Source organism: Dioscorea cayenensis, chromosome 2 (assembly GCF_009730915.1).
Source record: "Dioscorea cayenensis subsp. rotundata cultivar TDr96_F1 chromosome 2, TDr96_F1_v2_PseudoChromosome.rev07_lg8_w22 25.fasta, whole genome shotgun sequence".
Lineage (NCBI taxonomy): Eukaryota > Viridiplantae > Streptophyta > Magnoliopsida > Dioscoreales > Dioscoreaceae > Dioscorea > Dioscorea cayenensis.
The window spans coordinates 21,071,681-21,135,784 of NC_052472.1; the positions used below are offsets into that span (position 1 = coordinate 21,071,681).

At 35.5% G+C, this 64,104-nt stretch overlaps 5 protein-coding genes, 1 long non-coding RNA gene and 1 pseudogene across 11 annotated transcripts; 2 read left to right on the forward strand and 5 right to left on the reverse strand.

The window, feature by feature from the left end:
• The first annotated feature begins 15,286 nt into the window (after positions 1-15,286).
• LOC120274676 lies at positions 15,287-23,020 on the forward strand (annotated as a pseudogene).
• A 7,858-nt stretch (positions 23,021-30,878) lies between these two features.
• Positions 30,879-36,102, forward strand: LOC120278412. 3 transcript variants are annotated; one of them, XM_039285198.1, is made up of 9 exons: positions 30,881-31,131; positions 31,802-33,109; positions 33,270-33,388; positions 33,483-33,607; positions 34,115-34,214; positions 34,347-34,424; positions 34,777-34,860; positions 35,085-35,170; positions 35,694-36,102. In XM_039285198.1, the coding sequence occupies exons 2-9, from the start codon at positions 31,855-31,857 to the stop codon at positions 35,872-35,874; spliced, it is 2,028 nt and encodes a 675-aa protein (XP_039141132.1). In that variant the 5' UTR covers positions 30,881-31,131; positions 31,802-31,854; the 3' UTR covers positions 35,875-36,102. The 3 variants fall into 3 exon arrangements, with proteins under 3 accessions (XP_039141140.1, XP_039141147.1, XP_039141132.1); XM_039285206.1 differs by lacking the exon at positions 35,694-36,102 and having other exon boundaries at positions 30,879-31,131; positions 34,781-34,860; XM_039285213.1 differs by lacking the exons at positions 34,777-34,860; positions 35,085-35,170; positions 35,694-36,102 and adding an exon at positions 34,693-34,768 and having other exon boundaries at positions 30,879-31,131.
• Positions 35,702-36,741, reverse strand: LOC120278429 (LYR motif-containing protein At3g19508-like). 3 transcript variants are annotated; one of them, XM_039285236.1, is made up of 3 exons: positions 36,546-36,741; positions 36,381-36,458; positions 35,702-35,803 (listed from the first exon to the last, which is right to left on the reverse strand). In XM_039285236.1, the coding sequence occupies exons 1-2, from the start codon at positions 36,732-36,734 to the stop codon at positions 36,405-36,407; spliced, it is 243 nt and encodes an 80-aa protein (XP_039141170.1). In that variant the 5' UTR covers positions 36,735-36,741; the 3' UTR covers positions 35,702-35,803; positions 36,381-36,404. The 3 variants fall into 3 exon arrangements, with proteins under 3 accessions (XP_039141170.1, XP_039141159.1, XP_039141165.1); XM_039285225.1 differs by lacking the exon at positions 35,702-35,803 and having other exon boundaries at positions 36,218-36,429; XM_039285231.1 differs by lacking the exon at positions 35,702-35,803 and having other exon boundaries at positions 36,235-36,458.
• Positions 36,742-37,726: 985 nt separating this feature from the next.
• On the reverse strand, positions 37,727-40,707 carry LOC120279251 (zinc finger MYM-type protein 1-like). The gene is made up of 3 exons (XM_039286131.1): positions 40,663-40,707; positions 38,499-40,025; positions 37,727-38,401 (listed from the first exon to the last, which is right to left on the reverse strand). Exon 2 carries the CDS (start codon positions 40,020-40,022, stop codon positions 38,652-38,654), a length of 1,371 nt encoding a protein of 456 aa, XP_039142065.1. The 5' UTR covers positions 40,023-40,025; positions 40,663-40,707; the 3' UTR covers positions 37,727-38,401; positions 38,499-38,651.
• On the reverse strand, positions 37,811-38,591 carry LOC120274685. The gene is made up of 2 exons (XM_039281215.1): positions 38,499-38,591; positions 37,811-38,401 (listed from the first exon to the last, which is right to left on the reverse strand). The coding sequence occupies exons 1-2, from the start codon at positions 38,589-38,591 to the stop codon at positions 37,811-37,813; spliced, it is 684 nt and encodes a 227-aa protein (XP_039137149.1).
• Positions 40,708-44,235: 3,528 nt separating the features above from the next.
• Positions 44,236-46,241, reverse strand: LOC120270883. The gene is made up of 2 exons (XR_005539706.1): positions 45,515-46,241; positions 44,236-44,540 (listed from the first exon to the last, which is right to left on the reverse strand). It is a non-coding gene; the product is annotated as an uncharacterized LOC120270883 (long non-coding RNA).
• Positions 46,242-52,532: 6,291 nt separating this feature from the next.
• LOC120280556 (NAC domain-containing protein 71-like) lies at positions 52,533-54,775 on the reverse strand. 2 transcript variants are annotated; one of them, XM_039287435.1, is made up of 3 exons: positions 54,423-54,775; positions 53,266-53,531; positions 52,533-53,192 (listed from the first exon to the last, which is right to left on the reverse strand). In XM_039287435.1, exons 1-3 carry the CDS (start codon positions 54,514-54,516, stop codon positions 52,713-52,715), a joined length of 840 nt encoding a protein of 279 aa, XP_039143369.1. In that variant the 5' UTR covers positions 54,517-54,775; the 3' UTR covers positions 52,533-52,712. The 2 variants fall into 2 exon arrangements, with proteins under 2 accessions (XP_039143369.1, XP_039143361.1); XM_039287427.1 differs by having other exon boundaries at positions 54,475-54,773.
• Between the last annotated feature and the right edge of the window lie 9,329 nt (positions 54,776-64,104).

The following is a 64,104-nucleotide window of genomic DNA, read 5'->3' on the forward strand; positions in this document are numbered from 1 at the left end:
CCACCGGGTGCAAGGCCTCGGCCTCGACCCGGTCGAAGTTACGTAGATACTCGATAACGCAGACAGCACGACTCCCCGACACCCCAAATCTAAACTGATCTTCATCATCGTAGAACAGACCATTAAAAGTGTCATGAGCCACAAAGGCCCGGTGAGGATCGCAGAATAATACGTGCATAATACAGCAGATAATAATTAATAATTCCCGCATGTAATACGTAAATAATCGATGCGTAAAAACACGCTAAAATGGATATGTACATCTCCCTCGATCGATATCAAAATCAACAAAGACGAGGTCAATCATCGATCGCGAAGTCGAATGTAATGTAATATCAATCACCGGAGCTGGATCTTCGAGCGCAGTCGGAACGGACACGCATGTCCGGTAGCGCTACTACATAAAAACATGTGCACATGGCTAGGACTTGCTCCTCCCTAGCCGGGTGAGCCGTGAATGGAGATGTACAAAAACCGCTAAAATACAGGGATACAAATAATGTAAATACCGAATAAATAATGCAATAATAAAATAAATAAATAAATGAAAATATTAAACAATGCAATAATTAAATAATGATTATTGCCAGAAATACGGAATTATACGAGGCGAGAGCCTACCTGGCTCCGAGCTACAAAGTTGGGTTCACCAAATCCCACGCACTAAGATTCTCTCACGAAATCTAACCCAACAAAATAAGTCGGCTTAGATTTACAAGACTAAGACTGGGTTTATACTTGCAAAATAACGAGGATAATTTCAAGAGGAAGAACAAGCATTAAAAAAATAATAATGATCATTTTAATTTCTAACTAACCACACACCTGCAGAACCCACTAACCCAACAAAAATCAAAACATGTTATCAAGTTACTATGCAAGCTATATAACATTCTCCATGAATGCTATCAAAATAACAACCATCACAAAACTTCCACTAACCCAAGATTTAAAATGAATAAATTTAAATCTATAAGCATACACACACATTAGCTAAATAAATCAATTCAGGAACATGCTTTGCAGGCTTATAATTCCAACACAACATGATTTAAAGAAATCAGAAATGCAAAATATATATATATATACACACACACACCTATATATATACACACACACACACCAAACCCTATATGATAGCAATTAAAAGAAAACCAACTAATCCTTGGCCTTAATATAAAGCCTGCAGTAAGGTTCACAAGAATTCAAGGTGAATTAAACTAGCAGAATCAAGGGAGATTAGTAAATTCCATGACAAGAATCGCCAGAAAGTAAAAAAAATCTGAAATGTATGCATGCTTTCATATATATATATGTATATACATATAACATCAACTAAAAACCCTATTAAAGCTTTAACCATCATAAGATTCAAGCAACCAAGATACTACATGCAGCACAATCACACATGCAAAAAAAATAAGATTCGATTACAAAGCTATAATATAACCAATAATGACCAAGCCAAAGAGAACCATAATAAGGATGAAAACCTTGAATCTTGGAGAAGAAATAAGTCCGGTAAAACTCCGATTCTCTAGCGAGCCCTAAGAGTTCAAGGTGATGCAACAAATCCCCTCTTCACAATAAACTCCTTAGCCAAGAAAACCAAGGTTTGGTTGATGCACAAGATGAAGAAGAAGGAGTTTATTGAAGAAGCCACACTCACTCTGCCGACTTAACAACTCAATGATTGAGCATACGAGTAACCCCGACCGGATCCAGCTAATCAAGGGATTAAGAAAAGTTGTGGGCTCCCAAACAAGCTCGACTCAAAAGTCAAGGTGGTCAACTTGGTCAGCGAGCTCCATTGTAAAAAGATATTACATGTATGTCTCAGGGAGAAGCAGGGCGGAGTTATCCACGGAAGAAAAGGAGACTTTCTACAAGTCCTTTATGCCCGAAGCAAGGCGCGATCACCGACGGTGAATCACCGATGATTTACATGTATGATAAAGTCATCGATGGCTTTCGCCGCAAGACTCACAAAGAATGAAGTTGATGAAATGTCCAAAAAAGAAGGCTTTGTAGGTGCATTCCCAAACCGGATTTACACTCCCCAAACAACACACACTCCTCAATTCTTGGGCTTGAACATCCAAAACGGATCTTGGAATAAGAGTAACTCCGGTGAAGGGCTGATCATCGGAGTTATCGATACCGGTGTCTATCCCAATCATCCTTCTTTCAGTGATGAAGGGATGTCAAAACCGCCGGCGAAATGGGCAGGAAGGTGTGACTTCAATACATCCTCATGCAACTGTGGGTGCATAATCCATGCGAGGTTCATTGAATGGAGGGGCAGATGTCGTTCAGTCTTATCATTCCTTAAGTTAATGCTAGCGGGACATATTCTCCAGCAAAGCACATGGTTTGCATTCCTTGTTGCATGGTTCCGAGAAGTGCGTATTTTGGGCGAGAGTTGGTCTTAATGCTTCAGATCTCAGAAGTGACGTTTCTTTATCTTTGTACTGTTCTTGTGTTTGTTTCTTGAGCTTTATCTTTGGGTTTTCTTTTGATGTATGAACTAAGAGAGAAGTGTGTGTGACTATTTTTGAGGGTGCTTGTTCTGTCTCTTCTCCTCCTTGCTGTGTTTCTTGTGTGTGTGACACTTGATCTTAACTACAGGTTCAGGTTGTTCCGGAGGACAGGTCAGTGATCGCTGCCGAGGAACGGAAGATCTGGAAGGTTCAAACCGGCATTTGGTATCAGAGCGAGGTCAGTTGCATGCCAAAGTACCTCCGATTTGAAGACATGGCGATCACCACGCAGCAAGGCGCAAAAGAAAGTGTTGTGCAGCTACACTATCCGATGCTCACTCCCACAAATTACTCTGCTTGGGCAATCAAAATGGAGGCTAACATGGATGCACAGGGAGTGTGGGAGGCGATAGAGCCCGTCGCCGGAGTGGCGGTGGATGTGAGAAAAGATAAGATGGCTCGAGCTTGCATTTTTCAAGCAGTGCCGGAGGATATCCTGCTGCAGATCGCCAAGAAGAAAACCGCGAAGAAGGCGTGGGATAGCATCAAAACCAGATTCCTTGGTGTAGACAGGGTGAAGAAGGCGAGGGTTCAAACACTCAAGAGTGAGTTTGAAGCACTTAAAATGAAGGAGAGTTACACCATTGACGAGTTTGCCGGGAAAATAAGTGGCCTGGCGAATAAGTTCTGCGAGCTTGGTGAGGCTATGGAAGATGCCACACTTGTGAAGAAGTTGTTTGGTTCAGTCCCGAATAGATTCCTGCAGGTTGTCGCCTCTCTCGAACAGCTCGTGGATGTCGACAACATGTTATTCGAAGAGGCTATAGGTCGATTGAAAGCGTATGAAGAGCGGATCCAGAAGGTTGATAGCCAAGGGGATCAACTGCTACTCACTCATGAGGAGTGGAGTGCGCGGGCGAAAAGAGATAGTAAAGAGACTTGGAAACAAAGTAAGGGAAGTCCAGAAGTGCGCAGCTTGGGAAGAGGACGCTGGAGAGGCCGTGGACGCGGCAGAAGAGGTCGTGGTTCTCTCGGCGCACCTCACCAAGAAGGAAGCAACAGTGGGAATAGAGACAAGGGTCATGTGAAGTGTTTCAACTGTGATAAAATGGGGCACTACACATCAGAATGCTGGAGTGAGAAACGAGAAGGGGAGGTTAACCTCATTCAAGACGAAGAACCTGCTCTCTTGTTGTCTATAGCACAAGGAGAAACATTGAAGGGGGAGAAGAAGCAAGACATTGTGATGTTAAACGAAGAAGAAGTGTTTCCTGAACTGCTAAATACTGAGAAAGAGCTCCTCTACACTGACGTATGGTATTTGGATAATGGTGCAAGCAACCACATGACCGATCATCGAGCGAAAGTTTCACTACTTGGACGAAAGCATCAAAGGAATGGTAAAATTTGGAGATGGCTCACCTGTGGAAATAGTTGGAAAGGGTTCAATTCTAATTCAGTGCAAGAACGGTGATCATCGGGTTCTTCCGAAAGTCTATTTTATACCAAAACTGCGTAGTAATATCATTAGTCTTGGTCAGATGACGGAGAACGGGAATGAAGTAGAAATGGTGGGTGAATATCTGAGAATTTATGATGGGAATGGTGTTTTGTTGATGGCTATAAGACGCTCACTGAACCGACTCTACAAGACCCAACTAGAAACTGGTAAACCCACATGTCTCATGGCGAGCATTGATGACCCTGCATGGCTCTGGCATGCAAGACTTGGTCACATAAATTTCCATGCTTTGAAGCTGATGGGGGAGAAACAAATGGCCTGCAGACTTCCTTTGATTTCTCATCCGAACAGAGTGTGCGAAGATTGTCTCGTCGCCAAACAAACGAGAAGTCCATTCCCTGCACAAGCAAGCTTTAGGGCAGAGGAACCATTGGAGTTGCTTCATTTGGATTTATGCGGACCCATAACACCATGCACCATGGCAGGTAACAAATATTTCTTTTTAATTGTAGATGATTGCACTCGTTGGATGTGGGTTTGTTGTGTTAAGACTAAAGACCAAGTGTTGTCTGAATTCAAAAAATTCAAAAACCTAGCGGAGAACATGACCGGGTGCCGGATAAAGACTGTGAGGTCGGATCGTGACGGGGAGTTCAAGTCATCTGAATTCATAGAGACGTGCAATGAATGAGGTATCAAGCGACATTTCTCAGCGCCGTACTCGCCTCAGCAAAACGGAATAGTAGAGAGGAGAAATTGCACCGTCATGGATACCGCGAGATCTCTCCTCAAGAGCATGCAAGTGCCAGGGAGCTTTTGGGGAGAACCAGTACACCATGCTGTTTACTTACTAAACCGTCTGCCGACGAAAGCATTGAAAGATTGCACACCATTTGAAGCTTTAAACAAGAAAAAACCAAAACTGGGTCACTTACGGGTATTTGATTGCATGGGATATGCCAAAGTAACGGAGCCGCACCCTAAGAAGCTTGATGATCGCAGCAGGACCATGGTGTACCTCGGCGTAGAAGAAGGAAGCAAGGCCCATCATCTATATGATCCGAATCACGGTAAATTCCATGTGAGTAGGGATGTGATATTTCAAGAAGACATGAAGTGGGAGTGGAGTAATAGCAACAAAGGAAATATCAGGGATGGTTCAGATTTCACAATAACGACAATGGCAAGGGAGACCGAGATACCCAGCTGCACTAGAACCACGGAGCCAGGAAACCGTGTTGAATCAGTGGAAACCGGGGTTGTTCCTACACGTAGTGCATCCTCAGTCGCGGGAGGCATTATGGGGAGTGGTCCTCTGCATGAAGGTGAAACATCTCACTCGTTGACTGCACCTATTGAGGAATAAACACTCCCTAGCAAGAGTCTAGAGTTCGGTACCCCATCAGATACAGAAGACACACTGCATAAATATCGAACACTTGAAGACATCTATGCTGAAACCGAATGTGATCAAGTGCTCGGTGATCTGCTATTTCTGGAGACTGAAGAGCCTTCGTCATATGGTGAAGCAGCATGCGAAAATGTATGGGAACAAGCTATGAAAAGTGAGATTGAAACAATTGAAGAAAATGGCACATGGACATTAACAGAACTACCTCCGGGAAAAAAACCCATCGGGTTGAAGTGGATCTACAAGGTCAAACGAAATTCTGAGGGCAAGATAGTCAAACACAAGGCGAGAGTCGTAGCTAAGGGGTATGTTCAACGGCATGGAGTAGACTTTGATGAAGTCTTTGCCCCGGTGGCTCGATTCGATACTATACGGGTGATACTTGCCATTGCTGCGAACCGAGGCTGGGAAGGAACATATGGTATACAAATTAATAAAGGCATTGTATGGTCTTCGTCAAGCTCCAAGAACTTGGAACTCACGGTTGGATAATTATCTGAAGAAACTCTGGTTCCAAAGATGCTCTCAGGAGCAGGCTTTATATACCAAAAGGGAAGACAGGATTGCTGTTGTAGTTGGAGTTTACGTAGATGATTTGATTATTACGGGGAGAAGTAAGGAGGAAATTAATCAGTTTAAAATGCAGATGATGACTGAGTTTAAGATGAGTGACTTGGGATTATTAACATACTACTTGGGTATAGAGGTGGAGCAGAAGGAGAAGAATACCACACTCAAACAGTCCAGCTACGCAAACAAAATCCTAAAACGATTCAGAATGAGTGATTGCAATGCTACAAAGCTTCCCCTGGAGCACAGAGCGAAGCTACATAAGGATGGTGAAGGTGAACCCGTTGAGGTCACAGAATATAGACGCATCATCGGGTGTCTCAGATATCTCCTGCACACTCGGTCGGATCTGTCGTTTGCCGTTGGATTGCTCAGTAGATACATGCAAAGACCCACCTCAATGCATCTTAAGGCTGTGGAGCAGATCCTGAGATATTTGAAGGGGACTGTGCACTTTGGGCTAATCTATACACGAGGTGGAGTTGATGAAGAGCTCATCGGTTACTCAGACAGTGATCTCGCCGGTGATCTGGATGACAGAAAGAGCACAGGAGGGATGGTGTTCTACATCAACAAGAATCTTGTGTCTTGGAGCTCATACAAGCAACGAACTGTTGCTTTGTCGTCGTGCGAAGCAGAGTACATGGCGGCAGCTTCAGCCGCTTGTCATGGGGTTTGGTTGGCAAGTGTGATAAATGAGATAACATGGAGAAAACCCAAACCGACGACACTGCTCGTAGATAACAACTCTGCTATTGCACTTATGAAGAATCCCGTGCACCACGGACGAAGCAAGCATATTGATACACGATTTCACTACATCAGAGAATGCATTGAGACAGGGGAGATCGTGGTCGAGGCTGTGAGTTCGGGAGAACAGAAAGATGATATACTAACTAAAGCGTTACCAAACATGAAGTTTGCAGCCCTGCATCAATCACTGGGAGTAAAGGAATTAGAACCTTGTAACATGGATTAAGGGGGAGTTTTTGGGTGCATAATCCATGCGAGGTTCATTGAATGGAGTGGCAGATGTCGTTCAGTCTTATCATTCCTTAAGTTAATGCCAGCATGACATATTCTCCAGCAAAGCACATGGTTTACATTCCTTGTTGCATGGTTCCGAGAAGTGCGTATTTTGGGCGAGAGTTGGTGTTAATGCTTCAGATCTCTGAAGTGACGTTTCTTTATCTTTGTACTGTTCTTCTGTTTGTTTCTTGAGCTTTATCTTTGGGTTTTCTTTTGATGTATGAACTAAGAGAGAAGTGTGTGTGACTATTTTTGAGGGTGCTTGTTCTGTCTCTTCTCCTCCTTGCTGTGTTTCTTGTGTGTGTGGTACTTGATCTTAACTACAGGTTCAGGCTGTTCCGGAGGACAGGTCAGTGATCGCTGCTGAGGAACGGAAGATCTGGAAGGTTCAAACTGGCAGCAACAACAAGCTCATAGGCGTGAGAACTTTCATCAATGGAGCAACCGGTGAGCCACCAATAGATGATGAAGGACATGGAACACACACCTCAAGCACCGCAGCCGGTGCAAGTGTTGCTAACGCTGATGTTTTGGGGAATGCGAAAGGCATTGCTTCCAGTGTCGCACCCAAAGCTCATCTTGCAGTGTATAAAGTTTGCCTTTCCGATCAATGTCAAGGCCACGATATCTTAGCGGCGATGGATGCTCGCCATCTCCGACGATGTCAATGTGTTGTCAATCTCTCTGGAGGAGCATCATGGTCATACGCTCATCGATCCGATCACCGTCGGAGCATTGAGTGCGCTCAAAAGGGTATTTTTGTGAGTTCGCACTGGAAATTCCGCCCCAATGCAGACCATACTTTCTAATGAAGCATCCACGGATTCTCACCGTCGCCGCCCAAGACAATGGACCACCGGATTCGGAGCATGGTGAAGCTCGGTGAATGGCTTGTCCTACAATGGTGAATCACTAAATCAAGATAAATCCTTCAAACCACACCTGTACCCTCTAGTGTATGCTCGGACGACGAAAGCAAAGCCCCCAAATGATGCTAAAGTATTGCCACCTCGGATCATTGGATGGATTTGATGTGAAGGGAAAAAAATAGTAGTCCGTGATCGAGGCGAAATGTGGTACGAATCGATAAAGGATCGTGTCGCTTAAAGCGGTGGTGTCGGAATGATACTTACAAATGATAATGTTAGTGGATACTCAACTCTAGTCGATCTCCATCTTCTTCTTGCATCGCATGTTAGTCGCGTGGATGGTGAAAAGATCAAAATTTACATCAACTCAACAAAGAATGCGACGGCGACGTTCGTGTTCAATGGAACAGTGTTAGGAACTTCTCGACTCCGACTATCGTTGATTTTTTTCTTCTCGTGGGCGGGTAAGGATGGTGAGGGGATATTGAGCCGGACATTCATCGGTCTGAGTCGGTGTGCTCGCCGCATGGCCTACCAATGCTGAATTCATCATCGTCCCGAGCAATACATCTTTAATGTGATCTCCGGGACATCGATGTCGACTCCGCATCTCAGTGGAGTTGCAACACTAATCATGGCTGCTCATCCGGATTGGTCGCCGCGGGCTATCAAGTCAGCAATGATGACAACTGCAGATATCATGGATAACAATGGTAGTCTTATCGTCGATGAAAGACTTCTCCCAGATGAATGTTTTTTTGCGACCGGTGCCGGTCATGTGAATCCGACCAAGGCACTTGATCCTAGTTTGGTGTATGATCTCAAGCCTGATGATTATGTAACATACCTTTGTGGTTTACATGGAAGTGGTCAGGTTGGAATTATTGCAGGGGTTTAATGTAGATTGCAGCTCGATGAATCGAAGAAAGGGACTTGAACTACCCATCTTTCATGGTCCCGAGTAGATGATAAGATTTCGGTGACTTTTTGTAAGGACTCGTGACAAATGTGGGTGAAAGTAACTCAACTTATACAGTAAAGATTGATGCACCACCAGGAGTTAATATGACTGTGCAGCTGAGTGTGCTTCAGTTCACCAAGTTTTGTGTGCAATATTTTGTCAGAAATCCTCACAGTAATAGGACTGTGCAGCCGACGTACACTCAAGGTTCTTTGAGTTGGATTTCTGATAAACATACTATGAGGAGTCCTATTGCTGTCACTTATTCAGTTCTTTGATCTTATGATTTATCTTTTGTTGTTTTTTGTTTGTGGAAAACTATGTTTATTGCTCTGTGAATAAGATTATGTTTTTTTTATTACATCTGCACATTAATAAAATAAAATGAATTGTTGTTTGTTTTTGTAAATTTGCTCTGTGAAAATAATCATATAAGTTATTTTCAATATATATATATATATATTATTATTAAAAATCGGAATAACTCTATACTGACTTTTGTAACAAATGTAGATTATATGTCACAATTGCCACAGTCGGTATACTTTGTTATGACAGAAACTTCGGTACCTATATATTCTATCATTTATTGTGATATTTTCCAAACATTTGTAAATAGTCTCAATATGGATTTTATTCTAACATTTGTATATGGCTTAAGCAAAACTTTTTTTATTTTTTTACAACATTTGTAGATGTTGCCACAAGTTTTTATCACATTAATTTTGAAATATTGTAATATTTATAATTGTTGTTATAGAGGTTATATAATAACATTTGTTAAAGGTCTCTTAAATTACTTATATCGATTTTTTTGTAAACATTGGTTTAATAAAATATCAATTATATATGAATGCCAATGTAAGTCGATATTTGTAAATGTTAGTAAAAGTTATTAATATTATATAATTTTAAAATTAAGTGTCATTTATAAATGTTGGTATAAGAATATTGTATAATTTTTCACAATATTAATTTAAACAATATTTATATATGACTTAATTAAATAAAATATGAGATATAATTTAGATTCTATAAAATTAATTTGCATAATTTAACAAAATATTAATAAAAACTATTCATCAAAAATTTAAAAATCAAACGTAGTATTAAAATACTAATTAAAATAATGTCAACATTTTCTACAAATATTTAAAAAATAACTTTCAAACATTATAATAAAGCTAAGGCTTCAATCCGTATAATTGCATGCCTTTAAATTTGTTATGATGATCTCTTATCTGCAAAATAAAATATATAAATAAGTTAGTATCTATCTAAATCAATTAATAAAGAAAAAAAGATAAATAAATAATATAATTTATAATTTTAAAAATTTAAAAATAATTAAAACCTATCTAAATCAATTAAAAAAGAAAAAAAAGAAAAAAAATAATACAATTTATAATTTTAATAATTTAAAAATATAATATGATGATATTATAAAAATTGTAGCAGATCATTTTACTAAAATGAAATTGAGTGGCTAATTGAGAACGAGGACTACTTGTAGCATCTTCCGCCTACAAAACTTTTTACATTTAATAAGATAAAGGTAATATAACAATAAAAGTTAAATTAAAAGTAAAAATATATGATATATTAGAATCAATTATACAAATTTGAAATACAAATAAAAAATAAAACTATGTGGAACATATATAATTTGCATAAAAAAGAAAACAAATAAGCTATTTTTATATTGAAGGAGAATATATAATTTATTTGTGTGTCATAACCATAATAAGAACCTTTAAATAATTTAACTTGGAATAAAAGGATGAAATATAAAACTTCAACAAAGCTATGTGTGAGCCATAATTGTAACAAGAACACTATAAGAAATAAAAATTATATAAGGGACAAATTGTAAAACGTCACCAAAACTATATGTGTGACATCGTAAATATAGTAAGAGCCCTATAAAAAAATAAAAAAAAGGGACAAATTGTAAAACTTCAACAAAATTAGGATTAAATAAAATAAACTAAATGGCAATTTCAAGGATTGAAGCCTCCTCGCATCCATGTCATGACCACCCCATCATCACTATCGGCAAGGAGAAAAACCAAAACATATTTTAATTTTCAACAAAAAAGGGATGTTTTGAAGATCTCATCCCAATTAAATTCAATCTTCTTCTTCCTTTTTTATTTTAAAAAATATTCTCAAACCCTAGAATTAGATTAATTAATTTATCATACTTGTTTTCATAACAAAAACTAATTAAAAACTTAATCATCTATCAATCATTTACCATAATGAATAACAAGTTAAATATTTAAATAATATTGCAAGAAAAAACAATGCTAAAAAATATTTTGAAATAAAGAAAAATTGAGATACTTACTTTATCTCCTAACAAAAACTTTATTTTGGCCTTTTGCACTATCAGGGGGCTTTTCTTATCTTATATAAAGATCATGAATCTATAAGCTGCGTAGGTTTTGGCGTTCATAACAAAAAACTGCTGCCTAATTTTTGGCACTCTTGAAAATTAAAATATTGATGCTTTTATTTTCCCTTAAATACCACTTTTTTCAATTTTAAATTATCGTTCATATTTTTTGAATATAGATAGATACATATCCTAACTTAAAATTGTGTTTTCAAATATATCATAATAAACTAATGCAATTAAAGTCATATTGGATTATGACATTTGTTACATAGGTCATAACAAGCGTCTTAACAAATAATATTGTACTGACATATCTTTCAATGTTGCTAAAATCTTCAAAAATATCGCAAAATAAAAACTTTTTGTGACTATAAGTACAAATGTCATTATAAATGTAGGAATAAATAAAAACATACCAACACTTATCACAATTATCGCTTAAAAGTCATTTTATTGGTTTGCCGTGGCATTTGCCAAAAATGTTGTTTTAAAAATGTCACAATAAGTGTTTTTTTGTTGTAGTGGCCCCGCCCCCGCCCCACCCCGCGAGGCGGGGAGGGATTTTCCCCTGTTTCCCGCCCCGCGCGGGGGGAGGGGGGTATTTCGGGGAATCCCCGCCCCGCCAGGACGGGTCCCCGCAGGGAACGAAGATTCCCCGCTCCATTTACATCCATAACCTGCCTTATTATTTCATATCTTTCATTAGTTATATTTGTTACCACGCCTATATCGCTCCTACACCATGAATCATGGGCTCACAGGTCTGTCTTATTATTTCAGTTATATTTGTTATATAATTTTATTTTCTTCTTTACTTTGGTCTTGTGTTCTTTAGTCTTTACTCTGAGTAGATTATTTTGAGCTTTTCTTTTTGTTGTAATTTTTTTTTAATTTTTAATGGATGTGATTTATCTTTTTTTATAAATAAATAAATAAATAAATATATTTAGAGAACATGATTAATATTATAAATTAATATTGTTGATTTTATCCGTATTTGAAGGACGTTCATCTATAAAGTTGTATGACTTCGTTAAAACTTGTCCACACTTAATTTTGATAAATATTTTAAAATTTGACAGTTAAAATTTAGATTTTATTTCTTTTACTTATTTTCTCACTTATCATTTAAATTTTTAGATTCTTCATATATATATATATATATATATATATACCTCTATAGAAGATGAAATTACAGCTTAATTTGAGTAAGCAACTAATACTTTGAGACAATTCTTTTTTAAGAACATGATAGTTGAAATTATAGTGACCTGAAATTACAGGTTAAAATAAGTAGTAACTCTTTTAAAGCTCTTATAACTACCAGTGCTTGGGCATTGTGGAAAGCTAGATGTGATACAATGTTTGGGAACAGAGCTGCAAATGTTCAACAAATTCTTCAGCAAACAGTGAAGTTAACCAAGGAGTATTCGTAGAGAAAGAAAATACCTTCACGGAGGCTCTTCAAATACCTTTTCATAGATTCTCTATTTCGGTTTTGTGTGATGCATCTTGGATTGGCAATCAATCCTTTTGTGGACTAAGTTTCATCATTGTTGCTGGGAACAAGCACATTATTCTTGCAAATGCTTACTTAGACATCTATCAATCAAGCTTACAAGCTAAAGTGGCAGCAATTGGTGCAGCGTTGGAAGTTTGCAAGCAGAAGAATTTTAATATAATCAAGTTTTATGTGACTGTCCGGTGACAAATGAGTTAGGGCTTGTTTGGATTGACTTTTAATAGAAGGGTTTTTTTTAAGTTTTGTAGAAGCACTTTTAAAAAAAGTGCTTTTCGGAGTAAGTTAAGTACTTTTCTGTATTTTATGTTTGGGTAGATTAATGCAGAAGTACTTTTATATGTGTGAAGTTGTTTGGATGTGGATTTGTAAAAACACTTTTGGAGATAACAAATTATTAAAATGGACATTTAATGACTTTTCATTCAGTTACTATTATATATTGATATTAATAATGATAATGACTAATGTTATGATAATAATCATAACTTAATGTATTATAATTAGTAATTATTATAATTATAATATTAATTAATTAATAATTATTATTATCATTGTCATTAAGTTATTAATGTATTACAAATATAATTACAATTACAATTACAATTATTATATAATTAATATAATAATTATAATTATAATATTAATATTAATTATATTAATTATATAATTAATATTAATAATAATATTATTATTATTATTATAATATTAATTATATAATAATTATTATTACTATTGTCATTAACCCGAATATATAAATCAGGGATTGTAGAAAGAATTGAGGGAAATTGATTGTTTGTGAGGGTTACTTTAGTAATTTGATAATCCCAAAATAGCTTTTCAGAAGTGCTTTTCTGAAAAGCACCTTTTTGACAGCTTCTGAAAGAAAGCTGAATTTTAGCTTTTTTCACAATTTTTGCTTCTGCCCAAAAGCCCAAACAAACATGTTTTTTAAAATTCAGAAGTGCTTAACTTATAAAAAAGCACTTCTGAGTTTAAAAAAAACCAATCCAAACACCCCCTTAATCAAGAAGAATGACCCTCGGCTATCTTGGCGATTCGGTGAGGAGCTTTAGAAGACCCGGAGACTAGTTAATTGTAATCCTGTGATGGTTATTGATTTTATCCCCCAAGATCTAAATGATGTAGTAGATGTTTTTGAATCGTTTGGTAGAAGAAACCTGGGTGTTACTTTATATCACAAGGGGCTCAATCTGTTGACTGATGGAGGTGATGCTTAAAGCATGGTTTCATTTGATTGAGTTGTGCTTCAATTTTTTTTATTTTTATTTTTTTTTGCTATGGTTGTACCTTCTTTGTCACAAAAACCTCCGCCCTTTTAACTTTCAAACCATTTGTAGCCCATGGGCTTACAACACCATTACTAATGGGCTTCACTATTATCAAGGCCTAACACTTTGAGCACAATGAGCAGGGCGTTTAATTAAAAGTGGTTGTAAGTTCCTGGGTCAAAAAACCAAAATAAATATATAATACAAAATCTATTTATTTAAATAAAAATTTTTAATAATTATTTTTTAAAAATAAAAATATAAAAATACTAATTAAAAATTTATAATTATAGTTTTAAAAAATATTTAATTTAGCTCATTCTTAATTAATTATGTATGTTATTGATTAAGTAGATTTTTTTAAAAAAATAGTTTCTTAACCGGACCCTTCATAAATGAACTTAACCGGCTCTCCATGTTTTTTTTACTATTTATATAGTGAAAAAAAAAAATCATATTTTATAGGGGTTAAGGTTTGGATTTAAGGTGTCGGGTGTTTATATAGAGACTTTTTGTTTTTTGAAAAGGTATATAGAGACTTCTCTTGTTTTGGAACGAGAGAAGATGACTCTTCATATACCTACATTTTCATAACATACTATACACTAGGTTGCCATACAATATTTTGGCCATTCCCATGTTATTTAATTTTTATTCAGATTACTTTTGAAGGTTTCTACATTATCTTTATGTGGTGAAAAGTTAACAAAACTTGGCTCTATTTTGATGTTTCTTCTGTTTTGTGTTCTTTTTGATGGTGGCCTTTGTGATCTTATATATTTTAAGCCATCCACAACGTGTAGTGTTCTTAGGTATATCCCTTTGTTTGCATAAATTTCAATTTATTTCATTCATTTTTCAGACTCGCTCTTCATTCCCTCCATTTTTCTACAGTCCAAACATCATCATGGACTTACAAATACCGTTTGTGCAGATATCACCAAATGTAGCTTTTTATATCATTTGAACTTTTTAATCTTCTCTTAATCATAGATTCAAACTATTACTAAATAATCAATCCACTTGTATACTAGCTAACATGAAAAGTCTTCTAATATTATTCTTAATTTTCTTTCATACATATGGATCAAGAAGAACAAAAACTCGAATAAAATGGAATCAATATCATGCAAAACAGTGAAATAGCAAGCCGGCCCTGCCGGCACGACTCTAATATGCATTCCTTCCATACAAATCCAACTATCTTTACAGCCCATTCATCACTAATATATGTATATATATATATATATATATACCTGAATGCATTAGCACAGAAAGCACCACAACTCAAACCATTAGATACTCAAGATGAAGTTGAAGTTGCACTTCTTCTTTCTTATATCCTTGTTATTTTTTATCTCTCATGCATTACCAATTATCAATGCTACTGATCCTTCTGAGGTTCAAACATACATTATCCATGTATTACCACAAGAGAAGACAGTGTCATCAACTTCATTGGATCTGCAGAGTTACTACAAGTCCTTCCTTCCAATAACTTCTACAAGTAGCTCAGGAGACAATAAGAAGATGGTTTACATGTATGAGAAAGTCATCAGTGGTTTCTCTGCCAGACTTACACTGCAAGAGCTCAACGAAGTAACTACAAAGGATGGCTTCATTGCTGCTTATCCTAACCATTTGCACACTCGCCTAACAACTCATACACCAGAGTTTTTGGGCTTGAATTTGCAAAACGGGCTGTGGAATTCTAGTGGACATGGAGAAGGGATCATCATCGGAGTTTTAGACGGCGGTGTGCTTCCTAATCATCCTTCCTTTAGCGATGAAGGCATGCTGAAACCGCCATTGAAATGGAAGGGGAGGTGTGATTTCAATGCAAGTTTATGTTGTTAGTAATTGAAGCATTCTGCAGAAAGGATCAGAGTTGAGGAGAAGAGGTTGTCCTGGTGGAAATATAAAGCAATTAAGGGGTAAGAATGTCTTTTCATGTGTTCGAATGTCAGTTAAATCCGTTAGTAGATGGCTGGAAAGAAACCAATGGCTGAGATTGATTTGATCATGAATGGAGAGTAAGTTCGAGGCGCCTAGAGAAAAAGATGGATCGCTTTGATCAATGGCCGGATTGTTTGATCAAGAGTTTGGCATAAGTTCGAGGCGTAGCTAAGTCCAAAGATCGGGTTAGCCTAGTCCGAAAGTGTTGGGGTTAGCTTAGTCCAAAGATTGGGGTTAGTTTCTTTGATCGTGGTGGTTCGATTTGATCATCAAGACGGTGTGCATTAGTTCGAGGCAAGCTTGTGAAGCGGTTAGATGCACCAGGGATGTCGCACGCTGGCTAATGAGTCACTTAGTTTATTTCGTTTTGAGTACTAAACTTTCAGCTATTTAAATACTTTTCATATAGATAGTTAAAGTGAGAGTTTTTTTCCGATTTTTCAAACTGAGCTTCTTCATCTTCTCGTGAATTTTCCCGGATTGTATAAACTTTTGTTTGTGTTTGAGATGAATAGAAAAGTTGTTCCTTATGAAATCTAGATGCTATATAGTGATTATTAGTGGTATCAGAGCTATAAGGTGAGAGTTGTTGGTGTTAGTTTGCAGGTGAGTTAAGAGGTGGTATTTCAGTTGTGAGATTTGATGTTGAGAAGTGTTTTTGGAGTGATTGTTGAGGTTTTGTGGTGTTTTTTTATTCGTAAGATTTGTGAGAGTGTTTTGACAGTGTGTGGAGTGTAAATTGTGTCAAGGTAAAAGGAAATGGCATCTAGTTCTTCATCTACACCAACCCCAGAGATTTCTCATGCTTTTACGCCAATTTTCAAAGGAGAAGGATATGAACACCGGAGTTTTTAGGATGAAGACTTTTTCGGATCCCGGAGGTCGTGGAAAAATTGTAGAAGAGGGTTTTAGTGAAGAGAAGAAGCCAACCGAGAAAGAGATGGAAGATGATGCAAAGGCTTTTTTTCTTGTTGCAACAAGCGCTGATGAATCAATTCTTCACAGGTTGGTGAGGTTTGAGACAAAGAAAAGGAGCTTGGGATCATTTAAAGGAAGAAAAATCAAGGGACTTCTCGGATGGTTTCGATGAAGACAAAGAAACATTGAGGCAAAAGATTTGATTTACTTCGGGATGAGGGAAGATGAATCAATTCAACATTATATTACAAGTGTTTTTGGCAAGTGGTGAATCAAATTAGAGGTATTTGAAGTGAATTAAAGGAAGTTGATGTAGTTTTAAAGGTTATGAGGAGTCTATCTACAAGGTTTGTGCATGCTCGTGACCTCTATTGAAGAAGCTAGAGATTTGAAGACAATGACTTTGGATGAATTGAGTGGGTCTTTACAAGCTCATGAAGCAAGATTTAATCAGATTTCGAAAAACATGAGGCTTTTTGTAGTTCAAGATAATTCAAGAGGTGGTAGAATGAGAGGAAGGGGAAGACCTTTCAGAGGTAGAGGAAGATTTGAAGATAATTCTAGAGGAAGAGGTGTTCAAAGGCAGGTTGTGCAACAACAAAGGCAGCAATTTGCTACTGATAATAATACATGGCAGAGAGGCAGAACTGGTTCAAGGCCATTTGGAAGATTTTCAAGAGGCCAAAGGCAGTTTGGTGGACGAGATTCAGAAAGGAGGTTTACGTAATATTCAGTGTTTTAACTACAAGAGGTATGGGCACACACAGTGCTCATTGTTGGTCGCAAAAACAGGAATTTTTGAAAAAGGGTTCTAGTTCTAATTCTCAAGATGATGCAAGTACTAATGAATATGGAAGTTTGTTCCTTGTTCATGGAGGTGATGATAGAGTTATTTCTTCACTTTGGTTGCTGGATAGCGGATGCTCAAATCATATGACAGGTGATAAAAATTTATTTCACAGTTTAGATGAATCAGTGAAGCACACAGTGAAATTGGGCAATGATAGAGATGTTGAGGTGTTAGAAAAAGGATCAGTTCTGGTTATGATGCAAGGAGTTAAAAAGTTGATTCATAATGTAAAGTATGTTCCTCAGTTGAATCACAATTTGATTAGTATTGGGCAGTTGACAACTTGTGATTATGAAGTTATATTCAAGAAGAATTGGTGCAAGATATTAAATAAAGCAGGGTGAGTCGGTGTTAGTACTTCACGTAAAATGTAAAACAATTTATATCCTTTAGAATTCTCTTCAGAATGTGAGCAAGTCAATCTGGTTAGTAGAAAAGAGGATGTGTCTTTGTTATGGCATCAAAGATATGGGCATTTAAATTTTCAAGGTCTGCAGAAGCTAGCACATCAGGAAATGGTGATGGGTTTGCCTGAAATACAAAAAAGTTAGTCATTGTGAGGAGTGTGTATATGGAAAACTCGCTAGATTGCCTTTCACTCGAAAATCATGGAGAGCTAAGAGCGAGCTTCAGCTTGGTTCATGCCGATGTGTGGGCCAATGCAAACCGAAGCAATTGAAGGAGGTAAATATTTCTGTCATGCTTTGTGGATGATTTTTCTAGGATGTCTTGGGTATATATATTGAAATTTAAGCATGAAGTCTTCAGTAATTTTAAGAAATTCATGTCACTTGTTGAAAGGCAATCAGGATGTAAATTGAAGATTCTTAGAACAGATAGATGGGGTGAATTCATGTCAAAAGAATTCCAAGATTTCTGTCATCAAAAAGGCATAAAGCATGAATTGACAGCTCTTACACACCCTCAAAGAAAATGGCATTGCAGTAGAGGAAGAATAGAACATTGGTGGAGAAGGCAAGGAGTATGTTGAAAGTCGAATTTGCCAAGAAAAATTTCGGGTCGATGCAATTACTACCGCAGACTTTATGTTTCTAATATTTCACCAACTTATGCAGTTCAAGGAAGAACTCCACATGAGGCATGGTTTGGGGTGAAACCAAGGGTATCACACTTGAGAATTTTTTGGTCGTATTGCTTTTTGTTCATTCTCCTTTACGAATTTGCGTAAAATTAGATGATAGAGCAGTGAAAGGGGTCTTTGTTGGCTACTGTAATGATGCTAAGGCATATAGAGTTCTGGTGCCTGATTCTGGGAAAATTCTTATCAGCAGGGATGTAAGGTTTGTTGAGACTGAATTTTGGAAGTGGTCTGAGAGTCAAGAAGAGTCAGGTGATACTATAGTGTTACAAGGAAGAAGTGTAATTATGAATACAGGGAATTCTGGATCAAATGAAGGAAATAATTCAGATACAGTTGCAGACAATAGTAGTGGCAGTAATTCTCCTCAGAGACAGGCTGAGCATGCAGGTGGTTCAAGTGTTGATGAATCTCCATCACCAAAGGTGAGAACTTTAAAGGAATTGTATGAGAAGTGTTCATATGCTCTTAATGTTTCAGATCCTGATAGTTTTGAAGAAGCTGAGAAGTCAGAACATTGGAGGCAAGCTATGAGGGAGGAAATTAATTCAATTCAGAAAAATGAGACCTGGAAACTTTGTAAATTACCAGAAGGTAAGAAACAAATTGGAGTTAAGTGGGTGTATAAAACAAAATTGAAATCAAATGGTGAAGTTGAAAGGTGTAAAGCCAGACTTGTTGCTAAAGGATATGCTCAGGAATATGGGCTTGATTATGATGAAGTATTTGCTCCTGTGGCAAGGATGGACACTATTAGAATGGTATTGGCTGTTGGAGCTCAAAAAGATTGGCCTATTCATCAATTGGATGTGAAATCTGCATTTTTGAATGAGGTTCTTAATGAAGAAGTATATATTTCTCAACCAAGGGGTTTTGAAATACAAGGGAAGGAAGATCAGGTGTATAAATTGATCAAGGCCTTGTATGGATTAAAACAGGCTCCTAGGGTATGGTATGCTAGACTGGATGCTCGGGTTTTGCTTTCACGTGGTTTTTCTGAAGTGAGACGTAACGCTACATCGTATAGGGAAAACAAATAATCAAGCTGATGTGTTGTTGGTATGTGTGTATGTGGATGACTTACTTTGTTTGGGATCATCTCGTAAGACTCGGTGAATGAGTTTAAAGAAGCTATGAAGAAAGAGTTTGAAATGACTGATCTAGGATTGATCAAATATTTTTTGGGCTTGGAGATAAATCAAGGTGAGTATGGGGTACATGTATCTCGGAGAAGATATGCAAGAGATCTATCAAGCAATTCAATATGCAAAGTTGTAATGCGAGGGTGTTCCAATGAGTTTGAGTACTAAATTGCAGCTAAACCAGAAGCGTAAAGAAGTCTGATGCCACTCTTTTATAGAAGGCTAATAGGAAAAATTGTTGTATTTGACTCACACCATGCCTGACATTGTGTATGCAATAAATATGTTATCCAGATATATGCATCATCCCACTAAAATACATTCAGGAGCTACAAAACAGGTATTGAGGTATGTTGCTGGCACTTGTGATTTTGGAATTCAGTATAATAGAGATATTGAATGTATATTAGAAGGGTATTGTGATAGTGATTGGAGTGGAGATGAACAAGATAGGAAGAGTACATCAGGTTGGGTTTTCAACTTAGGATCTGGTGTTGTTTGCTGGGCTTCAAAGAAGCAAGAGATAGTGGCATTATCATCCACTGAGGCTGAATACATATCCTTGAGTTCAGCTTGCTGTCAAAGTATTTGGATGAAAAAAATTTTGGTTGATTGTGGGATTAATTGTGAAGGAGCAGTTCAGATTTGGTGTGATAACAAGTCTTGTATAGCTATTGCCAAGAATCCTACTCTCCATGGCAGAACTAAACATATAGATGTCAAGTTTCACCATATTAGAGAGTTGGTAGCAAAGAAAGAAATTCAATTGAACTATTGCAGTACAGAAGTGCAGGTTGCTGATATTTTTACTAAATGTGTGACTATTCAGAAGCTTGAACAGTTCAGAGGAGAGATGGGTGTATGCCAGCTTCAATTAAGGGGGAATGTTGTTAGTAATTGAAGCATTCTGCAGAAAGGATCATAGTTGAGGAGAAGAGGTTGTCCTGGTGGAAATATAAAGCAATTAAGGGGTAAGAATGTCTTTTCATGTGTTCGAATATCAGTTAAATCCGTTAGTAGATGGCTGGAAAGAAACCAATGGTCGAGATTGATTTGATCATGAATGGAGAGTAAGTTCGAGGCGCTCTAGAGAAGAGATGGATCGGTTTGATCAATGGCCGGGATTGTTTGATCAAGAGTTTGGCATAAGTTCGAGGCGTAAGCTAAGTCCGAAAGCATCGAGGGTTAGCCTAGTCCGATGTTGGGGTTAGCTTAGTCCAAACGATTGGGGTTAGCTTCTTTGATCGTGTGGTTCGATTTGATCATCAAGACGGTGTGCATTAGTTCGAGGCAAGCTTGTGAAGCGGTTAGATGCACCAGGATGCTTGCACGTGGCTAGTCGAGTCACTTAGTTTATTTCGTTTTGAGTACTAAACTTTCACTATTTAAATACTTTTTCATATAGATAGTTAAAGTGAGAGTTTTTTTCTGATTTTCAATGAGCTTCTTCATCTTCTCGTGAATTTTCCCTGGATTGTATAAACTTTGTTTGTGTTTGAGATGAATAGAAAAGTTGTTCCTCATGAAGTCTAGATGCTATATAGTGATTATTAGTTTATGCAACAACAAGATCATCGGAGCAAGAACATTCCTTAATGGAATTACGGGGATGGCACCGATGGATGAGGACGGCTATGGAACTCATACGGCTAGCACTGCTGCCGGCAACTTTGTTGCCGGAGCTGAAGTCTTGGGAAATGCTAAGGTAATTGCCGTCGGGATGGCACCGAAAGCTCATCTGGCAATATACAAGGTGTGTGGGTTGGAAACATGTGCCAGTCACGATATATTGGCGACTATGGATGCTCGCTATCTCACGATGGTGTAGATGTGCTTTCGATCTCACTTGGCTCATTAATTTTACAACCATTTTTTGAGAACAGTGATTGTCGCTCGGAGCTTTCAGTGCCATAGAGCAAGGGGTATTCGTCACTGCTCAGCAGGAAACGGAGGACCCGATTGCAAGTGTGATCACTAATGATGCACCGTGGATTCTCACCGTAGCGGCGAGCACAATGGACAGGGGAGGATTTTTAGTTAGAGTGAAGCTTGGCAATGGAATAGTGATTGATGGGGAATCGGTGAACCAAGATCAGCACAATTTACCCTGCAGGTTTCTTGCCTTTAGTGTATGCTGGAGCTAGTGGCAAAAGTCGACGCTAGTTTTTTTGCGGTAATGGTTCATTGGATGGTCTTGATGTGAAGGGGAAAATAGTTTTATGTGATAGAGGTGGGGGAATTGCTAGAATTGACAAAGGAGAGACAGTGCGGATTGCAGGTGGGATGGGAATGGTACTCACAAACCAAGTTGCCGATGCGTACTCGATCTTAGCCGATGTACATGTGCTCCCGGCATCTCATGTTAGCTACTCAGATGGATTGAAGATAAAAGAATACATTAATACTTCAAGCAATCCAACGGCAAGAATATCCTTCCTAGGGACGAAGTTGGGAACATCACCGACTCCGCAATTACTTCGTTCTCGTCTCGTGGTCCGAGTCTTGCAAGCCCGGGGATTTTGAAGCCGGATATTACCGGTCCCCGGTGTGAATGTTCTTGCTGCTTGGCCTTTTTTCCTGTTTTGCCCGGTAATGTTAGTATTTCATCTGAATTTTCTTTCAATATAATCTCCCAGCACTTCCATGTCCGCACCTCATCTAAGCGGAATTGCTCGCACTTATCAAGTCTATCCATCCGGATTGGTGGCCAGTGGCTATCAAGTCGACAATCATGACAACAAACCGATACTATGGATCGGTGCGGGAAGCCAATCTTGGATGAGCAGCTTCTTCCTGCTAATTTTTTTGCAGTTGGTTCTGGTCATGTGAATCCAAAGAAAGCAATCGATCCCGGTTTGGTTTATGATATCCGTCCCGATGATTACATTCCCTTATCTTTGTGGTTTGGGATTCACAAATGAACAAGTTGGAGCCATTCATGCCCGACGCATAGATTGTGGTTCAGATGAAAGCAATTGCTGAAGGAGAACTTAACTATCCTTCCATCTCTGTTTCATTTAAGGATGGAAAAAAACTTCCCAAACTTTCGAAAGGATTGTGAAGAACGTTGGAGAAGTTAACTCTAGCTACTGCATAGAGATTGATGCCCCATCAGAAGTATTTATAGATGTGGAGCCGAAAGAACTACATTTCGAGTGAAACTAACCAAGAGATCAGGGTTCAAGATTACATTCAAGCATTTACAATGTTGGGAACTCTACTTACTCTCAAGGTCAATTGAAGTGGATTTCAGACAAACGGACAGTGAGGAGTCCAATATCTATTAGGTTCAAATAATCTGTAGCATTAATGTTTTCAGGGCTTTTAATTTTGACTTCATGATTTACCCTGTAATGCTTTTGAAGAAGGAAGTCCACCTCACTGGAAGTCATTTTCTACGAATTCTGCTTCTTTCAAATGTTTATTCAGAAGATTTTTTTTTCTTTTTTTAAGTGGATAACATTAATTTATTGAAAAAAATGAAAAAACAGGAAACAACACAACTAGATTGACAAATATGATCAACCAGCTAAAAAGCTTTCGAATGAAAATTTTTGTATTTTAAATTATAATATCACTACATCTAAGATTGATTTTTTTTAAAAAAATATGGATTAATCACTTAAATTAGTGAAGGCAAGTAAGGATACAAGAGTGGTAACTCAGATATAAGGACACGGAGAACAAAAGTAGGGTACAATCCAACAGCAAGAGGTGGTTTAAGCATCCGTATGAAAGAAAAATGACCGATAAACAAAATAAAAATAAAACACAAGTAGAATAACAATTTTTTTTTTAAGTTGACTAGCGACGAAGCAAATAACAAATGGATATAGAGGTGCATTAGTTACGGTACCTCCTAGGAAGGGATAAACCCCTGTGCATACAATCATGGAGGAAAAAACGAGAGGTATTTCTCACACAGAATTTTCACGGGGGAGAACAAGGAATTGCAAGAGTGCCAAAAATTAGACGTCAATTTTTTTATGAGCGTCAAAACCTAAGTGCGCGGCTTATTTATATATACAAGATCTATTAGACAAGAAAGAAACCCTAATCATGTAAAAACCAAAATTAAATTCTTGTCGAGAGAAAAAGTAAGTACCTTGATTTTTCTTTATTTAATAGTATTGTTTGCATTGTTTTCTTCTAATATTATTTAAATATTTATTTTTTTTGTTTATTTTGATGGATGATTAATAAATGATTAATTTTTTAATTAGTTTTTATTGTAAAAAAGTATGAGAATTTTAATTAATCTAGGGTTTGAGAATATTTTTTTTATATAAAAAAAAGAAGATTGAATTTGATTGGGATGAAATCTCCCAAATTATCCCTTTTTTTGTAATGTGTTTTGGCTTTTCTTCTTGCCGATGTGATGATGGAGAGGTTATGATATCATGTGGTGGTCATGGCATAAATCTAAGGCTTCAACCCTTCATATTTCTTTATTTGTTATTTTTATTTAACTCTAGTTTTGTTGAAGTTTTAGAATTAGCTATGTTTTTTTAATTTTTTATTTTTTATAAGATTCTTGCTATGAGACACTCATACCTTTGTTGAAGTTTTACAATTTGCCCCTTATATAATTTATATTTTTTATAGGGTTATTGTTATAGCTATGACCCACAGGTGATAGGTTGTTGAAGTTTTATATTTTTATATATTTTTTTTCTAAGTTCAATTTTTAAGGGTTCTTATAGTACGAATCATATATTATCAATTAAAAAAAAAGTTTATTTGTATTCTTTTTATGCAAATTATATATCCTCCACATAGTTTTGTTTTATATTTCAAATTAGTATATTATTGATTTTAATATATCACATTTGTTGATATTTAATTTAATTTAATTTTTATTGTTATATTATGTTGATTTGTTAATATAAAAATTATTATAGGTTGGAGATATTAGAAGTAGTTGTTCTTAATTAACTACTTCTCAATTTCATTATAACGATAATGATCATATTTTGATTTTTATAATATTATCTAATTACATTCTTAAAATTTAAATTTTATTATTTCATGTTAATATTATTTTAATTAGTGATTACATTTTTAAAATTTAAAATTTTATTATTTATTTAACACTTTTTTTTTTTAAATTAATTTGGATATATACTAATGTATTTGTATATTTTATTTTGCAGATGCCACCATAATAAATTTAAAGACAATTCCAAGGGTTTAAGCCTTTAATATTATTATAATTTTTGAAAACTATTTTTTTAAGATTTGTAGATGATGTTAACATTATTTTAATTAGTGATTTATTTTAAAATTTTAAAATTTATTATTTATTTATCACTTTTTTTAAATTGATTTGAATATCAACTAATGCATTTGTATATTTAATTTTGCAGATAAGAGACCACTTGTTGGAAATATCGGTTGTGTAATAGAATTGTAATGGGTTTATATATACGAATAGAGGTTGAGTCACTAAGTCTTGAGACTTTTTGATGTAAAACCCCTAAGCCCATATAAAGCCCATATAAGGGCCCACTAGTAGCAAAATATAAAATCTAACATGGTATCAGAGAAATATAGTGGAGCCACCGATGTGATACAAGTCCATGTGTGTATGACCTCCATGTGTGTGTAGGACCTCTGAGACACAAAGTAGTGTACAAGTCTGTGCAAGTTCGACCGCAGTTGAACTTGAGGGAGGGTGTTGGAAATATAGTACCACATCGGTTGTGTAATAGAATTGTAATGGGTTTATATATAGGAATAGAGGTTGAGTCACTAAGTCTTGAGACTTTTTGGTGTAAGACCCCTAAGCCCATATAAAGCCCATATAGGGCCCACTAGTACCAAAAATATAAAATTTAACACCACTATGATACATTTGAAGACAATTTGAAGGATTGAAGCGTTAGCTTTATTATAATGTTTGAAAGTTATTTTTTGAGATTTGTAGATCCTGTTACCAGTATTTTAATTAGTATTTTAGTGCTAGGTGGGATTTTTGTATTTTTGATAAATAATTTTAATTACTATTTTAGTATATTATCTAAATTAATTTTATAGAATTTAAATTTTATTTATATACTTAAATTGTATATAAATAATATTTAAATTAGTCTTGTGAAAAATTATACAATATTTTTTCAACACTTACGAATGTTGCATTTTATTGTTATCCATAAATACTATACGGTTAAAACAATAATAATCAAATGTCTATATAAGAGTTTTAAGAAACACTCAACTAATGTTACTGAATAATTTTTGTACAAATATTTATAAATGAAAATTTAATTTTAAATTAGATATGATGAATAACTTTTACCAATATTTAAAAATATCGACTTAAATTGGGATTCACAATTTCTATTTTGTTAAACCAATATTTAGAAAAGGTTAATATAAGTAATTTAAGAGACTTTTAACAAATATTACTATATAATCTCTATAACAATGAATATAAATGTTGTAATATTTCAAAATTAATGTGATAAAAACTTATGGCGACATCTACAAATGTTGCACAAAATAAAAAAAAAGTGTTGTTCAAGCCATATACAAATGTTGGAATAAAATTCATATTGAGACAGTTTACAAATGTTGAAAAAATATCACAATAAATGTTGGAATATATAGGTACCGAAGTTTCATGGAAATGTCACAACAAAGTATACCGATTATGACAATTACAACATATAATCGACATTTGTTACAAAAGTCGGTATAAAGCTATTACAATGGTTTTTGGCTATTTTATGACACATAGCAAATGTCATAAAAATCTCTTTTGTTGTATTAAACGCCCATCATTTAAAAGATTGTTAAAAAGACAGACAGATACAGAGATGTACTAGTTACGGTGGCTTTACGAACCTTTTAGTAATATTCTCCTGTCCTGTAATCTTAAAGGTGTGAAACCACTGTTTCTCCTATAGGGGACTCATACGCATGCTGTGAATAGTATTAATGAACAGTATTGAAGCCGAGTGTACAATGCATAAACAGTACAAAAACAATACTGCCAGAGGAATGATGCGAACTCTTGCCTTCTCCCTTAATAATTTTATGTCATACTATTAGGCAATTGTTCTAATAGTTCCAAATGTCTAAGAAGCAGGTATAAATATACAAATTTAAGTCTTTGATCATCAGATCGATGTAAGCTTTTATATTAAGCCGAATTTGAGCAATTGTTAATAATAGAGTTTTTTTCCTATTAATATTGACATTGCAATGAGATGGCAAATAAAATTTTTCTCTCAATGTATTAAAGCTTGTCACTAAAAATATGAAAACATTGATGTTTTGGGAAAAAAAAATGTCAATTCTATTATTTTATAATTTTATGTGAAAAATCATCAATTAAGCAGAGGTGGAGTGTATATTCATCTTTTTTTTTTTTTTTACTTATTTTGAAGCCATAGAGACACATTTATAGTCTCAATGTATAGCTCACAAATATATAAATACTAACATTTTGAACTCATGAAATTGATTTAATACAAAATAAAAGTAAAAATTAAAAACAAAAACACTATAAAATTGAGAGTTCCTTCATTCCATGTAACATGGTCACATTTATAATAATAATAATATTTTTAAAAAACCCTCTCCCCACTTCTTCACCTTCCTCCCATACAAACAAACAACCAAGGCTGGCCAAAGAGAAGTCAAATTATTATCTTTTTCCCCCACATGCTACTCAAAACAAACGCCACAACCACCTTCACAAAGGCTGAAAAATTAACTCATCTCAAAGCATTAATTAAGTGAAATGAGTGGTTTCATCATTGTATCCCACATTTCTTCACAGGTTTGTCCATTTTATCCCACATTAATAGAATAATTCTTTAGTTCATGTATTTTACAAAATTACCTCTTTGATTTCTCTACTATAAAATATTCTGCTTTAATTTATTTTTTATTTTTATTGATAAATCCTGGCCTACACCAGCTTCTACGTTCATTAATACTGATATGACTAATAAATATTTAAATAATAAAATATTAATATAAAAAAACTAGGTTAGCCCAATAATAACAATTAAGAGGTCTTAAGTTTGAATCTCGCTCTCGAACATTTGTGTGAGTTCAAACCTCTCGGACAATGAAGAAATGAAGAAATGACGCCTACCCTCAATTCACTGGTGACGAAATCTCTCAACACCCTCATTAATAATCTTTTTAGTCATGTATATGTTTAAGAAAGTTGTTAAGCAAGCCAGTGTCACCGATGTGTTTCCTTACCTTCTCCTTTAAAGCTTGCCGAATTTTGGGCTTATCATCTCCCTTAACCTCTAGCTGTGCTCCTCCTCCTCCCTCACGCTCTGTTTTTTAAATGATGTTTTAATAATTTTTATTAATACTTTATTATTTAAATTATCATGTAATTATCACATAGTAAGATTTTTCAATCAAAATAATATAAGAATTAAATTAAGGTATTATTTTATAACAAAGAGATTAAAGTGGTAATCTCGATAAAATACAAGGATTAATTTGAATAAAAACCGTGCTACAACATGATATATTATACAAGACAAGCATCTCATTATTCATGAACTGTTAGCGGAGATAATAATGAGTTCTGCATCATGGACTATGTTTTCTATAATAGAAAAAAAGCTAAATCCCCAAATAACTTTTACCAAAACAATTTTAATAAGAAGAGAAAATATAAAAAAAATGTAAAACATGATTGTGACTCTATTAACCCAAAAAAACCTATTCATTTAATAAAAATAATAATTTTTTAAAAATAAAAATGAAAAAAATATTTAAAATATGTAGAAATATAACTTTAGCAGGTGTGAGTACAAAGAAACTTACATAATTAAATACATATTTTAAGATAAAAAATGGGGTTATACAAAATAATCATAAATTATTAGGTGACCCAACAAGTCTGAGAAAGAGATGAAAAAAATAAAATACAGCTTCCATGACATGCCCACATACAAAAGTTATTTATTTATAATCACTCTATTAAACTGAGGTGTTGGATGTCTTTAGTGAAATTCTCCATTTGAGAAAAACGCATGTTCACCAAAAATTAAGGTTTCGTTTAATAGTTATCACAAAATCTTGAAACTTCTACTTCTTCAGGTCTTTGGTTGTGGATTACTAAAATAAAAAAATATGATTATCGACACCTGGTGAAAAGAGGTATTGATTATTTAGTAAATCAATCTTGATACATAAAAGATAGCATGTTGGTTTATTTAATATATCAACTAAACCATTCTATATCATCATTTAATATATTTCATTATACTTAATAATTCGCTGAAACATCTTTGCAACAGCAAAGTTTTCTTTGTTTTTCTTTTCAAAGGAACATAAGCATCAATTTTTCTTGAACTCATATTTTTAGAATTAATCACTCACTACAATACCAAGATAAATAATAATAACAAAACAGTGAATTTTCCAAATCAAATCAAGCATTAACAAAAAAAACACACTATTATAATTTATAGACCGTTCGATGTGATCAATCAATCAATTCAAAACCAAGATAAATAATCAAAATAAACAGTGAATTTTCCAAATCAAGCATAAAAAAAACATACATTATTATAATTTATAGACCGTTCCAATCAACATGTGATCTCTATGTGGAGTTATTTCTATCCGTCCGTAAATCAATCATTGTAAGTAAGGCAACAAAACTCCATCTAAATCAAAGCTAATGGATTGGGTAACCATGGCACCACGTGATCAAACCCAATCAATGTACTATTCTATCATGCAAGCTCTGCATTGGGATCTCCTCATTATCACATAGGACAAAACATCATCATCATCAAATCTTGTCCTTGTATTTTTTGTCAAAGTGAAAAAAAAAAAATTATAAAAAGTGAATTATTCATGAAATATAAAGGATGAAAAAAATGCATTTTCCTTCCTTTCTTTTCTTATTGTCATGTTTGGGATTAACAAAAATATTTTTTTAAAATAATTATCACAATTATTGGGTGATAGCAATTAGTTGAGAATTACGGCATAGTCCAGTAATATTTACCTAATATTAAATTAGAGATATTTCACGCTATAATTCATAATGTTTAGAGTACTCTATAAAAAATCTGTGTGAAGAGTGTTTTTCTTTTTCATGGTTGCATGAAAAGGGATTTATTCCTATGCGTTCTGTAAACCATATGCACACTATAATTAGTACATTTTTGTATCTACTTATTTTTTTAACTAATAGTACTTATCACTTTCATAAAAATAATAAAAAATAAAAAAATAATGATACAATTAACTCTCATAAATTAAGGGTTATACACTTTTCTAAAATATATTTTATGTGTGAGATGGTTTCTCTAAGGTGAAGAAATATATGTTTTCACTCACTAATATCATCAATCAATTGTTAACGGGCTTCTGTAACATCACATAATAATTATTTATTTTGATCCTCAAAATAAAAATATATTTATGTGCTTTTTAAATTTAATAATATATTTTTTTAGTCCTTCAAGGTAATTTGCATCCACTGCACACAATACAAGCTGTTAAATAGACTTAAAGAATAAAATTGAACAAATTTAGTATATTTTGATATTAAAATAAAATATATTTTTACTCGAAGAGTTAAACGGCTTAGTTTTCTTTTTAATATTGTTAGTTTATAAGTGTTTGGAGGAAAAAAAAATTATAATAATAAAGAATGGGTAACAATCACTGTCTAGTGCAATGGATTGTTAGTAAATAATAAATAGATATATTTAAGGTCAGCATCACTATTACTGTGCCTACTGTTAAAAATACTATTATTCATTTGGTTTAAAGTGAGAGAATCTCGTTTGTTTTTATCTCAATGACTAAAAATTTATGAGCCAAAAATTTTATGGCGTCCTATAAATTTTGACAGAGTTAATAAATCCATAAAAAAATTCACTGTAATTAATATATAATCCGGAATGATTTACCAACTTTTGAAATCTTTATAGAAATGTAAACAATTTGCGACATTATTGAAAAAAGATTCGCTTTGCTCCTTCTTTTCCATGAAAACAATGTTCCAAATCGGAACCCGAGAAGTAGCAATGGCGCCACCAATCAAGAATCACAATGGTCCCTTCTCGTCAAAATCTCTCCTTTGTGCTCTATAAATCATGGAGCAAGACGATGATTTCTCAGTGAGCTTGATCACTCATCAAAGTCCTCGGATTTCCCTTTCTGCTGAGCCAGGTATGGGTATGGGTATGGGTTTTCATATTGATTCCTGCAAGTTCTTTGTTGATTTGTTGATCTTGAGAATGAAAAATGGATGATCTTTGTGATTTGGAACTGTTGATTTTTTTGTGTGTGTTGAAATGCACAGCATGTGTTTGTTGTTTTGCCTGTTTGAATTATGATGGTGCATTTTGATGTGAGTTCTTCAATTCTGAGCTTTTTTATTGAGGTTTTTGAGCTAAGAAGATTTAATTTTTATAATTTGAGGAATAGAATTTTCACTTTAAATAGTAGGAAGAGTTCATTTTGCAGAAATGCTGTTTATAATTATGAATGTGATGTTTGGAGTTTATATTTGTTTGTATAAGAATGAAATTGAGTATAATTTTCATTAGATGTAAAAAAGTGTAGTTGTTTGTATCTGTTTAAATCTAGAAGTATTTTGAACATGATACTGTGTAAATATCCTTTCTTTCCTTCATTTATACAGTACTCAATTATATGTTCAGATTGTTCTTTGCACACACAGTTCTTTTTTTTGTTTGATATTTTTTTCACAGCCTCATGAATCAGTAAAAACTTATAAGTAATTATATTTGTATTCTCTCCTGCTTTTCTGTAAACAGTTGAACATCATACAAACTAGTTTCATTGAAGTGCAGCAATCATTTTTATCTTTGTGCAGATACAACTCTTTACTTATTTTTCTGGGAAAGTTAACCTTTAAAAGCTTTCAAGATGACATCAACCAAGCAAACAGCCAAAGGAAGAAAAGTCTCAATTAAATACCCGCGGACTCTATTTCATGCAAATTCCTTTGAGTCTAATGATATTTGTCTGAAGCAAAATGATGAGTCGCGGACAGAATCCAATCGGAAGTCTGAAATCAGATCTTCCGGGGATATTATAAGTACTACCAAGTTTGTATCTATACTTGGGAATTTATGGGATTGTGTTGGACAGCCAGCAGTTTTCCAGAGCAGGGAAGGCTTGAAATACAATGACAACTTTGTAAAAGAGAATCTCATCTTTTCTTCTGAAAGTCAGAGAGGCAACAAAGCAACATCACTTGTTAACACTAAATGTGAATACCATGATCTGAAGTCCAATAACCGTTCGAGCCACGCAGCAAAATCAGATTTCGAGCATCTGAAGACATTAAAGAGAATGATGTTGTTTGCTTCTTGCACTATTAACAATCCACTCCTCTCAAATGTTGCCCATATCAATGATTCAGCTTTATATGCAGCACCTTCTGCAATTGATAAGGTGCCGAGCACAGAGGTGGCTGATGATAAGACAGAAGCACATGGAGGTATAACTTGGAAACCTATTCCCAATTTGAATTGTCCGGTAAAACACAGCGAGTTTGGATGCATCAGCATCACTGCTGAAGGCTCCAGCTTAGGAAAAGAGATCCACATAGCTGGGGTTCCAGACCCTGCAATTGCAGAGACTAATATAGAAGTTAAATCTGAGCTTTCTTCAGGTGAAATAGCTATAAATGAAGCTGAAAATGTACCAGAATCTCATAGATCTAGTGATTCATTTGCAGAAGTTGGTAGCTTGAAAGAAGCAATAGTTATTTTAAGCAGTCCCAGTTCTGGCATTAATTTGGATCACATCGGTGAATGCTTGGCTGCAGCTATTGGCACAGTTGGAGAATCCCAAGAAGTAACAAACTCCTGTTTTGCAGTTGCAGACTCTTCATCGGAATATTTTTCCACTAAAGATCAAAATCTTGATGGAAGCAGTAAAAAGTTGTTTGATAAGGTGGACATTATGCAGAAATACTCGAGTAATTTGTTACTCATTCAAGACAAACTCCAGCATGCCTTTGACAAAAATAAGAATGCTCTTGCTGGAGCTCTGGCTGGAACATTGGTGAGCCTATGCCTACATCCTGTTGACACAGTGAAGACTATTATTCAATCTAATGGAGCGGCGGAGAAGTCCTGTCATGAGATAGTTAGAACAATCATATCTGAAAAGGGTAACTTTTTAATGTCCTGTTATCACTGATTGTGCATAATTCAAGTGACCATTTGATTTAGAGTAACCTTGAAAATGGGAACAATAGAGTTTGCAGGATTATGCTTCATGTGTTCTATTTGGATATCTGGTGGATTTGCATCTGAATTGAGGTTTTGCAGGTGTAATGGGCCTTTACCGAGGAATTGCAAGCAATATAGCTTCCTCGGCTCCAATTTCTGCTGTATATACATTCACATATGAATCAGTTAAGAGTGCTTTGCTGCCCCTTTTACCAAAGGTGATATTCTTCTCTGTTGCTCTTCATGCCTCATTGTCTGAGTATGTAAATAGTACTTAATTCGCCATCTTACTTTTGAATTCCCTATACACAGGAGTACCACTCTTTTGCACATTGTACTGCAGGTGCTTGTTCAAGCATAGCAACTTCCTTTATTTTTACTCCAAGCGAGCGGATTAAACAGCAAATGCAAGTCGGTTTACAATATCAGAACTGCTGGTAAGGATTTTCACCTGTCTTCTAAGTTAATCTGAGGATAATTGTATGCAGCATTCAAACCTAGCATTGATCTGGGTGGCTACTAAAAAACTCTATCATTAACCACCGTGCAAATTAATTTCTTGACCAACGCAAGTAAAGCCATCATGCAAAACATACGCAATCAGCCTGTTACTTCCATAAAGACATTTGAATGAAATATGATACCTGATTTTGGTCTTTTTAGTTTAAAATGTTTTGCAGAAAGAAGATTAAAAGAGAGAGAAAAATAAATAAATAAAAGAACAAGTTTACTTAACGGTTTCTTTTCCGGTAGAACCTTCACCTTTGACAGGATTTTCTCACGTTGAAATCCGACATGCATGGGTTTTCAGCTACTCAGTTCTAAGCATAGGATTTTGTGGATATAGATCTAAAATTTACCTCTTGTTCTAACAGATAATTGATCTCTTTCTTAATCTATCATTCTTCCTATCAATTAAACGCTTATTAGAATATGTATTACAGGAATGCACTCATTGGGTGCCTTGAGAAGGGTGGTTTCTCTTCACTATATGCTGGGTGGGGTGCAGTTCTTTGCAGGAACATCCCCCACTCTATCATTAAGGTTCCATTCATTGTTTCTGTTTCGTGTTATGGCCACTACTTTATTATCTACACATTATTTATTATTTTTCAATTTGTGTTTACATTGATCAGTCAAAATTATTCAACCTAAATCATTTGGTTTGACATGCAGTTTTACACCTACGAAAGCATGAAGCAATGGATGTTGAAATCTGGAGAGCCTGATTCTAATCTCAGCACATGGCAAACTGTATGAGGATTTCTATCTCTTAAATGGCATAATAGTTGTGTTTCTTTTTCTATTTCAGTTATAAGGTCAGGCTGCTCTAGCAGTGACATGAACCATTCTTGGTCACCTTTACTTAAAACAAAGCTCTAGCAATAACGGTTCCCTTAGTTCACAGGCTTTTGTATCATGTCTACACATGTTTGTCACACTTGTGTCCTTCTCCATTGCTGCGATTTCTCATCCATCTAGTCATAAATTTCTTCTTTGTTCTCATTTTTATGCGTCACAGTAATGAAATGAAGACTCGTCTTGATCTCAAACACATTAGAAGTACACTTCAATGACTGGATTTAAGAGAATCATATTTTTGCAGCTAGTATGTGGAGGCGTCGCCGGATCTACTGCTGCTTTATTTACAACCCCTTTTGATGTAGTGAAGACTAGATTGCAGACCCAGGTCAGTGCTATTTGCTAGAATAGCATAAATTAAAGCACATAAACTTAAATATGTTTCTTGAAATTGATTACATGAAACCTTCTTGATGTTTCCTTTATTTTTCATAACACCAAGACCTTTTCGTTTTATCTATTTTTTAGCATCAAACTACCTTCTGCTTCATTATCTCTCTACTCCATTTGCATGCTTAGAAGGCTCTCCTTACAATGTTTATTCTTTAACAGGCTCCAGGATCTCTAGCACAATACGAAGGGGTTCTTCACGCACTATGTGAAATTGCTAGGCAAGAAGGCATGCAAGGTCTTTACAGGTAAGGCTTGTTATCAGCATTATTCTAAGATACTACAGGTATCAGGCATGCAAGGCCTTTACAGGTCAGGCTTGTTATCAGCTTTATTATAAGATACTACAGGTATCATCACTTTGCTAATGTTTTGGAGAATCTCATCTTCAATCAACATAATATTTCTGAATATTCCAAGCATCAAGTCCATCTAGCATGACACATTGTTTTGTTCTTGGAAACTATCAAACGCATTTTCTCAATCGAAACAATGTGTTGTCATGGTGCATCTTCTTTCACATCACAATGTTTTCTTTGATATGCCAACCCTCAAACTTGATGTTGCAATTGGTTCCATGTTCATTTGCAATAGTTTATGCATATCAAATGTATGGGAAAAATATGGCTCATTGCAAATTAAGCGCAAATTTGTCCTCATCAGCATGATATATCATTATTCAGAAAAACTAGGTTTCACCAAGAGTTTGTCAGACAACATTGCATTAGGTATATGTTCTTACCGTTGATCTTTGTCTATGTGTCTATGTAGGGGATTGACGCCAAGGCTGGCAATGTATGTGTCACAAGGAGCCATTTTCTTTGCATCATATGAGTTTCTCAAAGCTCTTTTCTCTTTGGAAGCTCGACGTAATGCATCACCTGTTCGAGAAATTAGGAACATACAAGACGATAATTCTGAACTGCAAAGCACGCAAAAGTTACCTGCATAACAATCACAATCACTCAGAGTAGAGCTGAATCCTCCTTAGGTAATAAAGCTTTTCAAGGTTGCTCGGCATGTTGTCTTGAAGACGACAAAAACTTTCATTGAGAAACTTGAAACCTTGAAATTTTCCCAACAAATTTCTCACTATTATCAATTAGCCATCTTTACATACCATTTGCAACTTATAATTCCATTTTTTTTTATTATTCATTGTATAATCCTATCTTCTTGATTAGAAGCAAAATGAGAAATTTTTTTTGTTCTAGTGTGTTATTCTTGCATAAACCAATAATCCCATAGCAATTAACCTACTAAATATTGAAATGAATAAACAAGTTCATGCTAATTTGTTTTCTTTATTATTCAAAGATAATTTGAACTATCATTCAAATAAATAAATAAATAAATAATTCAAAATCTCCTTGAAGGCAACAACAAATCATTCATTCAGGCATAACAACAAACACCAGCAAGGCATGTAGTTATTGTTTTAGGCATAACAACAAACACCTGCAAGGCATGAAGAAGAGGACATCAACTGTTGCAAATCTCCTTCAACCTATGAGCAACCTTCTCATCAATAGAATACTGAAGAAGAGTATGAAGAATAGAAGAGCTTATCAGGACCATTGTTGTCTTCACAAACTAAAGGATGAAGAGAAGAAAAGGAGTAACCTTGTTGAGGACCCAGGTGGTGTGTGTGTAGGCGCGGCGGAAGAGTTCATCAAGGGAGGTGGAGTCATCGACTTCTCGGTAGTTGACGAAGTTCTCTCTCGCGTACTTGGAGTAGTATGGCCTCGTCTCCGCCGGCAGCCGCCGCACCAGCCTCAGCACAGCGCGGTACGCGCGCGCAGCTCTCTCCATGTTTCAACTCCACACGCAGCCTAATTTGCTTTTTAAAAGAAAATTTACCTTTATACCCCTAGAAATTGTTTTATTTATTTATTTATTTATTTTATTTAATAAATAAAAATGAATTATGTTTCATCGCGGACACTATGAAGTACGAACGTAAGCTCTACCACAGTGCTTTCACCCTATGCAAGTTGAGACTCGAACTCATCTATTTAATGGAATAGAAATACATTACGTGACAACCTAATTGGTAACTTTTACCTTATACAAGTTGAGACTCGAACCTATGTATTTAAGGGGATATGAATACATTACGCAAAAACTCAATTTGTAACCTTAACAAATCCATTTATTTAGCGGGATATGAATACATTATGCAAAAACTCAATTTGTAACCTTCGACCTATACAAGCTGAGACTTGAACTTATTTAATTAGTAAGACACGAATAAATTACGCAAAACCCTAATTTATAGCTTTTGCCCTATGTAGTATTCAGAGAGATACAAATATATTAGGTAAAAACTCAATCTAAAAAGATTTAATATGAATAGATCAAATGGTCATCGGTGGGATTTGGGTTAATATGGTATAATGAGAATCATAATTATTTGGAAATTTTCACTTTATGCAATTGTAAATTTAATCTGTTACCTTTGTACTTCTCAATCAAATCAAACTCAATGCACAACTTTTAGATTCCATTTGTTTGCATATATCAACGATAAATTTTTTTCCCATGGATTAACTTTCTTTTACGGTTGAGATATATTGCTTGTAAATTTAAATATAAAATAAGATAAAAAATTATTTGCATGCACTACCATATGCGCACAGAAAAATATATTATCAATTATATAAATAATAATTTTTTATAATAATAAATTTTCTTTAATTTCTTGCCATCTTTGCTAATGTTAAATTTTGTTTAGATATAATTAGGGACAGAACCAGGACTTATTGATGGGGGAGGGCTGAGGGCAAAATGTCAAAAAAATATTTCAGTCAACATAACAATTGTATTCGATACAAAATAGTGTGATATTGTGACATTTAATTAAAACAATCACAAAAAACATAAAGCGTTTATCTATCCACGCTTGAGCTAGAACTGCTATCTGTGCGACGCATGCTACTCAAAGAAGGTAACTGAATACGACAAGTTTGCATTTTTTGAAAACATTGTAGAATCGCCTCATTGTCAATAGTGGCAAAAACCTCTTTCTCAATATAGACAATCATGCTATCGTTCATCCACTCGTCTCCCATTTTGTTGCGCAAGTCAGTTTTCACAATATTCATCACCGAAAATGCCCTCTCAACAGTAGCTGTCGCAACTGGCAAAATCAATGCCAACTCAATAAGGCGATAAACAAGTGGAAAAATAGTACATTTTCCAGTATCAACCATCTTCATAGCAAAATCTCCCAAGTCCCCGACATTTGCAAAATCATCATCATGTCGCACATCATAAATGAAAGTAGCAAGTTGATCCTCAAGCATTATATGTTCAGTCACCGAGAAGTCTTCAGGATACATCTTTGCAAGACAAAGTAGCTTATGGATGTTGAATTTAGAAAATGAGTCTCTAGGATCAAGGCATGATACCAAAAGAAGTAACTCCGTGCTAGCTTCAGGAAAGCGGTTGAGCATTTCTTGAGAAATCAAATCAATAACCTAACATTGAAATAATGATAAAATAGAGAGAAAATATTAATAAAAAGAATAAATTAATGAGATTTATAAAACTATAATAAATACAAAAAATAATTACCTCACAAAAAATCTCTACACGATAATGGTGAAAATGAGTAATGAATTGTCTTTCCCGCCTAGAACGACCACGAATTGGCATATTATCCTCCATATTAGGCACATCAATTGAGTTCCCCTTACAAAAAGAGGTAACTTCTCCCAAAAACTCCTCTCATCCTGCCTCCCTAAAATGTTGAAGACGAGCTTTCACCACTTCAATCAATCGCATGGCTTGAACAATATTTTGGTTCTTTTGATATAAGGCAAGTGACAACTCATTTGTCATCCCCAATAAACGCCTCATCAAGTACATCACAAATACAAACTGGTAATTCTCCATTTTGTCAATCAAACTTCCCACTATACCTCTATTATTACTAGAAGCTCCATCATCATGCACATTTTGGAGTACCTCTAAAATTGAGGTCCACATAGAAATTAGCCAAAGAATTGTAGTGTAATACGATCCCCAACGAGTATCCCCTAGTCGTGCTAAACTGGATTCTTGAATTTTTCCTTTACCACTGACTATCTCTACTTTCTCCAATTGCTCAACCAATCTATCATGATGATGTTGCCGAAGTTGATCTCTCCTTTTGCATGATGCTCCGGTGGTATTAACAATCATATTAACATAGTGGAAAAAATCACTCATAATTCGATTCTCTTTAGCAACGGCAACAACCACTAATTGTAGTTGGTGAACAAAACAATGTACATATCTTGCATATGGATTTTCTTCTAAAATAAGTGCTTTCAAACCATTGAATTCACCTCGCATATTTGAAGCCACATCATATCCTTGCCCTCTTAACCTCGAAAGAGACAACTTGTGTTTAGCAAATAAACAATCAATAACATTCTTTAAAGAAATTGCAGAGGTATCAGGCACATGAACCAATGCAATGAATCGCTCTATCACATGTCCATTTTTATTTACATATCGCAAAACAACTCCCATTTGTTGCTTTACTGAAGCATCTCGGGCTTCATCAATCATAAGAGAAAAATAATTATCCCCAATATTATCAACAATAACACATGTAATCTCCGTTGCACAAGCATTTGCCAACTCCTTTTGAATTTTTGGGGAAGTCAATTGATTGTTTCCAAGGGCATTTTGATTGACTATCTTCCAAACCTCTTCATTTCGTAGGCTATACCAATCAAGCAACTCAAGAAAATTGCCTTTGTTTAGTGAGTTTGAAGACTCATCATTTTCAAGGAAAGGTAAACCTTGCTTCAATAGAAAACGAGTCACATCTAAAATCGCCGTCAAACGAATACGATATGCAACTTCCATCTCATGTGAATATGCAACCAACTGGTGTGACACACATTGTCTTTGACTTTGGAATCCTTGAAATTGCACTCTCCCAATATCAAAGTCTTCAATTGGTTTTCGTAATCCGGGATCACTAACAATGTCGTTGTCATTAAAATTTGTATTAATGTTCTTCTCACTTGATTTAGAGTCCAATGGTACTTTAAGAGTATTTGATGACTCTTCACTCCTTGGTCGTTTGATCAAAAATTTGTCCATGATCTATAAATAAATAAGTAAAAAAAAAATCTTTAATTATAGACTATAAAAAATAACAAGCAAAATATTAAAGGTGCTAACATTACACATTTACACTACAAACTACCAAGATCATTAGAAGAATCAAACACACAAAATTGCTTGAACATGGTAGTGATAACATTCATGCATCTAAATGATTGAATTTGTCTTATGAAACCAATTTTGTTATGTCATTGTATCCTTTGGTATAGACGTATAGTCATATTGAATCCAATTTATTATGTGTCAATGAATATTTATGATTCTATGAAGTATGAATATGAAACCTTTGGTATAGCTAGTCTTATTGAAACCTATTTTGTTATGCATTTTGCTATATAGATTTAACACTAAACATTATTTAGTTATACACTTATACATTTATACATAATGATACATATTAATATTTGATATTTGATATTTTCAACATTTTAACTCATTAAAGCATTTAATCAAACACATTGTAGGCATATTTATAAAAATGAAGTTGATCATTCATGTTCTATTTATTTCACCCACAAATTTTATACATTCATTCTCATTCTCAATAAGAAGTAATACATGATCGCATGATCCAATAATTAAAAAAAAATACCAATAAATAATCTAATATACTCACTAGTCACTCCAAGACTTCAAGTCTCCAACCAACTTACCAAGTAACTGTTCAAAGTTCAAATATGTAAATATGTTTGCATGATTACATGTAACTTGGCCCAAACCCAAAGAACACAGGCTACTGGGCTGGCCCATAAGCCACAACCCACTAGTCACAAGTCACAACCTATAGCTTTGAGTCAATAAGTTGATTGGAGTCAATAAGGCCAACTGCCCAATCTTTTGAGTCAATAAGTCAAATTGCTTTTCTCCTCCCACAAGTCCTATCAGGCCAGCAACTTCAACCTCAAGACTTCATGACTGGCATCCGTTCATAACTTCATAGTTGGCCAAACTCCCAAGTCCCAAGAGATGAGAGCTTGAGGAGGAGGAATCAAAATATCAAATCACTCGACACTCGAGCCGAGGAACGGAGCTGCGGAGAAGGGGCTGCTGGCCGGGTCGAGGGGGGCTAGTTCTATGCGCCGATGCTGAAAGGGGGTTGAAATCCCTGCTAGCCCCCTTTTGGTTCCGTCCCTGGATATAATGAATAAAACAAGTTTAATTTTTTTTTTTAAGAATATAAATGTGTTATATGCTTACATTTTTTTCCATGATTTTCTTATTTTGATTTGTAAATATATTTATTTATATTCTTGTTGCATTTATAGATTTAAATAAAAAAATTTAAGATTATAAGGTTTTTTTTCGTGAAGTAATTCATGATTTAAGCCGCAAACCCAAGGCTAACTACAGTTGTGGTTTATATAATATATTTTTGATTGAAAAAAATCAACTGAATCCAGCAATTGCAAATATTATTATTATTATTATTATTATTATTATTATTATTTTCATTTTAGAGAAATATAGACAGCCTTTCAGTAATTACATGAATTTTAAAAGTTTTGACAAATTTTAAAAAATTAAATATAAACGTCATATATATATCCATACAATGCTCTTCCCCATCAAGAAATCAATGATAATATTCTTTTCACCAATAGCCAGTAAATTGATGATTTGACAGGTGAACTTGAGCTAACCAAGTCTTTTTAATCAAAACTCTACACCGCCACATATACATATATATATATACACACACACTAATAAAATAAATAGAGGCCAAACCGCCTTTGGTCTAGAGCAATTAGCCCGCTGCCAAAAATTTGATTTGCAAGACCTCCATTGCCGAGGTTTATGTTAAATGCAACACAGTGATAGCAACGGGTCCTTAACAATCGATGTGGATTAGCAGCCCAAACTCACGTCGGCCATATAAAAATCTGGGGTGTACCATTATTACCACTTGTGCGGACACCCTTAATTATATACACATTTGTCGCATTCATCAAAAATACATTAAAAATAAAATAAAATAAATAGACATTAGAATTCATTAAAACAAATTATAAAAATAAGAAAAAAAAATCATAAAATAGAAAATAACACACAAAATAGTCTAAACTAATAAAAGTATTTAAGAGTCAAAACACACCAAAATAGATGAAAAAACACAATCGAAATTCCTATGAAAACAATTGTCATAAAAAAATCATCTGTATATAGTAACTCCATAAAATAAAAAGATAAGAGTTAGAAGCTAGTCAAATATGTGTGACTCTTGTTTGAAAATCAAGGTCAATTTCTCTAGTTTTTGTTTCTTTCACGCCAGGGCATCTGCAGCAAGATCAGTAACACCACACATACACAGGATAGGATGTTGCTAATAATAAACCACATGAATGAGTTCCATATATATATATATATATATATAAAAAGCATACATACAAACATTACATATGTGACTCATGGTCCACCAAAAAAGCACAAAAGATAATATTCTCTTCAAAAACTGGAATATAAAAACATAGACTAAATATAAATATGGTCCCTTATTCATTATCATCCATCATTTCATTCTTCCAAGCATCTTCAATGGTGTCATTCTCATGTCTGTCCTACACCAAATACTATCTTGTCTTACTTCTCTCACTCCAATCATGTTCTTTTCTATTCTCTTTCCCTTCATCTTAAAAACACCAAAACAGAGTTCTTAGCTTTTGTAAGTCTCTCTAAGGCCATTTCTTCTTCTCACCATGGAAAGATTTCCACCTTTCTATGAAGAAGAAGATGATGATGATGAACATCATCTTCATCATCAACTACAACAAGAGCAACATGGTTTGCTGTCATGTTGGGGAAAGCTCAAGCATGTGTTTCCATGGAGGAAACTAAGAAGGCATGTGAGAAGAAGACATAGTAGAGTTCCAGTTAAACGTGGGAGCTTTAAGTATGACCCTTTGAGTTATGCTCAGAACTTTGATGATGGAGGGAAGGATGAAGATGAAGAGAACTTATCCCGAGGCTTTTCTTCAAGATTTGTGGCTCTTAATGCTAGTACTTCAATCAAACAAAGTGGTGGAGGTTAGTTGGAGCTGATCTTATCATTAATATACAGTAATGGCCTAAATGATCCTGGTCAAAGTTAGCTCTGTTTTCATAAAAATCTAATTATTATATTTCATTTTGTGAAGTCAATTCCATCAATCACTGATATGTTTTTAATCTCTCATGTTCTGGTTAAATTTAAAATTATTGTTGTTCATTTGGAAAAGGCAAATTTAATAAGTTCATTTGTCATAGTAATCAATCTGTAAGTTTTCATTCAGATTAAAAAGAACTCACCTAATGTTGCTTCTATTGATATTAATCTAATTTTTATTAGTAGAGCATTTATCTCTATTCATGGTCATTATAACTGGTAAAGAGATTTACCAGATAATACTTTTATGTTTATAATAATAGTCATTAGATGCATCAAAGACTAAGGACCCTGACTTTTGTTTATGACTAAAAGCTAAAATCTAATGTTGAGCTAAGAATATATAAATGAGGATTGGCCTATAGTGCCTCCAAAATCAATTACTTGGCTCAACATTCTGCTGACTATGAGATGTTAATGATGACCATCAAAGATGACCTTAATTACAATTTAATTAACACCCTTTATGGCAACAACTAATAAACTTATTGGGACATGTGAAATAATAAAATCTAGAGAAGTGATCTCTACAAATTGGATTAACATTGAGAATTAATTGGGCAAAGCAAATAGACTCTCATACACTTGATAGAATGAAAAACAGAAGTTCAAGTTGATCTTTATAAAAAAACTGGTGTTTATAGTGCCTCCAAAGAAACACAAGGTTACATATAGTGGATCTCTGCAAAGCATGTGGTCCATAGCCTAATGTCGATCATTTTCAACCAATCTCTACAGCTAAACTAATTTATAGTCTATGGGAACATAATACTAACTCACTACATCAATGGATATAGTTATTTGGTTTTCAAATTTCATTATAATTTTACATGTAAGCAAATTTTTTATATTGTCCTCTATCATTCAATTCATGATGAATATACAATTTCTATCTTTAAAAATGAATTGAAACTATCAAAATTTTGTACTTCAATTAGAATTTATGCAAGTGCAAGAATTTTGTGTTTTTTAGTTGAGGTTGCTTATAATATAACAAATTCATGAGCTACTCAAGTCTGGTAAGCTCCAGGTAGATTTCACATGTGCAAATTAATCTCAAACCAAGCTTAAGCATGGGTTGGCTCTATATTGCATTATAAAAACAAAAATACATAATTTGCATCCTTGTTTCCATACAGACGTGAATCTTCATTGGAGTTTTTCAGTAGGATATTCAACAGGATATTCAAGGATCAATTCTAAAGCCTAAACAAGCAATCTGAAAACACAAGAATGTGTTAAAAATTAAGAATTATGGAGTCAAAATTATTAACAGATCAATCTGAAGTAAATAAAATGGCTTGCCTGAGGTTTGAGGCATGTGCTGTGCCGTCCTTTATTCAATCATACCTTCTCTGTGCAAAGGGAAAACCGTAAGAAAGAAGTCGCATGGAGCTTTAATCTATCAGATAAAATCACATGAATATCTTTTCAGTAAATAATCAATGGAAATCTTTCTTCCCCTATTAAAGTTGGGCACCAACAAGATAAACTACAGCCATGCAACTTTCAACCTTCTCTCACTTTTCAAAATCATTCACCAACAATACCAAAAACTTGTAAAACATGATGTATAGCTCAAACAGTTCGAAGACTCAAACTTTAAATTTAGCATAATGCATTAGCATGGTTTTTCCATGACACACCATATGAAATCCAGCTTTTAAGAAATTTGAAGAAGACTCAAAACTAAAATAAAATAAAATAAAAATGAAAAGCAATTTGCTTAAGAGGGGAATTGTTAGTTTGATGCAGTTATGCAAAACATCTTTGAACTCAGCCATATATATTCCAGTGCTAGTAGAAATTTTCATAACACTGTACATAACCACATACTTGAGGTTTTTATTATCTTAAAATAATATGGTTTATCTATATTTCTTAATAATAAAAAATTTGTATAACATTACAAACTCTACCACACAAGGATTTCCTATCATTAGTCAAATGTTTTAGCATGCCAGTTCAATTTTTTTTCATTACTAGAGGATACATAATTTGACAAAGAGAAAGCTCTTTGAAAATAGATTGACACTTGACATGTATGCTGTTTCAAATAAATAGAAATAATTGTTTTACTACAATTATACCCAACACGACACTCGTAAAGTTTCCAACCAGATTGGCAAAGATAGAATGAATTCCTTTCATGATTTTGCTTAGGGCGTACCACATGCTACAAATTAAACATTATAACTTGTGCATTAATTATACACCTAAATAAGTAAAAAGGACTGAAGAATGTTCAAGATCAGCACTAGCAAAGGATGATGCATCCTACCAGTTATCCAATATGTGATAAAAGATATAATAGTAAATTGGACATTACCTTGCATCATTTTCACGAAACATCCTATTTTGTGGTATTGCTTCAAGCATTTCCTTGCATGAACCCAATGAGAAACAACCTCTCGATGAAGAGAGGAGCACAACCTGCATACAATATAATTTTGATTCCTGAGGCATCGGGTAGATAACCACGCTAGCCGCTAGCTCCTCCCTTCAGTGTTGTTCCAAGTTTAGAACTCTTCTTTGACAAACACAAAAGTATTTTCCTGTTTAATATTAGTTAACATATGAAATAAAGTCCAAATCTAACTCTAAGTTTTCCACTATCAGTCACATCTTGGCAAAGTAGGCTTGCATTATGGCAGTACAAGGACCCAACAAAATACAGAGTTGCAATCAGCAGGAAATTGCCAAAGTTTGTCAGATTTATATAAAAGGCTATAGAGTGCAGGCTCTTCTAAAGAAATTTTTGCCTGAAATAAATAAGAAAAATTAATAAACAAGATCTCCATGAAACAACATCAAATAATTACCTACTAGATAGCAATAGAAGAGAGCAAGTTGGCATTGCAAATATGGCATCTTGCTACATTTTTGAATCAGGTTTGGTTCCATAAATATCACTATTGCAGAGCTCCAGGTCTAACTTTGGTGAGTCAACTTCCTCCAGCAAGAGGTCAGGCCAATTATTTGGACCTGCAACATCCTCAAGTTTGAAGATATCAGTGTCACCTCCATCAGGCCATCCATTATCTGGTAAACAAGGAAGTTTTTGCTGCCGAAAGTACGTTGTGACCACTAAATGAGATGAATTCTTCCCAGGACGGGTCAAGAAATAAATGGTCGTCTATAAGGCCTGCTCCACCCGTACCATCAATATTTACTGATCCTGAGCATGCACCAACAGCACTTGAATAGCTGATACTTACTCCATGGGTAGATGGCGATCCCTGGGATGACCTAAAGTTGGAAACATCATCTTTGCTGGAAGCATTATAAGATAAAGAGCTTTGGTTCTGGATAGGCTTCAGGCAACTGTCCCTCTCTTTGTTTGACTTCTTATATCTGTTCAGTGAAGAATATATCACACAGAGACCCACCTAAGAGAGAGACCAAATGTTAGGGGAAAAACCAAGAGAATGAATATACTATGTTTTTCCTTATTTCCTTACATTTTTGGCAATTAGGAAGGGTGTATTCCTTCATGATCCATTTAGACCTCACAACCCCTTTTCCGAAGGTAATAACTTAATGTTTGCACGCATCCAACCGGATTTCCCACTTTATCATCGATCCCTACGCCTGGCATCTGTAGCTTTCCAGTGACCATCTGGGGTGCTGCGATCCCTGCAACGAAGCCCCTTTCTAAATTTGATAGGGGTGAAACAAAATAACCTCCCATCCCCATCATCTGGGCAAAAATTAGCTGTCAAACAGGGTGCAAATTAGTTATCATCAAATGTAAGGGAATAAGTTAGCACAAAAACATTATCTGCAAAACATGACATATATAAATGGGATCCTAGCTATTAACCATTCATATCAGCATAGTGTTCCAGAGAAATTTTGCCTATTTTAAATCGAAATAGTTCTTCCACTTCATCTCATGGAGTTCAGGATTCTGGGTTTTAAATTGATACGTACTTACACACGCAACAAACAGAAATTGTTAGTCCCAACTGCCAGGGGTCGGCTGCAAGAGTCATTTTCTTCCAAGTTGCTTTATCAAGGGCCAAAAGATTAGATAAACCAAGCTCTACATATCACTGCGTAAAATTTTAGCTTAACACTTCTTAGGTCTACCTTTCCCTCTAAACATTTTTTAGCTTTGCCATGGGCAAAAGCCAAGACCAGATAAGAAAAGAGGAGGATGACCATGTTAGGTAGGTGACAACCCGCAATTAAACCTTTGTCAAAAGGCTATAACCATAATATATACATATGTATATATATATATATATAGAGAGAGAGAGAGAGTGAGTAAAAAAAAATTCAGGCAATGAGATAGTCTCTTCCACCCAACCATTCCAAATATTAGAGTTTGAATTTCCTAGTCATGGTTCCCTTGTCAAACATGCAGTTTGATAGGTAACGATGAACTTGCCCAGGCCAAGAAGAGAGCTGCAATGATTAAAATTGTTCTTTTTCTGTTTGACTTCCTGTTACTAAGTGCCATACTGAAATAAAATTGGTTTACCTAATAATCATGCCATAGTAAAGAACACTTGTTCTGCAACCCCAAAAAGTATAAACATAAAAAAGGATGCCGAAACAAAAGCACAAGCAACTCACCAGCTCCAAACAAGCCCATAGCACTCAGAATTAATGTTCAAGTACAACTCATCAAAAAAATACATAATAACAAAGATTAAATGATAAACTTCAGATCAAGACCTTAAAAGCTATAAAAAAGCAAAACACAAAATCCCATATGCAAAGATAGCAAGTAAAGCACTAAGATTTAATGGTTTTTTTATATCTCAGCACAAAGATAAAAAGATTTACAAAGAAGGCATAGCAAAAATTGGACCAAAGCATCATTCCAACATACAAAATTTAACGCAAGCTTAAATTGGAGTTCACTATTTCCATTGATTATTTGATTCCCAACAAAAAAAACTAAAGGAAAAGATAAAAATGTTGCTCAAATTGGATCAGATTTGAGAGGGAATCAAATGGAATGCACGCACCAGACAAAAGATCAGGGCTGGAGGCATAAGCATCAATGTCGTCTTTGATCAAACCCTGGCCAGGATCCGGGCATCCGTTGACCTTGTCGGAGAGGTACTGAATGAGCTCGAACTCGTTGGGATCGAAACGACAACCACGAGGAAGCCTCATCGTTGGGATTGCTGGTGGTTCTTGTGCCTTGGAGAGATTGGTTGTAGTTGTAAGTAGAGATCCCTAGTGATGCTCTCCTCTGGGCTCCCACTCCGATGAGGAGAGGGAGAGACTCCATGGAAGTCAAGAAAAGGAAAGAAACTAGAAAGAAGAAAAACAAAGCCGGGCCGACGCGCGAGGAAACGCGGTTGAGAATAACAAAACGAACATTGAGAGAGTGTCAGTATAGTTTATCAACGAATGGATTCATCATTCACCGCTCCACCCACCTCCGCCTTATATTTCATTTATTATTATTATTATTATTATTTGATATAATTTCTGAACAATCCTCTACTTTTCCAATTTGGTATATTTATCAACGACTGGACCGCCGGTGAACCGGTGGCCAGTCATCAGAGGCCGGCTAGACCACCAATGGACTGCCGATGGATTGGTGGCCGGTCGTCGAAAGCTGGCTGGACCGGTGATTGATGGCCAGAGTCCGGCCAAACCACCAATGGACCGGTAACTGGTTGTTGATAAAAAAAGAGCTAGAGACTATTTACAATGAAAAAATATTACAATTTTAGTGGAATATTTTTTTATGACATAATACATATATTATACCATAATTTTATACTCTTAAATAGTCCTCAAACAGTCAATATGGCATAATTATTAGAAAATGTTAAATTATAATATATTGTACGGATTATGCTATAATTTTGATCTATCCAAACAGACCCTAAATTATAATATTTTGATCATTTACAATTTTCATATGGTTAGTAGAGGGACTAAAAAGTTACAATTTAAAGTGAAAGGCTAGAAGGATAAATTTGAAAAAGTAAAAAGACTCTTTGAAGAATTATACTTATTATTATTATTATTGAAAATTTGGATAAACCGCCATATAATTTTGTATAGTTAATAATTGGATAGTCCAATGGTATGATACAAGAGTGCTAAAGAGGAGGACAAAGATTCAAATTCTTCCCTGAGTAGTATTGTTCATGTATTGTTTATGCATTGTATTATTCACAGGCCTAAGTGTGAGTCTACAGTGAAAAAAACAGTAATTAAAAGTTATCCTAAGAGGTTTGTAAATCATTGTTGACAATCCCTTAATAGGGACGCTTCTCACCTATTAGTCAAAAATTGCATAAATTTTCCCATACAAGTTGGTAATAATCACTACTTAGTATAGTGAAATATTACGAGAAAAAAAAAACAAAACAAGAATAAAACTTGTGGAACCCGATCAAACCCCAAAATCTACAACTTTTTGAACCTTAATCATACAAAAGTAAAAAGCACTGAACAACCAATTCAAGGACAACACCAGCAAAATAAGCAGCAAGAGGCAAAATATTGAATTGCCATCAGCATCTACAAAACGTAAAGAGTAAATTTGAAGAAAATGTTTTAGTTCATGATATTATATAAGAAGCTGCAGGCTGGCACATAAGTATGGGAGAAAACTTATGATCTCCAAAAAATTGTGCAACTTCGCATTGCAAACATGGAAGCTTGGAATAAGGTTGTATATATATATATATATTTCATCAAAAATTCATAGAAGGTGTTCATTTTGACTTTAAAAAACTCCAGCAATCCAGACACAGGCAGTTGTGTTGCTAAGAGTGAGTCTTCACCGATAAATGATTTCAGTAATCCAGATGATCCAGGCCGAGATGTTGCCGGGAGTGAGTCTCACTGTTAAAAGATTGTAGCAATCCAGAACCAGACTGCATGGGGTGTCACTAAGACTGAGTTTTTGTTGTTAAACAAACTGGATTTGAGAAATCCAGACTCAGGTTCCTATGAAAGGCCATTCATACCATTACCACTATCAAGTACCAACAAAACTTACTTATCCCATATAGAAATGATCCCACGGACACGGTTCCATAGTAATTACGATGGAACCGAGATATGACTCATCTTCATCCGTTAAACTACCTTAATTTAGTAATTTTTAAAATAAAAGGTAACAATCTTTTAATATAATTATCAACATATCTCAATCTTATATAATAAATAAAAAATAAAATTTATAAACCCATAGCTTTGAGAATAAAACCACGTCTTAGGTTCTACGTAGTTATCGTGGAACCGGTGAGACTGGATTATTTTTTCTATCCCCATAAGGCAACAGCGATCCCCGGAAAGCATTATGTGATTAAGGGCTCTGGTTCTGGAGGAGACATCAGCAAAGCGTTAATTCGCTTTTTGCTCAGGCTTATTAAGTTTATCCCGTGTCAAATGTTTCACACAAAGGGCCACCTAAAAAGAGAAATATAATGTTAAAAAGGCAAGAAAATTTTTGCATCAAATGAAATGTATCATCAATCATGCTATCTTTTTATGCCCTCACATTTGAAGAATTATTTTGCACAAAGGGTGTATTCCTCCATCATCCATTTAGTCCTTGCACCACCATTCTTACCATGGAAGTAAACAAAGTTTTGCATAAATCCAACTCCTTTGCTTGCTTCATCATGGACCGCAGACCTGCGATTTGTCGCTTTCCAGAAACCATACAGGGTGCTGCGATCTCTTCAAGGAGCAGATGTCTTGCTAAACTTGATCGGTGTGAAATAAAACATTTTCCCCACTCAACCGTTTGCTATCGAAAAATCAGCTGTCAAAAAGGCCGTGTGATGTAATTCTCAGCAATAGTAAAAAAGAAGCAAAAATAAACATAGTTATTATTAGTAAATGTGAAAAGACATTATGCAGGAAGTATAATGTAGAAGAAAACAATTTCCATCTTTCATCTCTACCATTTGCTATAGAATCAGCTGTTAAACAGGGCGTAAACATAGTTATCATTAGGAGATATGAAAAAGATGTCGTATAGATGAAGTATAGTGTGGAAGAATGCTTTTATTTTTGCTATCTCAAAACATAAAAGAAAAACAACTCTCTTTATATAGGCTTTAATCCTTTTTAACTTCCTAACTGTTAAATCCCATAATTACAACTATGTAACTCATTATATTAAACACAATTTACATCCAATAATGGCAGATCTCAGGAGCTTGTTCATTCTAAACATCAAGAGAAAATTTGTGTTTTTTCAGAAGGATATTTTGACAGGATATTCAAGGATCAATTCCAAAGCCTAAACAAACAATCTGAAAGCACAAGAATGTGTTTTTCAGATTAAAAGTCAATACCACTGCCACAAATAACAAGTGCATAGGACAAACATTTTTGAAGAACACAAGAATGTGATAAAAAAATTAAGAATTATGGAGTCCAAATTATTAACAGATCAATCTGAAGTAAATAAAATGGTTTGCCTGAGATTTGAGGCGTGTGTTGTGCCGTCCTTTATTCAATCACACCTCCTCTGTGAAAAGAGAAACCCGTAAAAAAGAAGTCGCATGGAGCTTTAATCTATCAGATAAAAACACATGAATATCTTGTTAGTAAATAATCAATGGAAATCTTTCTTCCCTTATTTGTATAACATTATGAACTCTACCTACATAAGATTTCCAATCATTAGCAAGGGAAAAATAATCAAATGTTTTAGCATGCCAGTTCATTTTTCATTACTAGAAGATACGTAATTTGACCAAGAGAAAGCTCTTTGAAAATAGATTGACACTTATGCTATTTCAAATGATTAGAAATAATTGTCCTACTACAATTATACCCAACACTAGACAAGTAAGGTTTCTAACCAGATTGTCAAAGATAAAATGAATTCATATATGGTTTTGCTTTAGGGACGTACCACATGCTACAGACTAACATTATAACTTGTACCTTAGTTATACACCTAATTAAGTAAAAAGAACTGATGAATAGCAATGGATGCATCAGTATCAATTATCCAATGTATGACAAAACATATAATGGTAAATTGAACATCACCTTGCATCTTTTTCGTGAAACTCCTATTTTGTGGTATTGCTGCAAACATTTCCTTGAAAGGACCCAAGAAGAAACAGTCTCTCCATGAAGAGGACACAACCTTCACATAATATAATCCTGATTCCTGATGTATTGGTAGATGACCGCACTAGCCACGTACTAATTCCTCCCTTCAGTGATTTTCCAGGTCTTCTGAGTGTATCAGTTCAACTTTGAAAAGGCAATGCTTCTTTGACAATTAAACATGACAAGTATTTTCCTGTTTAGTATTACTTAACATACAAACAAAGCGGGCCTGCATTGTGGCATTACAAGGACCCAACAAAATACAGAATTGTGATTGGAAGTTACACATCATAAGAGTAAATTTGCAAAAATTACCCAAGTTCATCAAATTTATATAGAAATTTTGACCAGAAACAAGTAAGAAAATTTAATAAACAAGATCTCCAAGAGACAACATCAAATAATTACCTACTAGATAGCAATAGAAGAGAGCAAGTTCGCATTGCAAACATGGCATCTTGCTACATTTTGGAATCAGGTTTGGTTCCATCAATATCACTGTTGCAGAGCTCCGTGTCCAACTTTGGTGAGTTAACTTTTTCCGGGAAGAATTCAGGCCAATTACTTGAACCTGCAGTATCCTCAAATTTGAAGATATCAGTGCCACCTCCATCAGGACACCAATTATCTGGTAGATAAAGTTCTGCTTCCGAAAGTAAGTCGTCACCACTAAATGATGAGAGGACTTCATCCAAGGACCAAAAGCCTGCTCCACCCGTACCATCAATATTTACCGATCCTGAGCATGCACCAACACCACTTGAATTGCTGATACTTACTCCATGGATAGATGGCGATCCCTGGGATGACGCAAAGTTGGAAACATCATCTTTGCTAGAAGCACTATAAGATAAAGAGCTTTGGTTCTGGATAGGCTTCAGGCTACCGTCACTCTCCTTGTTTGGCTTCTTCAGTGAAGAATATATCTCACAGAGAGCCACCTTAGAGAGAGACCAAATGTTAGGGGAAAAAAGACAAGGGAATAAATTAACTTTGTTTTCCTTATTTCCTTACATTTTGTGGAGGATTAGTATGAAGGGTGTATTCCTTCATAGTCCAGTTAGTCCTCCTTCCAAAAAGCCAGGTTCTCCCATGGCAATAGACTAATTTTTGCATGCGTCCAACCAGATTTCCATTTCTATCTTTGATCATCTGCGTGGCGTGTATAGCTTTCCAGTGACCATCTGGAGTACGGCGACACCTAAAATGATGCGTGATTCTAAACTTGATAGGGGTGAAACAAAACAACCTCCCATCTTCATCATCCGGGCAAAATTTAGCTGTCAAACAGGGTGCAAATTAGTTATCATTAAAAGTAAGGGAATAAGTTTGCATAGAAACATTATTTACAAAGGATGACATACATAATTGGGATCATGTTTTTATACATTTATTATGTATGTCATCCAACTTTCTGTTTTATGATAAAAATTAGCTTCTCAACAGAGTTAGGTTTGCCATGTTAGGCGGCTGACAGTCAACGATTAAACTTTTTGTCAGAACACTATAAAACATGATATATATAGAGAGAAAAGAGAGAATCAGCCAATGAGATAGTCTCTTCCAGCCAAAACATTCCAATTATTAGAGTTTGAAGTTCCTTGTCAAGGCTTCCTTATCGAACATGCAGTTTATCGGGTAATGATGAACGTGCCTGTGCCAAGCTGCAATGACTAAAATTGTTCTTTTTCTGTTTAACTTCCTGCGACTAAGTGCTACACTGAAATAAAATCAGAATATTTACTAATCATGCCATAGTAAGGAATTCTTGTTCGACAAACCAGGTGTAACCATAAAAAAAGAATTAAAAAGCAAAAACAAAACAAAAAGAGCAAGAAACTGTAGCAGACTTCAGATGAAGACAGAGAAGCAATAACAAAAACATAACACAAAAATCAACATCCGCAATGACAGCAACTACAGCACTAAGACTTAATGGTTTTTTTAATCTGTCAGCACAAAGGTAGGAGATTTACAAAGAAGGCGCGCTGAAGGCATAACAAAGTTGGAGATCATCATCACAATAACCAATTTCTACCCTTTTAATACAATTGAACCAAAGCATCATTCAAACATACCTAAATTGAAGTTCATTATTCCACTCAAGCAAACGTTCTTCCATTAATTCCCAACAAAAACAAGAAAAAGAAAAAGATAAAAGACAGCAAAACCTAACAAAACTTGTTCAAATTGGATCAAAGTTGAGATAAAAAATGGAATCACCGAACAAAAGATCAGGGCTGGAGGCATAAGCATCAACATCATCTTTGATGAAACCCTGGCCGGGATCCTCGCATCCACTGACCTTGTCGGAGAGGTACTCAATGAGCTCGAACCCGCTAGGATGGAAACGGCAGCCACGAGGAAGCCTCCCCATCGTTGAGATTCCTGGTGGTTCTCGAGGTCTGGAGAGATCGGCTATAAGTAGAGATCCCTAGTGATGTTCTCCTCTGGGCTCCCACTCCCATGGGGAGGAGGAGGAGGAGGAGGAGGAGCTCCATGGAAGTCAACGAAAGCAAAGAAATAGAAAAAGTAAAGGAAAGCGTTGAGAAAATAAAGATGATGCCAAATAAACTTTTTATAAAAAAGATTAAATTTTTACAAATTTAGGAAAAATAATGAAAAAAATTATGATTTGGTGATTCTCTCCATAGTGGGAAGGGAAGCATTGTGAGGGAAGGCATTTACCACCTTCTTTAAAGTTTTTATTTTTTATTTATTTTTTTTTTTTACTTTGTTTTTGTTAATCCTGGTAGCATTATAGCTTCTCTCTGAAAAACATGATTTTTACCTCACATACACCTTTATTTAAAACAAAATGTATAAATATGGAAAAAGCAAATTAAGTTTAGCTTAATGTGTGAGGGAAGGCATTTACCACCTTCTTTAAAAGTCTTTTTATTTTACTTTGTTTTTTTGTTAATCTTGGTAGCATTATACTGAAAACATGATTTTTACCTCACATACACTTTTATTAAAACAAAAATGTATAAATATGAAAAAGCAAATTAAGTTTAGCTTACTGTGTTCATATTTATACTGAAGAAACAGGTTTAAATCTTACATAATTAGAGAACACATTCATGACACCTAGTTTATTTACATTTTGTTAAATAAATAAATAAAAGAAAATAACTATGGTACAGGATTGAAGCTTGTAATCAATCAAATATAGAGTAAAGCATATCAAAAATAAAAGATAGGTGAATAAAGAAACGGTTGCCAAGAGTAGATGGGTGTTAAGCATTTTGATTGAGTTCAGTTTTCAGATTGGTTTACCGAGTGTGTGTGTGATAATGAGGTGGTCTAGGAAATTAAGATTATTTGATTATTAATATAGGTTCCTCCATTCATTTTACATTCATTCATTTCAAAATTTCCATAGTAATAATTTTCACTTTATTTTTTCTCATTGGTTTTTGTGTTAATCTCTCTTTTAGGTCTGATATACTCATCACTGAATAAATATTCTCTAAGACCTATGCACAATGAAGTTGATGTTTCCAACATCAAGTCATCCCAGGGATCAAGATGTGATAGCATTGAATCTCATGACATGATCAATGACAAATATGTTACAGGTCCAACTGATTTTCCTGCATCTTTGTTGGAGGAAGTTAACTCTCCCCAATTGGATTTGAATTTTTAGAAAAGACACTGATTTTGACCTTGTTTGGTTTATGTAATGTTATGTAATGTTCATAAAAGATAACATGTGAATATTTGCTAGGGATTTAAAAATTATTAAATAGTTTAACAAGGTTGATCTCTCTTCCCTTTTGTATCTTTCTAATTTAATAAAGTAGTTTATTCATCTTTCTAAAAAAAAAATTATATAATTGGGGTTCTTTTTTTGTCTTTTTAATACTATTAAATGGAAGTGTTTATTACCATTTGTCATTAAAAAAAAATCTACTGACTTTGAGAATATGTTAATGATGACCATCTGATGCGGTTTACTATATTTGGTGGGGTTGGATAGCTCACAGCACTTAATCAGAACACAGGAAAGACTGAGAAGGAAGAAGGGAAGAGGAGAAAGAAGAGGAAAATGTGAAGAAGTAGAGAGAATAGAATTGTTCTGGCCAAAAACATCCCAGTCATTCCCATTGCATCTTCCTATATAGCAAAACAAGCAAATCAAAACAAGGAGAATCCTCCAAAATGTAACAATTCTTCTAGCTAGCATTTCAACAAACAGTTGCTGTGCCAGGACATGTTCACATGCTAAATGACCTCCTTGTAATCCCCTACTCTCCGAAATTACAACATTCATTATACTAATAAGACCTTCATTAGCTGCTAATTCTTCATAATAAAATCATTGAATTTGGTGCCGATTAGTCCTTGATTCTTCCTCCCACAACGCCCTGGTATCGATGCTTTTGCTGCCGCCGCTTCTCACGATCCTTATCTCCGACTTGGACTACAACAATAGCTCCCCTTGTGTGTTATCCTTGTCCTCAAGGATGAAGTCGGGAAGGTGATGTGGACAACTTAGCAAAGCAGCTGGTGATGGCGAAGTCGTTGAAACACCTCGCAAAGGTGAGATAAGTGGGACTCCAAGTCGGAGTCAGAAACAAGTATTATCGCCAAAGAATATAGGAACGAAATTTATGAGCACTTGCCCCGAATGTGGAATTCATAAGTGATTGAAAGGTGGGACTCGGGCGCTCGACAAGCCAAAAGAGCATGACGAGGAATTCAAAGTGGCCATCATGGGTGCGAAAAACTGTCTTCTCAACATCAACGGGAAAAATCCTGATTTGGTGATAGCCTGCGCGAAGATCCAATTTGGAGAAAATCTTGGCGCCGGCGACTTCGTCAAGTAATTCCTCCACCGTGGGAATCGGAAATCGATCTTTGACGGTCACAAGCATTCGAGCCCCTCGTGAGTCGACGCGAAGCGCCTACGAGCTGTCTTTCTTTTTTACCAGGAGAACGGGAGAGGAAAATGGGTTTGGTGCTCGGTCGGATAATTCCGTCGGCGAGCATCTCCCCAACAAGGCGCTCAACCTCCGATTTCTGAAAATGAGGGTACCGGTATGGTTTGATATTAACTGGGCTCGTTCCATGAAGTAGTGGGATGCGGTGGTCGTGCTCCCGGACTAGAGGAAGGCCCGATGGAGTCGCGAAGATATCACTGTAAGTCTTGAGAATGGAGTGGAATTCCCGGAGAAAGTTGACCGGTATAGTGGTCCCAAATTTTGGGTTGGAATTCTTTTCAACTGATTCGATGGTGAGTTGGTAGAACTGGCCCGCTGACGATCCCGATTTTTGAAGAGAAGCCGGTCGGGTGCCATCATAAGTAGAATGAGTTAACCCCATAAGTCTGATTTTCTGGCCCAGATAATTGAATTCCATCCAAAGCTGGCTATAGTCGAATAAAATGGGACCAAGTTGGCGCATCCAGTGAACGCCTAGGATGACGTCCGCGCCGTATATGGGTAATAAAATTAGATCAACAGTGAATGTGGCTGGACCCATCTTTAGAGATACGCCTGAGCATTCACCACCACAAGTCAAGGCATCTCCGCTGCCGGCAGCTACTCGCAGTGAGAGGAGCAGTTGCACCAAGAGATTTAGATGGGTTGCTAATTTTGATTGAACAAAATTGTTTGTGGAACCGCCATCCACTAAGACAAGTATGTCCTTTCCATTGATCGAGCCGGCGATTTTCAAGGTGGAAGGCACGATCCGCCCCCATCGCTAGCGTGGAGTGAGATGCAGGGTGCATCCGTCTCCCAGCTAACAGCAGTGGTCGACTCCGGTGACGAAAGCTCGATCACTGGTGGAGGGTCCTCCCTCAGGACCTAGTAAATCGTCAGAATCGAGCATTAAGCAGAGAAAGAGGGCAGGTTTACAACGGTGTCCTGGAGTGAATTTGGCGTCGCAATTGAAGCAGAGTCCCTTCTCACGGCGAGCGGCCATTTCGGACGGTGTTAACCTTTTAATTGGGAGAGAAGTGGCGCGTGGCGTGGATGGGGAAAGTGCCATAATGGGTGGTGGTGCCGGTAGAAGAGGTCGTTGAAACAGGGGTCGAGTAGTGACCGCTCGTGCTGCCCGGAGTTTGTCTTCGACGAGCTTGGCCAATCCAACCGCATCATGGAGATCCTGTAGTTTCATCATGTACAACTTACGCTGAATCTCCTCCTTAAGGCCCGATAGGAAGCAGTTCATCAAGCTTAGTGGTTACAGCCTGGTGACCCTTGTAGACAAACATTCAAATTCATGGAGAAAAAGCGTCGACCATGGACGTTTGTTTCAACTTGAAAAAGAGGCTTCATGATTGAGATATGAAGAAGGGCCAAAACGCAATTCAAGCTTGCGAACAAAATCATCCCACTGTGCCAACTGATCGGTGGAGTATAACCATTGAAACCATCGCCGTGCTTGGGACCGCCATATAGAAGGCCGCGATGGCGACTTGTTGATCGTCCGGTATTTGGTTAAACATGAAATAGTGTTTAATTTGAAACAGCCACCCAATAACATCCTCGCCAGAAAAGAATGGAACTTCAATTTTTGGGAACTTGGGCAACGAGGGAAGACGAGGGTGGAAAGCGAGGGATGGTGGGGGTTAAAGGTGAAGAAACGATGGGTTGACGGAGTAGGAGTGGATGGAGGGAGCGGAAGTAATGGTGGGTGAGAAGCTGGGAAGGATGGCGATGGTCTGTCAAGGTGTTGTAATTTGACCATCATCTCAGCCATAACCGTCTATTGAGCGGCCAAAGAGCTGCGGAGAATGTCGAAGGATTCAGAGTGGCTTTTGCGCATGAGTTCGAAGGAGTCAGAATGATGTTGGACTGTGGAACAGAGGCCGTCGATTTTGGCGAGGACAGCGTCGTGTTTGGCGAGCTGCTCGGCCATGGACGACAATTGTTCATCGACCGCTCTCACTCTAGTCACCATGCCGTCGGTCATGGGTTCAATGAAAGCACCAAATTGATGCGGTTTACTATATTTGGTGGGGTTGGATAGCTCACAGCACTTAATCAGAACACAGGAAAGACTGAGAAGGAAGAAGGGAAGAGGAGAAAGAAGAGGAAAATGTGAAGAAGTAGAGAGAATAGAATTGTTCTGGCCAAAAACATCCCAATCATTCCCATTGCATCTTCCTATATAGCAAAACAAGCAAATCAAAACAAGGAGAATCCTCCAAAATGTAACAATTCTTCTAGCTGGCATTTCAACAAACAGTTGATGTGCCAGGACATGTTCACATGCTAAATGACCTCCTTGTAATCCCCTACTCTCCGAAATTACAACATTCATTATACTAATAAGACCTTCATTAGCTGCTAATTCTTCATAATAAAATCATTGAATTTGGTGCCGATTAGTCCTTGATTCTTCCTCCCACTACGCCTGGGTACTGATGCTTGCTGCTGCCGCTTCTCACGATCCTTATCTCTAGCTTGGACTACAACACCATCAAAGACAACCTTAATTACAATCTAATTAACATCCTTTATGCCAACAACTAATAAACTTATTGTAACATGTGAAATGATAGAGTAATCTCTACATATTGGATTAACATTGAGAATTAATTGTGCAAGCAAATAGACTATCATACACTTGATAGAATGAGAAACAAAAGTTCAAGTTGACCTTTATAAAAACTGGTTTTAATAGTGCCTCCAAAGAAACACAAGGTTACATAAAGTGGGTCTCTGCAAAGCATGTGGTCCATAGCCTGATGTTGATCACTTTCAACCACTCTCTACAGACTACAGCTAAACTAATCTATAGTCAATGGGGACATAATGCTAACTCACTACATCAATGGATATAGTTTTTACATGTAAGCAAATTTTTTATATTGTCCTGTGTCATTCAATTCATGATGAATATACAAATTCTTTCTTTAAAAACTAATTGAAACTATCAAAATTCTGTACTTATTTTAAAATTTATGCTAGTGCAAGAATTGTGTTTTTCAGTGAAGGTTGCTTATAATATAATAAACTCATGACCTACTCGAAATTAAAGCAAACCAAACTGATATAACAAAGAACTGATATTTCATTTATTTATGACTCTTAACTTGATTTATTTGCACAAGAGGCCAGTTTCAAAATTGACTAAAACATACTCCAAAAACAAACTCTTAACAAATCAAACTTATTGCAAAAAACAACCTCCAACTCAAAGTTATCTACATTTGCAAAAGTAATGGGCTCTAAATCAATAAACGTCGGCAAATAACTGATAATGGAGGAAATTTTTTTTAGGGTTACCCAGGTTTGCCCTTGTTTCTTTCGGGTAACCCAGCTTTAAGTTTGTGTTACTCCATCCAAACTTACACAGTCATCATTCAAAACTTGTGCTTCATGCCACGATGGACAAACCACATCAAATGTGTTGTTCGAGTCAGGCAATGGAGACAACTTAGCATTCCTTGTCAGCCGGAGGTAGCGTGTTCTGGAAAAAGCCACGGACACGCGTTATCAGGGTCCCTTGTCTCGAGAAAGGCAGAAGAAGACAGGAGACAAGCTTCTTCTCCACTTGGTCTGAAAAGGAAGCCAAAAGAGGGTTTTGAGGGTTTAGAGGGTTTTAGTGGTGACGGCCAAACATCTCTGCAAGGGTGACAGAAAGTGAAGATCGTTGCTGCCGAAAAAGTAGAGGAAGCTGATATTGGTGTAGATGGCCGAAAACTGGGAGCTAGATACGACATGAGTGGAATGAAGCCCCCAAGTACAATAAGTGCCCTCTTCCATCCCCCTTCACATGAGTGGTGGAAGATTAATTTAATGATGGGGGCTTTTTTTTCTTGTGAAATTGGTTTGTTCTTTTTGTTTAGTTATGAGATTGTGAGATTGTTATGAAATTTTTAGTTACTTTTATGGACTTGAGGTTGTTTATTTTGTGTTAGTGGTGAAATTAATAACCCTCTGTCATTGTTGACTATTTTGAATTTTTTTTTTCTATGTGTATATAATGAGGTTATCATGTGGTTTTTTATTACTTGAGTTAATGGAGCCACTTTCACTTGTTCTAGCAGTTGAAATAATAAGTTATCAATTCTGAGGTCTAATCGACTGGGGACGAAATAACAGCCACGAGGTAGAAGAATCCTTCTCTTCGGATTGATGCTCATGTTGTTTGAGGGTAGAGGGCGTTTTATAGTTATTTTGCAAAGCTTTTTTAAAAACTTTTTTAAAATTTTTTTTATAAGCTTATGTATATATATATATATATATATTGGTATAATACCCAAATTGGTCTCTCTACTTTTCTCTTTCTTCCATTCTGATCTCTCTACCCAGAAATGCTCTCAATTAGTTCCTCTACTCTTGAAAATGGGCCAACTTAATCCGTTCGACTTTGAAAATGGATCAACTAGTCCCTACATGATATTGCTAAAAGAGACTAAAGACTAGGAGGACTAAATTGGTCCATTTTCAAGAGTAGAGGGTCCAAAAGAGAAAAAAAAATGTAGAGCGACCAATTCGGGTATTATATTTTTTTAACCACGTCTATTTCCAAAAGAAATATTATTATTATCAATGTAATCAGAACCGGACCGGACCGGCGGTCTGACCGGTTGAACCGGTGTTGGAACCAGTCCGGTTCTCTAGTTGGATAGGACATGCAGTTGAACCGAGTGGTTTTTTAATTAAATAGGTGAACCGGCCAGTTTTATATGAACCACCCAGTTGTATTAAAAGATATAACATTATTGTTATGCCTTCAATAAGTTTGTGTTGAACCATATTGATCTAGGGTCATTTTTGTAACTTTAATGCTATTATGTATTTTTCTCTCTCTTGCACTAGTTTCTTTTCTTCTGAAGTTTTTTCTTCCATTCTAATTTCTAAACCCCAGAGTTTGGCTAGCATACCCAATCATCCAAAATTCCAATAAAAAGAGAAATTGATTCAATTGAAGGCTTGAAACTGAAGCCTTGAAGTAGAAGCTGGAAGAAGCAGTGGATAGGCTCTCTAGTCTTTTCAATTGGAGATCGGCACACTTCTTTATCATAGCTTCACAAGTACCTTGTAAATCATCAGCAATTAATACATCTTCATCCATGATGGATTTTGAAACTTGAAGTTAAAAGTCTCATTCCATGGTCACATAAGGATTGTTGTAAGAAATGATTGTTGTAAGAAATGTGTAGAGCATCAGAAATAGTAGAGCATCTCTTCATCAATTGTGACTTCTCAGAAAGGATTTGGTCCTTTTTCAAACAAATCTTAGAACGTACAAACATGTCTTCCCTCAATTGATAAACTTTGGACCTCTTGGATTCCGTCATTAATCTCTCATATTCGAACCCCCTGGGACCTCACCTCAAGAGCCATAATTTGGAACATTTGGATTGAAAAAAATAATCGAATTTTTAATTTGATCGTCTTACCTGTTAACTCGATTGTTTGTAAGATTGCTAATATGCTCATTTCTTGGTTTTCTATAGCTTCTGATCCACATCAACAGCTGCCAAGTGAAGCTACCCAGAGGATTAAGCGATCTCTTGACTTCATGAGCACAAGGGCTTTGGACATTGCAGGCGAGATGAACCAAGATACCACTTCGGAGTAGGACACTCCATGCTTCAAATTAGGCGAGCCTGTGTTACCAGACGGTAATCACTTCGTTAGCTTTTCTGCTTTCCTTGCTCTTTCGGTTGTTGTTTGTTTTTGTTCACTGTGATTCACCTCTAGTGAGAGCCTCTGTGTTTGGTTTTTGTTATTTACCTTTTAGCTTCTATCAACTTGTTTGGCTTCTTTCTATTCAATAAAGCGATGGTTTATCCACTTTTTATAAAAAAATATAAAATAAAATAATACAAGTCTGTTAACATCAAAGTGCACATTCAGCTTTATCATCTTATAATCTAACTTCCCTTTGGTGATAATATGTGGAAGAAAAAAAGGAAAATTTTATTTATAAATTGTTTGTTCCCAATATATTATGCATAAACTTATTGGATTTGTCAAATATATATATTTTAAGATCTAAAACTAAACACTAAAAAGAAGAGAACGATAGGAATGAAAGACCTCAACAAATATACATTTGTGGGTGGAACGGCTCCTTTTCATGGAGGAGCCGATCTACCATGCCGTCACCTTAGAGGTCCTTAGCACCTTTGAGGTCGACAAGGGTTCGGTAGGGTTTTCACAACCAGGGGCGATACAGTTTCAGATTTTTGGAGAGCTCGGTGACTGAGTTACATTGATTTCTCCTTACTACTGGGTTTTTAGTTATTAACCTCTATGTAGTTAATCCTTCTCTCAAAGCAATTACCCCTAATCTTATACGAAAAGGGATTTAAATCTCTTCCTGACCCGTACATCTTACGATAGCATTACGAAAGAAACCTTAATGTTAACTCGCACAGAAGAAACACATAGGTTAGCAAATATAAAAGTAACTAGATTCAATGTAATTTTCATATAAACAAAAGTATATATAAACTCTAAAAGATATTTTTCACTCTCAATAAGATTTTACATAATATTATAAATTCCAAAACAATTTATAAAAAAAATTAATTTTTATAAATAATTTTTTTATCTAGAATTCAATTTAGACCGAAAATGCAATATTTTACAATAGTTTTTCATGAGTATATATGTGATATGAGTATTAAAAAAAGTTCTAAAAAAAATTTGAAAATAAAAACTCCAAAACACAACAAAGCAACATGATTCAATTGAAAATTTAGCAATAACGATAGGAGTTCAAATGGTAATAATAATAATAATTTTTAATTATAGCTATCTAATTATATATTTTATAATTTATCAAAAAATTGATTTTATACATAATCTATAATTAATTATCTATGTGAAACTAACTATAAAAATATTTATTTCATAATTGCATTTATAATTGAATCAG

Excerpts from the sequence above, each read along its gene's own strand:
- LOC120278412 (XM_039285198.1), top strand. The coding sequence starts at position 31,855 with ATGACATCAACCAAGCAAACAGCCAAAGGAAGAAAAGTCTCAATTAAA. Across the intron at positions 33,110-33,269 it reads AACAATCATATCTGAAAAGG|GTGTAATGGGCCTTTACCGA; the intron begins GTAACTTTTTAA and ends GAGGTTTTGCAG. Across the intron at positions 35,171-35,693 it reads GGCATGCAAGGTCTTTACAG|GGGATTGACGCCAAGGCTGG; the intron begins GTAAGGCTTGTT and ends GTGTCTATGTAG.
- LOC120278429 (XM_039285225.1), bottom strand. The coding sequence starts at position 36,734 with ATGGAGAGAGCTGCGCGCGCGTACCGCGCTGTGCTGAGGCTGGTGCGG. Across the intron at positions 36,430-36,545 it reads CCACCTGGGTCCTCAACAAG|GTTGAAGGAGATTTGCAACA; the intron begins GTTACTCCTTTT and ends GGTTGCTCATAG.
- LOC120274685 (XM_039281215.1), bottom strand. The coding sequence starts at position 38,591 with ATGGAGGATAATATGCCAATTCGTGGTCGTTCTAGGCGGGAAAGACAA. Across the intron at positions 38,402-38,498 it reads GTGTAGAGATTTTTTGTGAG|GTTATTGATTTGATTTCTCA; the intron begins GTAATTATTTTT and ends TTTCAATGTTAG.
- LOC120279251 (XM_039286131.1), bottom strand. The coding sequence starts at position 40,022 with ATGGACAAATTTTTGATCAAACGACCAAGGAGTGAAGAGTCATCAAAT.
- LOC120280556 (XM_039287427.1), bottom strand. The coding sequence starts at position 54,628 with ATGGGGAGGCTTCCTCGTGGCTGCCGTTTCCATCCTAGCGGGTTCGAG. Across the intron at positions 53,532-54,474 it reads CAGCCCTGATCTTTTGTTCG|CTAAATTTTGCCCGGATGAT; the intron begins GTGATTCCATTT and ends CCTGTTTGACAG. Across the intron at positions 53,193-53,265 it reads ATACTAATCCTCCACAAAAT|GTGGCTCTCTGTGAGATATA; the intron begins GTAAGGAAATAA and ends TCTCTCTCTAAG.